General features: G+C 39.0%; 1 protein-coding gene across 1 annotated transcript; it reads right to left on the bottom strand.

Annotated features, from left to right (window-relative positions):
* Window positions 1–4,630: 4,630 nt before the first annotated feature.
* Window positions 4,631–14,793, bottom strand: inhbaa (inhibin subunit beta Aa). Its single transcript, XM_056450945.1, has 2 exons — window positions 13,942–14,793; window positions 4,631–5,656 (listed from the first exon to the last, which is right to left on the bottom strand). Exons 1-2 carry the CDS (start codon window positions 14,354–14,356, stop codon window positions 4,884–4,886), a joined length of 1,188 nt encoding a protein of 395 aa, XP_056306920.1. The 5' UTR covers window positions 14,357–14,793; the 3' UTR covers window positions 4,631–4,883.
* Between the last annotated feature and the right edge of the window lie 57,296 nt (window positions 14,794–72,089).

Raw genomic sequence — 72,089 nt, forward strand, 5'->3', positions numbered from 1 at the left:
CTGTCGAAAAAAATAGGTTGTCAATTGAACCCAGGTTCCCTGTCATGCTAATCAGTACACTCACTTCTAAAGTACAAAAGCACGTCCAACTTTTTTCTTAGAAAAAATATCTTGCCTGGAGCTCAAACTGTACCAGAACCGTCACTGGTGTTCCTCAGAAAAGGTGCAAAAAACCCAGAAACAAACGTTCATTGGAAATGAATGGCCGTCCTCTGGTCTGCTCCTGCTCCCTTTAATCGCTCGCTGCTGAATTATTATCACCGGGCGCTGTTTCTAGCTCTCTGTCATTATCCTGAGACGGCTCTGTTTCAACTTAGCAACTCGGACGCACTACTTTATGTCATCTAAACGAGTACATTCTTCATTTAAGGAGCGAGGAGGTGTGTGAAATGCATCTGAAGTGTGTGTTGGTGTTTTCTTGCACGCGCACATGCATCCGTCTTGAGGGGACTCTGTGGTTATGTGTCATACAGCAGCGGTGGTTCATGATGGCTGGTCCACCTCCTCCAAAACCACCATCATTTAACTCAAACCTCTGCATGCAACGGACTTTATTTAGACACCATCTGGTTCTCTGTTCCAATAATCGTTATTTAACATGCAAACTGTCATCATTTTTTTCTTGTAAGTCTTCTTTAGGGATATTTAGGGATTATTTTTGAAGTGGGCTAATAATGTAAGGGTGCTTTTTTTCTAGATGATGTTATTCTTACACTACTTGACAAAAGTCTTGTCGCCTACAAGAACAACAAATAATAATTTGACTTCTAGTTTATCATTTGGTATCACAAATGGCTCATATGAAAGGCAAAGGCCTCTAGATTACATTTATTTTAATAAAATCTGATTATGTCTTGATTTTTAATGATTTAATTAAGATAGTATGGTCTCATTTTGCTGAGTCAAAGTCTTGTGACTTAACAGAAGTAATGTCCAGTATAGAATATGTGGTCATGCTGCAGTGGAAACAGAATGAATATTGTGTCTGACTCCATCATGAGCTTGGAGGACTGCATCCATACATCTCTGCAATGACTCAAATCACTGATTAATAAAGTCATCTGAATGGCAAAGAAAGCCTTCTTGCAGGACTCCCAGAGTTCATCAAGATTCTTTGGATTCATCTTCAATGCCTCCTCCTTCATCTTACCCCAGACATGCTCAATAATGTTCATGTCTGGTGACTGGGCTGGCCAATCCTGAAGCACATTGACCTTCTTTGCTTTCAGGAACTTTGATGGGGAGGCTTAAGTATGAGAAGGAGCGCTATCCTCCTAAATAACCTCCCCTCTCTTGTTGTTTGTAATGTAATGGGCAGCACAAATGTCTTGATACCTCAAGCTGTTGATGTTGCCATCCCCTCTGCAGATCTCTCGCACGCTCCCATACTGAATGGAACCCCAAACCATGATTTGTCCTTCACCAAACCTGACTAAATTCTGTGAATCTTGGGTCCATGTGGGTTCCAATAGGTCTTCTGCAATATTTGTGATGATTGGGATGCAGTTCAACAGATGATTCAGCAGAAATATCCACCTTCTGCTACTTTTCCAAATGATCAACTAGAAGTCAAGTTATTATTTGTTGCTCTTACAACTGGAATCAACAACAAGACTTTGGTCAGGTAGTGTATATTAATTACAATGCTGTAATAAACCTTTTTAGCAGTGGATGTTGTTATAGTTGGGTAAACTAGTGCAGTTGATGTGCTGTTGTTAGAAGGCATACAGCTGTGGCTGGAAGTTAACACTAATTAAATATATATTATTTATTAAATTAACCATTAATTGTATTTTATTAAAGTCTATCCCCAGTGCATCCCTAAACCCAACCCTCACAGTGTTGTTAAAACAGTAATTATATTAAGTAATTTTTATAATATTTATTAAATTACCCATTAAATTGCACTTTATTAATGCCTAACCCTAAACCCAACCCTCACAGTGTTGTAAAATAGTAATTATATCAAGTATCATTTGTATTATTCATTAAATTACCCATTAAAATGCATTTTATTAATGCCTAACCCTAAACCCAACCCTCACAGTGTTGTAAAATAGTAATTATATCAAGTATCATTTGTATTATTCATTAAATTACCCATTAAAATGCATTTTATTAATGCCTAACCCTAAACCCAACCCTCACAGTGTTGTAAAATAGTAATTATATCAAGTATCATTTGTATTATTCATTAAATTACCCATTAAAATGCATTTTATTAATGCCTAACCCTAAACCCAACCCTCACAGTATTGTAAAATAGTAATTATATCAAGTATTATTTGTATTATTCATTAAATTACCCATTAAATTGCATTTTATTAATGCCTAATCCTAAACCCAACCCTCACAGTAACATAAAAACAGTAAAAACTGTAAGTGTCACTAAAACTTATGCTGTATTGATGTGCGAATCCACAGCTGTATCTCTTATAGACTTTAACCAGGTAATGGGAAAATACAACACCTTCATAATTGCTCAAATAGTAAAAGAAAATGAATGATTGTGTTATCAAGATTAAAAAAAAAAAATGGGAGAATTGAGACCGATTAGAGCAGCCACAAGAGAAAAAAATGTCAAATTTACTGTTTCAGCCCCAGTAGACACTACATTAGAAACACCTCGCATTAGCGGTAATTCGGTTTTTTGTAATTAGATGTAAAGATTATATACTTAATGCAAAATATAGCTTTATAAATGCACATACATTTAAAAAATCTTTAATACTTTCCAGGGTTTAAGATGTCAATGACCATTAAATGTGTTATAATTGTGAAAGGGTCCACACAGTCTGGCGTGTGCTTTGTGGATAGTTGTTTATCCTAAAACTAAATGCGTGTGTATGTGTCTAGTGCAAGAAATCACAACCAACACGTTTGCCATCTGTTTTAGTGTACAACCTTTTAACTTTAATGGTGAAGCAAAGGACAAAATACTGTAGAATAAATTAGATTAAAAAAAATAGCCACAAGCACATTTTTGATTTGTACAACAAAGCAATGCAACATATTGGTATCTTGATTTCCATATATACAGAATAAAAAATAGATTTTTTATTCTTAGTCCACTTTTTTCAGTGTCAATTATTTTTTTTTTAATAACAACAAACAAATAAACATACAAAAACATATACAACATGTCTTGTTTTTTTTTCTTCTGAATCTGTTTTTCTGTTTTAATAGTATTTTTTTCTCTTTAATGACATTTCGTATGCGTTCCCATTAGGAGCACGCTGAAAATAGTAAACTTTTCTTAGTTCAGAATGTAACACAAACGTTCTCTCAGTCTTTTCTGTTCTTTTTTTCTTTTCATTTCCCAAATTGCTTCATTTATTTTTTAAACATTGCACAGTGGTAAAATATTTCATGTCGGGAAGCGGAAATATTGCAAAACAAAAACAGTTCCTTTTTTTTAATATATATATATTTTTTTTTTTGTTTGGATCGCCGAAGATCCCTTTAATATTTGGTGGACAAAAATTGCAAATATCTAAATAGTAATTAATCTCCCAAGTCATTAAATATCAATGCTGCACATTCACTTTTGTAACAACTCATAATTAAAAGAAGAACAAACTTTAAAAGGTTGGTTTAAGTGCTGTTTTAACCATTTCGATGGCCAGTCGCAATTGGACTGTGCAGCAGTGCAAAAGCACACACAGGAGTGAGCCGCTGTGGGACATTGAGAAGCCGTTTTAAAGGTCTTTCGGTTTGCTAACCTGGACATCTTTGTAGGGAGAACAAAGCAACCTTCTGAAAGACATATTGGTATCTTCTGAACAACCGTTCGGAGACAGCCTAATATGGTAGGCAACGCTAAACGAAATTCTTTGGTGTTGAGTAAAAAACCAAAACACTATTTTGTAAAATGCACGTGTATACATGGTCCTCTGATGTAGTGCTAGTCGACTCTTGCTTCTCCTCTAACCTCCCTGTTTATTTTGAACAATGTCATTTGTTAGACTCATGCTATGTAGGTACGTCTGTTCTGAAGTGCTTCTAGTCTTTCTCTATAAACATATTTGTATATGTGGCTACGCTGATCGAAATGTTGATATAGTGCAAAACTGTAAACGTTTTAACGTCTCATATTAAGATAACAAAACAAAAAGATGTACAGAAACCAAAACAAAATAATAACATTATTAACAATAGTCAGAATAATTAGAATAATAATAATAATAATATAGAGAAATGTTTGGTTCCAGCAGCCCGTCAAACTTCTTTCAAGTATCTTTCAACAACACACACAAACAGACATGCACACACACACGTACACAAATACTCCCATAGGCAGACCGCACATACGCACACACACTTTTGTACACACGACAAACATATATACGCAAAACACACAAACAAGGTATAAAAAGTCAACCGGCGTTAACTTTTCTTTTAGTTTGTAAAAGTAAATAGTTAAGAAACAAAACAACACCTTGATGAAAATATATCGTAATACTTGACAAGTTGCATAGTTTTGAGATTTTCTTTTTCAGGCACCTCATCTGTGTGATCTCTCTTCCCGCAGTGCACGTCTGCGCTGCAAAGTAGGCCGCATAAATACTCTCTGACCTTGCTCCCTTTGCTTTGTAACAAAAATATATTATATTTCTTTTTTTTCTCTCTCTTTTGAAAGTGCCACAGAGATTACTCTGAGTTACAGATACCCATTGGATTCTAAGATGACCACGCACAAGTGGTCGAGAGAAAGAGAGGCCTGTCTACGTGAGAGTTTGTCTTGAGGCAGTGAGATAGAGATAAAGGAGCTCTCCTCTCCTCTCCCTCTACATCTCGTCTTTTTCATTCGTTTCGGGACTCAAGTCCTTGCCCCAACCGTCCAACCTTGCTCCCTTCCCACCCTTCCTCTTCTCGAAGTGCCCTTACGAGCAGCCGCATTCTTCTACAATCATGTTCTGGATGTCCTTTTTGACGATTTTCTGCTCCTCGTTGTAGTAGAGCATGGACATGGCTCGCAGACGCGTGGGGACGCAGCAGGACTTGATGTTGGTGAAAGGGCTGTACCCTCGGATACGGTAGTGGCTGATGACCGTGGAGTGGAAGGACAGCGAGTTGCCGGTGATGCTGGCCACGTTGCTGGCGCAGTCACCTTCGCAGTAGTTGGCGTGGTACCCCGACGGAGCGATGATCCAGTCGTTCCAGCCGATGTCCTTGAAGTTTACGTAAAATTGCCGCTTGCAGCAGACACGGGCCTTGCCGTCGCATTCCAGGCCTCTCTTGCGGCGTCTCCTCAGGGAGAGCTCGTCCATCTGTCGCACCACGGCCATGAGAAACGGCCGATGGGATTGCTCGCGCTCGCTGCCTCCCGGAGACACCAGCACCGGCGTGGCCCGGGCGTCAGCACACAGCGGGCAGGAGACGCGCAGACTCAGTGTGCTTCCCCCGTGCTGCAGCAACGACTGCACGCTCTGCGATGCTGGAAATGTATGCCAGCCGCTGCGCCGCGTGTCCACGGATTTCTCTGCCAGGAATTTCTCCCCGGCGCCCTGCTGCAGGAGCAGCCGGATGGTGACGTTAGCGCGTGTGCGGTTGCCTTTCGGCAGTCGAAGGAAGATCCAGACGTTGGCTTGGTCCACCACAGACATCTCACCGCCTTCCTTGGAGATGAGAAAGTTGACTATGCCTGGAGCTTCGCCTGAAGGACAGGAAGACAAAGAAACATGAGGGTTAGTCAAACGAGCTGCTCTTTTGTGCTTGCGGTTGTATTTCACTTCAGCCCGAGGCTTTGGTTGACCTTGCAGACTGCCACATCACAGCTTACACTGGGTGGGGTGGCATCAGTGGAACAGTTCTGCGCTGTGCCAACCGTGACCAGTTTTTCGAGGTTTCCGCAAAACAATCGCCTCCTGTTTTGTGCAACTATTAATAAATGGCAGAGAGGTATGCAGTCGTGCATCCTTTTCCTGCGCGTCAAATGCAAGATGTGAATCAGCTGTTCCTACACCCACGCTCACAAACAAACAATCCCTCCTCCCACTTGGTCCTTCCTGTACCACCTTGGAATTGAAATAATTGAGGGTTTCAGAAAGACTTTAAACCAACTTCATCACCTCTCCTGGTCGTTAACTGAGCAATTAAGAGTCTGCTGGCCTTGAACGAGGTTCAGCTGAATGCTGGGTAACACATAATGGCCATGACAACGTACAGCGTGCAGCTGGAAGCAGTGATGTGGCATGTGGCTTGCTGTCTCATTGGATTGTAAAAGACTTTTCCCTCTGGCTTTGATTCCCACTGTGTTATAGACAGAGGCGAGGCCTCTGGAAAATCTCAGTTCACGGATCATTTGGGTACTTCTAAACAAATCCTCTCCATTTACCGACTCGACCTGTTTTTAAGCCACTAAACCTTAGTTTGGACATTATTTCTGGCTGGCGTAGCTGACTGTTTTGCTTGCTTATACTGCAGCTGAGTTCTTGTAAAAACCTTGTCGAAGGTTTCACTTACAGTGATCCGTGTATATCGTGACTAATAATAAGAGGCTTTTTACGACAAGCATCAAGCAATATGCTCTGGTTAATTATTGCACAAGTACTACATCTATCATCTAAGAGGGTTGCAACGTAATAACAACGGCTCCGAGCTACAAGTGTATATGTGTGCTAGAGCGTATTTAAGGATCCCTGGCCCAAACACGGACCAGCTTCACGAATGCAGGCTGAAAATAATAGGCTTTTTTTTTCTCCAGTGGTGGCTAACGCATTGTTTCCCTTTTAATCTGCTTCCAGTGAAAGACTCGAGTATCGTTAGCATTTTGACTCAGCTGAGCAAACCCTTCAACCGGCCCTCCAAAGCAGAGGCCCAGGCCTCTAGAAGAAAGATCACCACTGGTGCTTCGCAACACTGCATGCTTCTGAATATATTTGCTGGAGAGCGAAAAGAAATTTTGAAAATTGAAGAGAAAGACTAAAGAGCCATGCGGTAATCCCTCAACAATAAACACCAATTTAACCGCAAGGGCAGAGTTTGCACAGCTGTCCTGCACACAAAGATGGAGAATAACATTTACACATTCCTCCCCACCCCCTTTCTATGTCTTCAAAAGGGGCGGGTGGCTGAAGTATAGAATCACCTGGGAACTTAAGTGTGTTTGTGGGGGGGACGGGGGGGATGTCCACTCCTCTTTAAACATGGCTTTAGTTAATGTGTTCTATAATCCCCTTCTCTATCTAGTTTACCTTAGGGGGAATCAGCTTCTTTCATCTCCCTGTTGGCCTCCTGTCATATTGTATGGCTTGCAATGCCCCAGTGCTTGAAGCTCAAAGAATGCTTTTGCAGTAAAGAAGTCCACAACCTGAAAGGCTGTTAAAACACGCCTCTTTGGACAGAGTTTGATTGTACTCTTCCTGGTTAACGCACTATTTATCTTTGGCTAATTTGTTGACAAAGCTGATTAAAGGCAACAGGTTTTTTTTTTTCGGCGCGGATCACACGGGCTAGTTCAAAGACGATAGCACTAACAGGTGCTTAATGGATCAAGTGGAACGAGCCATTCATTCACGTACCAAAACACAAGGGAGCTTGGTGCGTATTCTTTGGATCTTTCTGAGAACTCGAAAACAGCTATCGTTTCAAGGCCAGCACTGACGTTACATACCGAATGGGAAAGATGCTAAGCGCTAATCCCTTTAGGATTCTTGACCCATTTCTTTCTTTGACCCAACATGATATTAAATTAGAAATAATAAGTATGAGGGTGGAAATATGACTCTTTTAATGGCATGCTGGAGTGAACGATTTGACTTCCTCGCCTCTTACGCAACATATTTCAAACACAATCCCGTCAGCAGCGAGGATGGATTTCACAGACTAAACTCTAGCGCTGAAGCACACTGTGACTGAGCCTGTAATATCATATAGTCACATTCATGTATTCATTCATCGGTTTTCTTTTAGCCCCTTTATTAATCAGGGGTCGCCACCGCAGAATAAAGCTCTAACTTATATAGCATATGTTTTTACAAAGCGAATGCCCTTTCAGCTGCAACCCGTCACTGGGAAACACTCTCAATCACACACATACGCTATGGGCAATTTTGTTTACCCAATTCACCTATGGGGGAAACCGGAGCACCCGGAGGAAACCCACGGCAACACAGGCAGCAGACTCCACACAGAAACGCTAACTGACCCAGCCGAGGCTTGATCCAGCGATTTTCTTGCTGTGAGGCAACATCGCTACCCATCACGCCGCCACACATTTCAAACGTTAATCAATTATCATCTGGATGACTAACATTCATCAAAGGGTGGCTTACAGCAGGTCCCAACTCTCACAAGCATTGCATATTCGCATGATACCAAACTAAATAAAAATGGTCCGTGATCAGTGCAGCTGAGGTATTCCACAAGAAAATACTCAACAGAGACCAATACTGCAATCATAAACCATCCTTTGACATTAAAATGTCACTGAATAGACCGCAAAACCACTAGAATTCCTTTCAGTGTACAGCATGTTGCTGCAACGGCATTCATGGCCTTTTCTGCATCCCAGCTTGAGACGCAAACAAACAAAAAGTGCAATCAAAGCTTATTTCCCAACCATAACACTGAAGAGTTTTGTATACATTCTCAGCCGAGTGTCCCTAACACCGGCGAGCCGCTTCACGATACCACACCTTGCGCCGTAAAGGCCAAGCATGCCTGTTATGCTCTTCCCCAAATGGCCTTGTTGCCTCTTTATCTGGTCCTCATCACCCACAGGCATTTCAGGCTCCAACAGCGGGCCTGATTTACTGCCCCTATCTAAGTCAGCACCCCGTCCAGCAGCAAAGAATCAGCAGCCACAGCCAGCCCCTGCAGGCCAGCACAGCTCCCAGGGAACCAGGAGGGTAATGAGGAGAGTTACTGCTGCCTCCCCCCTACTAACCTTTGGTAGGAATCCACAGAACATGGCTCGAGGCCATACGGCATGCTGAATCACTGAAGGACATGCGCTTTTAATATGAATACAGAGACTGTGGCTTAACAAAACACGGGAGGAGGATCTATTGTCTATTATGGAAGTTGCAACCTGTTTGTCTGATTGATTTTTCAACATTCGAGGTTGGACGTTGATTTGAGATGCTCGCTACTCTTCCACCGAGCCTGCATCTGTAAGTAATAACCCACTCTCACGAACAGGTTTGGATGATGCATCAGCTGTCAAAGTAATAAATGAGCATAGCTGGCATGATGCTGCAGCATCCTTACTTCAGTGCAGTGCTCTATCTTGAAGCCAAGAAAGCTTTAAGTAGCGTATTACCAAATGTCATGAGCAGTAAAGTATCCTGCAACCTGAGAAAGTGTTTTCGTGACCGCATTAATCCTCAGCTAACAAGGAGGCTTTCTAATGTGGTACTCAAATCTGGATAGTGTTTAAAGGAGATGCTTTGTGGCTTTGCGATACGTAAGATTTGGCGAGCTGGACGCGTAGCCCTAGAATGACTCGAAAATACTTTGGGCTATTCCAATTGCCTTGAAATGGAAAATTCTTTTATTTTTATTTAAGGAAACTAACCTCACGCCAAAGCAAGTCAGCTTCTCTTGATGAACGAATCAGTATTTGATCTAGCAAAAAAAACAAAAACAAATGAAAAACCGGGACGTCTTCTTTCTTTTGCTGTGACTATTACTGGAGGGAGTGATTATAGGGTTTCCCTGTGATAAATCACTAGGAGGAGATCAAAACCAGGAGAAGAAGTAAATATTGAGTCATTGTTTCAGAACATGTCAAGCTTCGCATATGCAACCTGCACGCTTAAATGACATCAGAAAGGACAAACACTGAACGCCCACACACATCCACTGCCATAGCACACTTTCCGTTTTAATATTCGGCACATGGCGTTACTCATTAGACTACTGGACACATTTTTACACCATTTGTTTTTTTCATACGTTTTGTAAACATTTGATAGCGTCACCACCCACTCTTAAAGGGATAGTTCATTTTGTCATCATTTCATTATTGTTTAGTAGTTTCAAATCTGCGTGGGTTTGTTCAGTTGAACCCAAAAGAAGATAATTTGATGAGTATTTGTATTTCCAAAGTCAATAGTTAGAGGGTTTCAGATTGTTTTCAACATATCCCATTTAGTTTTCATCAGAAATAACTCAAAGTTTGAAACCAAACCATCTTGGTGTGAACTATCCCTTTAAGGAAAGAGCGAATACTCTTGATATAGTTGGTACTGGCTGAAAGTCTGCAGACTAACGCTTATTCATTATTTGCAGTCATGCTAACATACGCAAGCACTGATTGCACATGGCTTGAGGCTACACATTAAATTGAGAGTAATCAGTCTAACCATGTAGCTCTCATTCAGTCAGCGTGCTGTATATTAGAGATAATGGTTTGAACAAGTATACTCTGCAATAAATGCTGTGCGCCTGCAGTTCTCGTTTCAGATCAAGGTGATTTCTCCACGTAATCAGCACATCATGTAAAACGACAGTCGCCATGTACACAGAAAACTGTGTGACTAAGGAAATAACACGCAACCTTGTCTGAAAACAAATTCTGTGTGTACTGTAGTGACTGCTTTGTTGACAATATTCCAGCCTATGATAACTAACTAAAACATAGACGCGATACATCTACGTTGCAATTATGAGAACAGATTCTTGGACAGGATTCCCAGACAGATAGTGTACGCAGAAGTCTGAGACTTACATCATGCACGTAATTACAGTTGTCTAAACAGCCCACTTAACGCAACATTACAGTGATGCACTGCAGTAACATGTGTCTTAAATTCAAACCAGTATGAAATAAACATTATGCAGAACTATGCATTAGGGTATTTAGAAAATCAATATAATTATAGTTATGCGTCTCTGCCTGTGATGCCAAGTCAGAAAAGATCACCTCATTGCAGACTAAATGATGCTTGTACGCCAGCGGTGGACTTTAAATAAACTTTTCGTAAAAAGGCTGTTAATTACATTATTAAAATATGCTTTTCTATTATAATATAATAATGTAATTTGTTACATCGTATCTAAATTAATCTAACATGTTTTCCTTTGAAAAGAGTGTAGGATAACTGAGCATTGTGATGTGTGGAGTAGTAAATTCAGTATACTGTAGGAACTTATGGAGCTGATTATGAAAATATTGTTTTACTACAACAAAATATGCATGAAAGGGTTGTTTTTTTTTCTTAATGTGTGAGGATTAATCATAGTTCATTATTTCATGAGCTGAAAGTCCACGTTTCTTTTTAAAAAGTTAAATAAATAAGATATGTTTACATTAAAAAAGACTGCCATCTATTTTAATGACAAACAGACTAAATGTTTGTTAGTCCAGATCATTTTGAAACATCCCTATAAAGTTCTGTGATTTGTTAGGGTCAGCAATAACATTTATTGTAATCCCCCTTGTGGTGAATGTGGAGAACGCTTTTATTTTGGAGGTTTGGTAAACCGTTCAAGGTGGAAACCGACGCGGCATTTTGCGCCAGACGTTCAAGCGGGAATCTTTCAATTCCGGGTTTAGCGATTATCACGACGTTTCTGCTCATAACACAGCGATTGTTTGGCGGAAGGAGACGATGAGGTACATTTTACAGTCTTGGGATTCACATTCGTAGTCAAAGCCCGTGAGTGAAAATAACACGATGACATATCTTTATGCATTGTAGTTTGTGCATGTTTTATTAGAAGTCACGTGTAGATGTTTAAAATCAGAATTAGCGATTGTGTTTCTCTATCGCAGTCTATCGTCAATAAGTCTCCACCCACTAATTATTATGATATTCAACAAGTGGCTTTGTATTGTTTCATATTCAAAATCAAGAGTGTCATATTTCATGTTATCGCTTTATCTCATCTGTACCTCACGTGAAGTGTTTGTCAAATTTAAGTGATGGGGTTAAAACAAGACACATCATTAACCCCTTAACTACCCCCACCAAGAAAAAACATTTAGATTATATTTCTTAACACCTAATGTCACTAGTTAACACACTCGATGCATTATTTTTCAACACATCCCATAATTTCTAAACTATTAGCCTCTACCAAATGGTTGATATGTTGGTTCATGGTAAAAGTACCGGAATTAATATACATGTACTATGAAAAATCTGAAAATATGAAGTGTAAGACCAATTTATTAAAGTAATATTCAAAATAAAACATTTTTGACCAATAAATCATCTTTATTTTTTGAAGTATGCCATAAAAACATTACAAATTCTAATTTAACATGCTTTCCTGTTGTTGTTTTACTATAAAACCAAAATCAAGTGTAGTAACAGGTAACCAAGTGACAGGATTATATTTGTTTTTTGTTTTTTTTGTAAACCAACAATGCTGTGCGTGTAAACAATGATTTACATTCTTTAAATGACTTTAATAGTCATCATTTAAAACAGTCAAAACATGGTCAACCATTTGGTAGAGCGGGCAGTCAAAGGGTTAAGAAGTCTGACCTCAGAAAGTGAGCTATGATGCACCATGTGTTTGGTTTGTGCCAGTGCTGGTCAGTAATCTGACATTTTGCAACGTGAGCAGTTGAATGAACGCGTGCAATTCCTGTTAAGTCCTGATTTATTCATTCATCCTGAGAGACAGTCCATCTCCTCTCAGTCAATAAATCAAGAAAACAAATAGATGAGTCTTATGTTGAAGGAACAAATACTTGCTGTAACGTTCCACGTGATCAAAGTTTGATATAGTTTTGATTGCTAGCAGATTTAGCTCTGTGCCTCATGACGAAGTTTTTGTCATCGCTTATGCATGATCTGAATTTGTTTTATAATGTGACGAGCTGTAGTCTGGCTCCGGAAGATTATCAGGGAATGGCTCTCATAAACAGAGTTCTCACGGTCATGAAAAAGTTGGAAATAGCAGGGAATTTAAAATCTCGGATTTCCAGATGTGGAAGTCATGGAAATGAGGAAGATCGTATAACGTAATGGAAATTTCAGTAGTTAATGCTGATTTTCACATTTTAAGTGCACTCTTCGATTTTGAAAAGTGCAATGGGGGGAATGCAAATTCAATGAGACTAAGCACAAGGGACAATCCTGCATGAAGCATCTCCTTGTTGATATGGGAAATCCATAGTTTCAAAACTGCAGCAGAGTTTGTGCAAATGGCTGACTTTATGTGTCATCATGCCTTATTGTCCTAGCTCACCTGACATCATACACTTATTTAGCATTTTTAAAAAACCTATGAAACTGAATTCATTTTCATATCCATAAACTCCAAACGCTTCCTCCAGCAGGCCACAGTGTTAGTCCCAGCTCCCTAAAATCATGAAACATTCATCTTTCAGACAAGCAATCCAATCGCTCGGCTTGCTGCTTTTTAGGTCTGACACATCTGTTGAGAGCTCCAGCAGCACGCCGCGGCTCCGTGTCACTCATGACCCGCTTGAGCTGTATGACTCAGAGAAGAACCCAATCTCTCCTCACATCATGGGCTTGACAGCACCTTTGAACAGCTCTCACTGCAGCCGACAATGCTCTTTCAACTGCCTTTGAAACCCGACACAAAGGCAGTAACCGAACAGCCTTTTTTCCCTCCCATAATATGGGGAGAAGTCCTTTTCTATTCTTCTGTGTTATGATTTTTTTTTTATCTCTCTTTCTCTCAACCCTCTTCAGTCACATAGGGAAGCTACATAGAGAGTCCCCAGAGAGGTGCTCCTGTGCGGAGCTTACGGCTGGAAGCCTGGGGGGGGCCCTCACAGATAATTACTGATTCTTTAAAAGCAGCAGGAGGTTTGGAGGAGCCTCGAGAGGGGGGAGTGAATTGCCGCAGCGTAGCTGACTTTGTTCAGCGGCAACAGGTTTCCCTGAACACTGATATTAAGTTAAACAGCTTTATAAAGCAAGCTCTCCCGTTTCATCCCCCGAGGGACGACTGAATAGATTAAGGTATTTAATGACTAAGGTCACCCTCTAGTCAAAAATTCGGACTCACCGGTTTCAGCGAACGTGATGATCTCCGTCTGTTCTGCCTGTTCGGTCTCGGCGCGGTTGCTGGCCTCGTCCTCAATCAGGACACTGCCGTCCTTGCCCACCCGTCCCACGTGCACCTTACGGATGGCATTGAGGAGCGCAGCACGAGGCACCGGGTGTGTGATGTTGGGTCGCTCTTGCAGGTGCAGCATGTTAAGTATGTGCCTCTTCACTGCCTCAACCACGTCTTGCTGAGCACCCTCGTCCTCGCTCTCCGAAACACCTTTTCGAAATCTCGCCAGCGCGCAGGATGGACAGACCGTGGCGCCTGCCTGCTGTTCGGACATCGGCAGGCTCCCTTTGGTGACCATGGCACTCAGGGAGCAGGACTGGATTAGCAGCAGGAGGATCCCGCTCAGTAGAGGCAGAGGGGACATCCTTAAATAAAAGGTGTCTGAAGAAAGCTGTACCGCTTGCAATGAAACAAAAAAAAAAACTTACTTTCAAAAGTTCCTTTCAAAGTAAGACAGGAATCCGGTCAGTCGCCAATAGCTGGCAGTAAAGTCCGTCTGCCTGCGCTTGAGTGCAATCTTAGAGGAGTCAAAAAAGTAAGAACTACTAAGGGGGGGAAGAAAAGTCAGGAAAAAGAGTAATCCTTGCTGGCAAGTTGTGAGAAGAGATGCTGTAGGAATAGTTCTGTCAGTGGATTTCTCCCTCTCCAGGTCCTTGGGAAGTTTGTATGGGATGGGCAGTCGGCTTCTGGATGTGCCCCAGGGAAGCAGTGCGCTCGTAAGAGGTCTGGGACTGCTCACTGTGCAGGAGTTGAATGGTTTTGTTGAAGAGGGCTGGACTCTCTCGCTGGCTCTTGCTCCCCTGTCTCTCTGTTTCTACTTCTCCTCTCTCTTACACAGTAATTATACTTCCCTCCCCTCCCCTCCCTCCCCTCTTTCTTGCTCCCTCCCTCTCTTTACGTTTCCTTTTTATTTATTTTCTAATTGTTCTATTTGTAGGGCAGAGTAACTTTCCCCCTGGAGGGTTTTTTTTATGGACCACGTAGTTGAATTTGCTTCAGTCATGACAAGTGATTTGCCAAAACTCTGTCATCGATTACTCATCCTTCACTTGATTCAAATCTTTGACTCTCTTTCTCTTGTTGAACACAGAAGAAGATATTTAGAAGAATGTTTACCTGAGTGATATTTTGACTTGTCCACTGTTTTCAGCTTTCTTTCGAGGAAGTAAAATGTCTTCTTTTAAAAGTTTCTAGCAATACAAAGGGGTTTCCATCTATACATTTTACAGTGATTGAAGACACAAGATCTCTCCAGATATATTTGTTTACCAGTAGCTGATTGAAAATCAAGTTTGGCAAGTGATCAAACCTGAAGGATTTTGAAGTTCTTAAGAAATCTGAGGTAACTTAAGAGTTCCCCTTCTGGTCAACTGGAGATCGTCACTCAGTGTTTCCTTTTCTTGAAGAGTGATCGTCTTGACGTCACACTAAAGAAGTGCATGTTAACTCTTCCATGCTTCCCCTTGCCGCTGCAACACATGTTGTGCTCAGATTCACCAGGAAGTGCCCGGGAGGCTAACTTTCTGTTTAATTGGTCGAATGCAGATGTGTCTGGAGTTCTTAGCCAGACAGGCAGCTGGGTTGTGACATCATCAGGCTGAGCTGAGGGCATGCGTGGGTCGTTCGTCTGCATATCAGACAACACATGAATGAGGGATCCCGCAGTCATACGAGTCACCGTGTGCTGTGGGTTCTGTCGATATTTTTACCATATAAGACATGATGATGATGTACCAGAGTGGGATTACTCAAAGTTCTGATTCAGGAGACTCACCTTCCTCCGTGATGCTGGCTGAGGTCAGTGTCTGCAGTCTGCTTTGGGACAGTCAGCTTCTGGTTTTGTCATGTTTCAGCCTGAGGGATCTATTAGGCTTAAGTCTTTCTTTTTCTTTAAGGATTCATTCGTCTATTTATCTTACAGTATTAGTTTAGAAATGATTTAACTCTGAACATATCATTAGGTTTGAGGTGGGCTTACGGTAGTCTTTTCTCTGGCAAGAAATTTGTATCACTTTAGCATATTATTGTAAGGAGTCCCTCTTGTGGTGAGACTTGCTCATTGCAGAGAGAAAATAATGGTGTGGGGTTTTTTCTCTCCTCGTGGTAAACATTTTATTGTATTTTTATTTTTATTTATTTTATTTATTTATACAGGGACAATATACAACATGACATGTTGTGCCAGAGTTAGCTATAAAGCTTATTTACATCTGTACTCCCTGGGCATGAAGTTGTAACAAGTTTAACAACGTTCATTCATTTTCTTCTCGGCTTAGTCCCTTTATTAATCTGGGGTCGCCACTGCGGAATGAACCGCCAACTTATCCAGCAAATGTTTTATGCAGCGGATGCCCTTGCACTGGGAAACACCCATGCACTCTTATTCACACACATACACTACGGACAATTTAGCTTACCAAATTCACCTGTACCGCATGTCTTTGGAGCACCCAGAGGAAACACACGCCAACACGGGGAAAACATGCAAACTCTACACAGAAGTGCCAACTGACCCAGCCGAGGCTCAAACCAGCGACCCTCTTGCTGTGAGGCGACAGCGCTACCCGCTGCGCCACCACGCTGCCCAAGTTGAACAATATTACAACAATAGAAAATAGTACAATATACGCTTCAGTACAGTACATACAATACATAATAGTCAATCAAATGAAATCCAATCAGTGGTTGCATATTTGATTTCCTTTAAGCCAAACTTTAAGGACAGTATTACTAATATGCACTGCTACTTTAATCCATCTTCCTGCTGCTCTGACTGAAAAAACTGATGCTCTAAAAGCAGTTCTCTTGAGTTTAACTGAACAATCACTAGGGCCAGACACGCAGATTCCGTGTGGGCCTATCGATGACCTAGTCCAGGCATGGGCATCCTCGATCCTCGAGGGCCGGTGTCCCTGCAGAGTTTTGCTCCAACACTAATCAAACACACCTAAACACCCTAATTAGTGTCTTCAAGATCACTAGAAAGCTACAAGCAGGTGTGTTTGATTAGGGTTGGTGCAAAACTATGCAGGGACACCGGCCCTCCAGGATCGAGTTTGCCCATCCCTGACCTAGTCTGTCTTATATTGTACTTGCAGACAATCACAGATTGTTTGAGAGGTGGTGGTGCAAGATCAATACATATTTTACACATTAAACACACATCAGCATAAAATAGGAAATTGTCAAATGCTAGTAAGTTATATTTTTCAATACAGCTACAGTTACTTGGGTTTTTAGCTACAATTTTTACAGTTTGTTTGTTAATGATATACAATGATTTTAACGTTAGGGGCGTCACGGTGGCGTAGTGGGTAGCATGATTGCCTCAGCAAAAAGGTCGCTGGTTTGAGACTCGGCTGGGTTAGTTGGCATTTCTGTGTGGAGTTTGCATGTTCTCCCCGTGTTGGCGTGGGTTTCCTCCGGTGCTCCGATTTCCCCCACAGTCCAAAAACATGCAGTACAGGTGAATTGAATAAGCTAAATTGGCCATAGTGCATACTGTATGTGTGAATGCAGGAGTGTATGGGGGTTTCCCAGTGTTGGGTTGTGGCTGGAAGGGCATCCACCACATAAAACTTAGGCTGGATAAGTTGGCGGTTCATTTCGCTGTGGTGACCCCTGATTAATAATGGGACTAAGCCGAAAAGAAAATCTATGAATGAATGAATTTTAATGTTGTAGTGTTCGTGTGGGCCTTACTTGTAGCACAATAAGATAAATGAGGGAAAATCTAAAAGTTTAGCAGCAGCCATAGGTAACTGATGCCTGATGTTTCTAAAAATCTTCATGCTGGCTAGCATAAGTTAATACAGCAATTTTTTTTTGTATTATTAATGTCTCATGTTTCTCTTTCTCCTGTTTTGGTGACTTTTGAATGAAAGCATTGTTGGTTTTTGGCCCCAAGTATTTTTAATTATTCAGTATCCGTACCATATCTGGGCACTGATATGGCAATACATTTTAAACTCACTTTATTTTATTTTATTTTATTTTATTTTCCTTTGGCATAGTCTGTATCTCAGGTCACCACAGTGGAATGAACCACCTTTATTTTATTATTTTATTTTATTTCATTTTTATTTTGTTTTATTTTATTCATTTATTTTCCTTTGGCTTAACCAACTTTATTTTATTTTTAAAAATTTTTAAATTTTATTTTATTATTTTATTTTTATTTAATTTGTTTTATTTTGTTTAATTTTTTTTCATTTATTTTCCTTTGGCTTAACCACCTTTATTTTATTTTTTTATTTTATTTTTTATTTTTTATTTTATTATTATTATTTTTTATTTGTTTTATTTAGTTTTATTTTATTCATTTATTTTCCTTTGGCTTAACCACCTTTATTTTATCTTTTATTTTATTTTATTATTTTGTTTTATTAAAATTTGTTTTATTTTGTTTTATTTTAGTCATTTATTTTCCTTTGGCTTAACCACCTTATTTTATTTTATTTTATTTTATTTTATTTTATTTTATTTTATTTTATTGACCAAACTAAAGATTTATTGATTTATTGTTATCCTTAGTTTGAAATTGAGGATATATTATTTTTCTCATTTCTAGAAATTCGTCAACATCAACTGCCGTAAAACTGAATGATTAGATTTTAATTATTAGAAACTATTGTTCTCCTCTATCAACTTCAGATTTAAACACTGAACAAAAACTAGAAAAAGAGAACTAAAGATAACTCAGAATGCTCATGGCGTGTGGTCTGACATCAGGGAAGAGGAAATCTGGAAGTCACTGCTGCGTAAAACCATCAAATCTTGACCACACTGGATTCTGACATGGTGCTTGCAAAATCCACCATTATTAGTTCTTGTAATGATTGCAGTGGCTCCATCTTTGGTGTTTCCGAAAATGATTTCCAGTTTGAGTTCAGCAAGTAATTCTTATTGAGAACTGAGAGCAGAATAAGCAAGAAAACTTTCCTCTTTTTTTTTTTCTTCAGGCATTGAATGTTTGTGTGGAGACTAGCTTTTTTTATTAGGGTTGTTAAAATGAGCCATGGCAGTCTCGGCTTCATACCTAAGACAGGAGAGCTGTTACTACTTTAGTACAGGGCTTCAGCCAGAAACAGACTTGTATTACATGACAATAAACACCCAGCACTTGCTGACTTGTTGCATACACAAAGTAGGGGATAAAGATGTCACTGACATTTCTCCAAACATTACCAAAGTAAAGCAATCACAAGCAAGAGCACAGTCCTAAGGAACAATATTAGAGCAGTTCAAGTTTGTTAGTAGGAATAAATGAAATGAACTTAAAAAACACAAGTTTTATTATCTATAATGGTAATATACTGAGAGCCAAAAAAATCCAGTTTTTTTAGACAAGTATTAATTTTGAAATGATTAATTCATGAAATTTTACAAAAAATATATTGACCTTATTCCTGACGCACAAGTTGGCGCAACCATTGGAATCTATTTAGCTCGAGATTTCCAGTCCCATTCACTTCCATTGATTTTTAGACGTTAAAACAGCTTGTTCTGCTGTTTGATATAGCAAACTGATGTTTTCTTATTATATTATTGTACTTTTTCTGTATAGTCATGGACACAGTTGTTTGTAGAGCGAGCAGTTTGACCGTTTTTTCTGCCATTTATTATTCCTAGTCATTTCTCCCATAGGTAACTGAAGTTGTCACCAGTCGCAAAAAGCAGCACACTTCCGCATTGTAGAGTTAATAGAGGATAGGTTATTAACCCTGCTCCTGGATTCCTACTATCCTGCAGAGCTCAACCATATTCAAACACACTGAAGCAACTAATCAAGTTCTTTCAGAATCATATAAAATACATAAGCAGATGAAGCAGGTTAGAAATGGACTTTGCAGGTTTCCAGAAGCAGAGTTGAAGACCTCTGAAATATTGTTGTGTAGGGCATATTATAATGTTATTTGTTTCATTCATACTGGACCCTAGATGGCGCCCCTGCACATAAACTCCACATATAGATTACTGAAGAAATGACGTCAGCTGTTGCGGTTGTTGCTAGATCGGATATGGATGCGGCCGGAAGTTAATGAGAATAATTTATGTTAGTGATGGTGAAATGAAGCTTTCTGAATCAGTGAAGCGCTCGACTCAATTGTATCGGAAAAAGATTCATTACTCGAAGCTTTTTAACTCACTGCTCGATGAGGACCTCTTCTGGTTAGAGTTTGGGAAAGCACTGTGTTGCAATAATGTCAAATGTTTACAACTGACCAACTCATTCATGTAGTAATACAACAACAGTAATATAAACAAATTACTCTAGTTTTTACACTTAAGGTTTGTTACATTACATGACCGATGACTGTAGTTTAATCCAAGGTATTCAAAAGTATTTACAGTTATCATATTACAACTAGTCCCGTTTCAAGCGGGGATCGAACCAGCAGTTCCTGCATGGGAGGTGAATGCTCTAAGGAGGAGGCTGTGTGAGTAATGCTTTCGGGTTGCACTCGCCAGCTGGCCTCCATTAAACACTATACTATGATATGCAGTGGTTTTCTTCAAAGATAGTTGTAAAAAAAATACGCTAATACACTTTAGTATGCTTCAAAACCTTTTTACTATAAATTTACTATAAATTACTTGAATTTTAGTTTAATTACTGGTGTGTGGGACCGGTGCAGTGCTTTTAAACAGTAGAAATGTATGTTATCGACGCCTAATCTCTCACTATACACTTTACTAACCCATGGAGGTGTTTAAACCTTTGAATCAAAATTCGAAGCAGTCACGTGGGTATAGGCGAAAATGAAACTTCGGACGTCACTGATCACGTGATGATGATAAAACGAATCAAGCTCCGGTACACTGCTTCACTGCGGGATGTATCGTTTTTTTGATACATGCTTCGAAGCCTCGGCGCACAACGTCACATCACTAATTTATGTTATTTATTAAATTTCCCATTTATTGTATTTTATTAACGTCTACCCCCACCCCAACCCTAAACCCAACCATCACAGTACTGTAAAAACAGTAGTTGTACCGAGTATTATTTATGTTATCTATTAAATTACCCAATAAGTTGTATTTTTGTTAACGTCTACCCCCACCCCCACCCCAACCCTAAACTTATAAACCTTTCCCCCCACACTCCTCTAACTTATACTCCTCACAATCACTGCACTATTTAACATTTGCACATTTAAAGTTTGCACATATTCATTGCACTGATTCACTTATCTGAACTGTACACACCTACTGCACATGGACATTTGTAATTGTTCATCTATCTGCACACTCCTGATTATTAATAGCATCCTGTACATATATTCATTTATTGTAAATCTGTTCATAGCTAATACAACAGTATATAATGTTCATAGTACATCCATCTGTAAATATTACCATAGTTTTTCTATAACTGCACGTTATAACTTACACCTGTATCCTGCACTTGCTGCTATTGCACTGCTGGTTAGACCCAAACTGCATTTCGTTGCCTTGTACTTGTACATGTGTAATGACAATAAAGTTGAATCTAATCTAATCTAATCTAATCTAAACCCAACCGTCACGGTACTGTCAAAATATTAATTATTGTTATACAGTGTCATTAAAAAATGCTGCTATATTAACGTGCATATCGCACTTCCGGCCTTCCGCGTATCCAATCTAGACTTTACCAGCTGTTGCTGCAGAGCAAAGGGGATAAAAAATGATAGAAATTGATGAATGGATTAAACATGAAGGTGATAAACAGACGCAAGTAGTAATATATGGATTATTTGTGTTTTTCAAGCCGTGCAGGGTATTTTAGAAGCATAAAGTATATTTATAATGCTATGCTAATCGACTTAGCCTTTATTACTGTACTGAACACTATAAATAGCAGGGTAGCAAGGTGCACCAGAAGCGCATTGCATTTAACACTGCAGTAAAAAAAAATACTTTCCATATAGGCAATATTGACTTGTAAATGATTACCCAACAGTCTGGTCAACATAAATCTCTTTATTTGAAGCACAATTCTACAAGAAAGGTAACTTAATAAAAAATAAAATAAAGCTAGATTTTTCATTTGCATTTTCAGCTTATGTAAAAAGCACTAGTTTAACTTACATTTTTAAATTGATGCAACCAATCTCTGAAATATCAGATATATCTCTGAAATATCAGCAAAATATCTCTGACAAAGTTTGGTAAAATGATTTGCAGCATTTGGATCAAGAATATAAAGAGAGGTGCATTTCTTGCATTTATTCTTATGTCATTTTCAGCATCTACCGAGAGCTAGGCTACTTTAAATAAAGGTCAACATATGTGCGCCCTAACATACGTGCTACTGTACTACTGTAGATTGTATTGATGTCATTACAATAAGCCTAGCTTTTTTATGATGGACGAAGTTTGTACCAGTACATTGCAAATATAATTATATCACTATTTGTAAGTTTTGAAATGTTTCTCAACTTTAGCTGGACCTTGGCTTGATGTCTTGCGGTGGGACGGTCTAGATGGATGGGCCGCCAGTAGGTGACGGATGTCCTTCCTCCACCTCTGAGTTCTCATCAAGGGACACATAACCGGGAGAGGGATAAGAGTCCGGTGACACAGGGGTTACATGATTCCTCACCACTAAAAGTAAGGAGACAACATTCCACTCAAACCAGAATAGGGAGAAGAAGAATTATTTTTTTTCAACCCTGGAGAAAGAGAGTGACTAAATGAGTAAATCTTTCTCCAGATGCGAGCGTCTCCTGCATTCAAAACGTCCTGTTTCTCTAGCTGTCCACGAGCAATTCCAGCGTTATGGATGTGACATTTGCAGTTAAAACTTAAAACAAGTAGCATTATATTGAAGCATCTGTTTATATTTTTCAAAAGGACTAACCGCAGAGTTATGGGATCACAAAAATATCACTCTGTAAACATTTTTACGTTTATACAACATGTTGTAGAAATGCTGTAAATGAAACTGCACAACCCAAAGGAAACAATGTCAATCAAAAGGATAAAAGCTGGCTCTCTATAGCAGGGGTTCCCAAACCTTTGAGCCCACGACCCCTAAAATAGCATTGCCAGTGACTCACGAGCCTCAATATGCTCTGAGGTGGTTATACATATACAAACCTTGCATGCAACACACACGAAACCATGGGGAAAAAAATTCCCAGAATACACCAGCCACAACGGCAGGATAGTGGCACCCGGAAGTCAGGAGAACCAAAATTTTTTATTTTTATGTCATTACTATGAATTTTTACACCAAACAGCATGTGTTTTAATATATTCATGACCGCGTTTGTGTTTTACCGTCACGCTTTAATAAAATGGGGGGCCATCGGGAAGGAGTACAAAAATAGGATTGGGATTGGGCCTTATAGGCGATGTGTATGACTGGTAATGAACTCAACTGATAAAAGACAAAGTCTGCCATTCTCCAATTCTTGTACAGCTCTCCCAGCAAAAATGCTTGCTGCAAACCAGCAGCTTTGCTGTATCGGCCCTGTCAGCATTGTGGGGAAAAACATACAACAAACCCCTTGGGTCATGGAAAAAACACATACGACCCTTCATGAATGGCTAAATACTGTGTGCCGTGCGCGGACGCGGTCTCACCCAGTCATTGGGTCTCACAGCTTGGCAGGTCTGCTTTGCCTTAGTAAAGCACCTGCTCTCATGAATAATTAAGAAGCAGGTTCTTCTCATATGATAAGAAAACTCTGCTATGAATAATAATGAGAAACCGGCGTGTCATCACTTTACCAGCAGATTCGCGATATGTCACTGATTTTGATCTCGCCCCAAAAATTATTTTACACCCGGAAGATGAAATTAGCTGACAGAAGCTCAAAATGATCCAGTTTTCCTCACAATGGATGGAGAGAGATGTGAAAGATGTGAAACTGGTGCTTGTGTGACTTTGGTAAATCAAATATAATTGTGTTAAAACGTCGACAGAGACATTTTTGAGTCAGTACTGAAGAATACAAGCCTACACAAAAAAACCTTGAAAGGGATTCGCTATTTTAATGAAACCTTTTTTATGGCAAGGCTGAGATTTGCATAGAACTGCTCCCATCCCCACCAGTGTTTGGGGTTAGAGAGCAGCTGTAGGTCAGGCTGTCTGAGCCGTTCTGAAACCGGAATCGACTGTGCCTCCCTGAGTGAGTTTCATTGGAGACCGTGGGGAAAATCTCCAAAACGTGAGGTTAGATTAGAGGCTAGTGCCTCTGCTTTTGGAGAAGTGTGAAGAAGTGAAATGAGAGCCAAAACGCTCTCATGTATCATTGCATTTGTCATGCTTATTATCCTGTGTTCTCCCATGTGGACTACACTTAGCTTGACAGGCTATACTGACCTTAGCTAATACTTTTGATAATCAAAACACAATCTTTTGAATTCATTGAATAATCTGCATGATCTGAATCATTTGTAAGGGATGATTTAGGAGGTTTTTCTTGCAGAATAAAACCAACTGAGAAGTAGAACACTGTCGTAAAAGACTAAAGGGTTTTATTCTGTGGATGCATACAGCTGGATGTACTTTATCTCGCTTATTACTCGTCGTCTTGTAGCGCTGCACAATATATCATTTCAGCATCAATATCGCAATGTGATCATTCGCAATAGTCACATCGCAGCGTATGCAATGTTGAGTCTAGATTACAATTTATCATTTGCATCTGTTTTTGAGGCGTGAGGATTTAGAGCGTTCAGGCATAAGAAATGATATAGTTTATAACTTCAATAATGATCATTTTATTGAATTATTTAATCAATGAAGACTACGCGGTATTATTTAACATGTGATTGTTCAATTACTGCACCTAAATACTGTTCTACACAGTGAATTTTGTTTGTAACTCTTTCTCTATTGTATTTATCTATGCTCTTTGTTCATATTTTATGCATGATTCACTGCCCAACAGAATCATCCCAATCAATCTAAAGTTATTAGTTCTTTCCAAATAGAGCTAATCAAGTCATCTGGTGAAATGATATTCATGTTGCAATACATATCGCAGATAAACAGTATTGCAATGTTCGATTTTATTCTAATATTGCGCAGCCCTACTGTCTTGCTATTAACAGGGTGTCTGCGGGGTCTTAAAAAGTTTTAAAATGTCTTAAATCTCAAAAACAAAGTGTTAGGCCCTAAGTCTTAAACTTACTGAAATATCGTGTCGTAGGTCTTAAATATTTTGTAAACAGGTCTTAATTTTCCTTTGTTCATGTATTTCCTTTGTCCTTTAATGTCTTGTTTTACATAGAAACAAGTTGCATTGCTGAGGTAAAATAGCTTGAGGATGTAGTTTTGTGTTTAATTTAGCTCTCTCTGATTTTATTTGTAGAGAATAAACCATTCTGCACCCCAGCCACCCTCAATTGTGGATGAAGGCCACAACATTGCCAGGATCCACAGCTCTGCCGGTTAAGCGTAACATCTGCCGTAGACGTCAGCTGAACCCTGGAAGTGAATATGGAAAACAATAAGCATTCTGGTATGTAATATTTCATTTCACTGTGGAAAGGGGTGCTTCATGTGTCCATAATCAATGGATTAGTCCTTTATCAATAATATCGCAGAACCAGCGTTTTAAAATGTTTGTGTACTTTATTCACTAGATGTTAGAAGGATCTGAACCGTCACTTGCAATAAGTTCCTCCAGAATTTAGCATTTTTTTGAGTCTGTGTTATTAGTTTCAGCGGTTGTTATCTGGGAATTTGTTCTTCTGAGATTTTGTAAATTGAGTGTTTGCTAATTTTGTTGCAATTGTTTAGCTGTAATAATTAGGGCTACAACTAACTATAATTTTATATGTAATTTGATAAATCAGGCTATCATTTATGTATAAAAGTATAATGCAAAGACATACGGAATTTAATTATCTTTCATTTCGACATGCTAAACCTCAAATGAAAAGCAAAGTTTGTTTTTGAACAGTTAAACACTTAAATATCCAAAATATAACTAAACAAAAAGCAAAACAAGTGTTGTATTTCTATCGTAATCACATTAAGAAATTAGGACATCGTTTGTTGAGATTTCACAATTATAAATGATAAATAAACACCCAGTGTAGGGCACGTCCCTTTAAAAAAGTAATTAGTTACTAGTTACTTCTCACAAATAGTAACTGCGTTGCATAATTATAAAAGTAACTAATAGCCAGGGAGAGTGTCTATTGCGTTACTTTAAAACAATCTTAATTTGTCAAATGACTATAAAGTAAATATAAAACATTGTACACTAATCTGCACTATTTTAATGTTGCTGTGGGACAACAGCAGCATGTCCTCAACTATACATTTATTCTATACCTTTCATTCTGTCTTAGTAATAAGTGTGTGCGGTGGAGAAAAATCTAGTTTTGTTTGCGTTGATGTCAAGGCTTCTTCTCCGTCTTTGGTAGCACTACTTGTCACCGACGCAGAGAGACTCTTTTTTTTCCTGGGCATAAGTTGCACGGCATTCTTGTCTTTCACATCAACGAGGGAAAAGCAGTGCTAATATTTCCAGTTTGCAAGTATTTCAGTTTATTTATAACGCTGTTATTCCCATCTCTGTAAACAACAAACATTTCTTCTTAAAACAGAGGTGAAATCAGAAGAGCAGGTAAATGTTTAGATGTTTGGCAAGTGATATAACTCATGTGGCCTGGTTCGAACAGGCTTTGAATGTGTGACTGAGATCACACACCGGTTGAGAAGTGTGTATTGACAAGTCGAAGCTTTGCACACCGGACACTCTCATTGTATTCGCTAGTCATACGGTTTTAAATGTAAAACTATGCAGATGCCGCACAATTTTAAAAATGCATGAGCTCCACAAAGTTTAGCTACATTTGCTTGATAAGTGGAGTTTTACAAACATATTTCGAGAGGAGCATGTGATATGATTGATCACGACTGGTCTCTCATCCATAATCAGCAATAAACCAGATTCAGATCAGATTGATCCAAGCCTACAATAAATAGACCGATTTCACCCTACTGACGTACCTTAGTTTTGGAAGAATCCCCCTTCCACCCCATTTCCTCCTTTTCCAGGGGGAGTTTTCGGAACCTACCTGATTTCGGACCCCCTTATATGCTTATTGACTAGGCGGGGGATCTGGGCTCAATTATCTCCGAGCTCAGGGTTCTCTTCTTGGACAGCATGCCAAACATGTTAATAGCGTCAAGCAAGATCTAAGCCCCAGTTTACACTACTACGTTTTCGTTTTAAAACGCCTATGTTTTGCTAAGGTTATGCTATCCGTCCACACTACGCTGGAGTTTTCGAGCGCCGAAAACGGAGCGTTTTGGAAACTCTGAAGAGGCTGTTTTCATCTTAAAACGCTGCTATGATGGGGGATTGGGGAAAATGGAGGCGGGGCTGCAGACGTTCGCCTCTCTGATTTCGGCTTTTTCCTCATTATTAAGTAGCCTACACAAAGTTCAGTCCTGCATCCTCTCATTGTAAGTTCAGACTTTGCAAGTTTGATAAGGAAAACAGACTCCCGAAGACACGTCGGATAAATCTTCAAAGGGAACAGTGTACGTCATACCCTCATTCACATCACGCTGGCTACGCTGTTTCCCTTTCTTAACAAATAAAATGAAAACATGATATAAGGAACTGCCTTTATTCATTCTGATATTAACAACTTAACAGACAGCAAAAATGTTGAGGCGTCGTGTAGCTACACATTTATATGACCGTCATCTTCACTGTACGCATATTTATAACAAAACGGAGCCTATAACATCACTGCCTCCTTTCATTCTCATTGAAAATACTAAACACATACGAAATACGAAACTCTTTTGCTCAATATCAGTTTCAATAATCAATAATAGCCATTATTAAAGAATAACGTACAATAAGTTTATGCATTATAGGTAATAAATGCAAGCAATCAAATGTGTAGAGTCAGTGTACGCGGTTACAGTAATTAATAGACGTAATCTTTGCGCTCAGCCGTACGTTACCTGAGAACAAGTAATAGATTCCAAAGAGACCTAAGTCGGGGAATATGTCATAGGTGAGGTTTATTAATAAACTAATTTCGGGAGGATCACGTGCTTATGATTTATCACAGCCGCTCTCGTATTAAGCTAGTCGGTATCATCCAATCATATGAGCCATAAGCTACTATAAATAACCACAGTTTTCAGTCCACTTTATCTTCGTTTGGAAGAAACCCCCCTTCCTCCCCATTCTCCTCCTTCACCTTAGATCGGGCGGCACGGAGGCCCAGTGGTTAGCACTGTTAGCCCCACAGCAAGAACACTGCCAACCCTGGTCCTGCCAGGTCGGTAGGTGTTTCTGTGGGGAGTTTGTATGTTCTCCTCGTGTCCGCGTGGGTTTTCCCCGGGTTCTCCGGTTTCCTCCCACCATCCAAATACATCATGCATAACAATGAAACATTTGTCTATGCCCCTTTCTTTTCCTCACGGGTTCCCTTAGCTACTGCAGACGGGGAGTTCTGAGATCCACCGAGCTCAGGCTCCCCTCTCGCTCTGCAAACGGGAGGAAGCCCCGGGCTCGAGGATCCCTTGAGCTCGGGGCTCTCTCCCGGGACAGCATGCCAAACAAGCTATTGATGAATCATCAGCTAAGTGTGAACTCTTGAAATATAGACAACAAGATGAATTAAATATCATGTTTAACAAATATAGTGAGATTAGATCCAGCGGTAGATCCTTGACGAACAGTCTGACGTGCACAGCTCTCTGGATAGATGACTGCACGGAGCTCAGACGTCCATACGCTGCATCACATGCCAGAGTGTGTGTGTGTGTGTGTGTGGTCACATGATGTGCGTTTTCAGCAGTGTAGTATGGACGGGGAGTTTTTCAGAAACGCTTGGTGAAACGCCAGTCTGAATGCGGATCGTTTTCCTTCGCTGCTTTAAAGCTAAAACGTATTAGTGTAAACAGGGCCTAAGTGTGAACTCTTGAAATGAAGCGATCATGGAATCGCAAACTGAAGGGTCTGTATAATGTAGTATAAAATCAGCTTTGGAAAGCATTGCATAACAGCTAGGCTTTATCTACCGTAAGTGTATTATGCACATCCATCCAGCTCCTCATATTCAGCCAAAGACCAAATCCCCCCAACAATAGTTTATTGCTTCTCAGAGGCGGCGGTATATTCCAACCTCCTGGGCGATCTGCTTGTTTTATATGCAAACAAGACTTTATTAATGCGTGTTCTCCATCCCGTCGTTCATCAAGCACTCCACAACACACCTGACCCGAGCAGACGTTTGTATTCTCAACAGCCCGGAGTGTTTGGAAATGTAGAGCTGTGTCTTATGAGGAATCTGGCTTTCTTCACCGGCAGCTTTTCAAATTGGACCAAACCCATCTAACCAGAAACATGTTTATTAATAATGCGCATGTACTGCTGCATGAATTATCTTCGCTAGTTATGCAATTGAAACTGTGTAAGGTTTTAGTTGATGCGCTGGATGACATACTGGGCTGAACAGCCTTCTGTTGAAATAATCATGCCTTTATTTATTAGCAGAGGAAATGTTTGTCGATTAAATTAAGCATATTCAATTTTAGATTGAGTGTCTTGTGGTATCTGTGTTGGCTTTCGCATTGAAAGAGCGGTGAAGTGGAGTTAATTTGGCCAAATATATAACGTCATTCTGAGCTAAAATCTGATTTAGTGCTTGTTGAAGCTATTATTTTGTTTGTATTAATTACAGAGAATTATATGAATTTTCTAGTGACACACACACACACACACACACACACACACACACACACACACACACACACACACACACACACATAGGGCATGTATATGCTGTCCAGCATTATTAGCATTTCAGTGACATTTTTTATATTTTTCTAATATTTTAATGTGTTGTTTTAAAGAGCCAGGTATTTCTTCCTTATTACATTTATTTTCTGGAAAAGTCTAATAAAAAAAAAGTCTTCTAAAATTATGTTAAAATGGTTAAAGTCAATATTATTAACGCTCTTAAGAAATTATGTTTATATACTTTTTATGGAAAGACATACAGTAAATACTTTTTTAGAAATTATTTATTAAACGTGTAGTTTAAAATGTTTTTTTTTACACAGGAATGCTAATGATTATATATATATATATATATATATATACACAGTTGAAGTCAGAATTATTGGCCCCCCTGTTTATTTATTTTTCCTCCATTTGTGTTTAACGGAGATTTTTTTCAGCACATTTCTAAACGTCATCGTTTCATTTCTAATAACTGATTTATTTTCTCTTTGCCATGATGACAGCACATAATATTTGACAAGATATTTTTTAAGACTTCTATACAGCTTAAAGGGACATTTAAAGGCTTAACTAGGTTAATTAGGTTAACTAGGCAGGTTAGGGTGATTAGGCGTGTATTGTGTAACGATGTTTTGTAGACTATTGAAAACAAAAATAGCTTAAAGGGGCTAATAATTTTGACCTTAAAATGGATTTTAAAAAATTAAAAGCTGCTTTTATTCTAGCTGAAATAAAACAAATAAGATCAGAATAAAAAATATGATCAGACATACTGTGAACATTTATTTGATCTGTTAAAACATCATTTAGGAAATATTTAAAAAAGAAACCAAAATTTAAAGGGAGACTAATAATTCTGACTTTAACTGTCACTGGTGGGACACTAAGGCACAACACACGCCTCCACCAGTGCTGATATACAGCCATACCACACTGCTATAATATAATACATTTCCAAATTATAATTATAAATTTCCAAATTCCTATATATATATATAGGCAGCACGGTAGCGCAGTGGGTAGCACAAACACCTCACAGCAAGAAGGTCGCTGGTTCGAGCCTTGGTTGGGTCAGTTGACTCTTCTGTGTGGGGTTTGCATGTTCTCCCCATGTTCACGTGGGTTTCTTCCAGGGGCTCTGGTTTCGCCCACAAGTCCAAAAAACGTGTGGTATAAGTGAATTGTGTAGGCTAAATTGTCCGTAGTGTATGTGTGTGAGTGAGAGTGTATGGGTGTTTCTCAGTGATGGGTTGTGGCTGGAAGAGTCTCTGCTGGGTAAAAAAAGCTGGATTAGTTGGCGGTTCATTCCACTGTGGTGACCCAAGATTAATAAAGGGACTAAGCCGAAAAGAAAATGAATGAATATTTATATATATATATATATATATATATATATATATATATATATATATATATATATATATATATATACATTTATTAAATCAATTTGTTTATTTTTTCTCACATTTCAGAAAAATTAAAAAAATCTGAATTATAATATATAAACTCAATATTAAAAATGTTCTCAGAATTTTACTTGGGCATTTTTTCCTCTTTGTTATGCAATTACCTATTCCTGTTTCTTTATAAACTTTGACTCTGGGGCTTCTTCCATACATCCCACATCCACCGTAAATACTTTGTTCAATATAATTTTAGGCTTTTAATTTATTTTAATGTAGTTTGTATTCCCATTTAAACTTAATAGTACAAAAGCCAAATGTCCAAGAAATTCTACGTATATTGGTGCCTCCCTAAATAATGCAAATATTGAAAGCAAGAGCCAAGCCGTAATGGAACATATTGTGGATATTGACATCATCAAGTGCAATGATATCAGTTCGGTTGAGTAGTGTGGATATTCAGGGATCAGAAACAGATGCTTCGCAGCCGCTGTGTGTAATCCACTTCCACACACACACACACACAATAATATATGATGAAGTTAGTCTAGATGGGAAATGTGCCTGGCTGTTCTGGCACCTTCAAAGTGTTTATTAAGACATAGATTGGAGGAGTAAAATGATGTAAAATGATGCTGATTGGATCTGCTAGACAGCGCGGGTGTGTCGCTCATGTGTATAATTGTGAATATTTATCACAAAGGATATCTGTGATGCAACTTGCGGAATTTTTCTTAGGACCCAGAAGACTGGGCTTTCATAACCTCTCATGTCTAGTTTTGAAAACATAAACAAATGCTGGATCACTAAACCAGTTACAAGTGACAATCTGTGGAAAATTACATTTATATATGAACTGGAGTAAATGTGCGGAGTAAATGTGATCTTTCTGTTTATGTATGGTTTGTTAGGAAAGGACAATATTTACTGAGAGACTATTTGAAAGTCTGGAAAGAAACCTAAATATTCATATAATCACCTTTAAAGTTGTCTAAATGAAATGCTTAGCAATGTATATTACCAACCCAAAATGTCATTCGAATATATTTGCAGTAGGAAATATAGAGAGTGTCTTCATAGATGGACATGGTTTATGTTATAATGGAAAAATCAATCATTCTAACAAATACTATCTATTTTTGACTATTGACGTTTGACTATTGAATTTATATCGGCCAAGACCATATATGTTATACAGTGGGGGAAATAAGCATTCAACACGTCACCATTTTTCTCAGAAAAAAATATTTCTAAAGGTGGTGTTAAAATTTGAAACCAAAGAAATCCATATGCAGTATGCGAAGAAAACAAATGTAATTGGTTTACAAAATAAGTTCTGTGTAAAAAAATGAAATGACTCAAGGGAAAAGTGTTAAACAAATGAAGAAAGGGAGGTGTAGAAAGGCAGTGAAAGCCCAGACAGCAGCTGAAATTTCTCAGTAGCTCTTCAGCAACCCTCTGCTCTTCCTCAGTGTAAATTAATATTAGCTGCTTCAATCCAGCATCTACATTAGTAGGAGGATAAAGATGACACCAGGGTGGACATTTCAGAAAGACAATGATCCAAAACACAGCCAAGGAGACTCTCCAATGCTTTCAGAAAAAGAAAATCAAGCTGTAGAATGGCCCAGCCAATCACCTGACTTGAATCCAATAGAAAATACAAAATAAAGCTCAAATTTGATTGACGAGACCCACAGAACCATCAAGATTTTTACACTCTGTTGAAGTTTGTGAAAAACCTGAGCAATGCATGTGACTTCATTCTCTATATGAGAGGCGTGTTTTTTATTTTTTTTTGTATTGTTTTTTTAATTTGTATTGTTTGGGTTTTTACCAAAATCTGGTTCAATTCCTTGTCAGCGGCTCCTTTGGAAATACTATTCCCAGCAAAAAACATGATGTGTTCGATACTTATTTCCCCCACTGTATAAATGATATGACCTTGATGAAACAGGGATTGTGTGCATATTGTCTTTTAGTCCATTTAGTAGATTTTTTAAAAGCATGAATAAATAAATTCTAAACATCATGAAATACAAACTAAATATGATAAATACATAAATGTGTGTGTAAAATAAGATATCTTTGTAAGACTATTGCAGCCCCACAGGTGGTTTGAAGTTTTAAGCATCTCTCTGTCAGATGTTTCTGTTCAGGTTTTGGTCAGGTTAAGATTTGCGTCACTCAGGATACGCCATGTCTGTATTTGCATCTGAAATTATTTATTTATTTGTGTATCGCATGAACGAACAAGCAATACAAAGATGTGTCTTCAACTTTGAGCACTTTTATGTCCAACAGGCTGTAAAATTTGCTTGAGCAACACAAAGGAGTGGGACATTTTGTTCTGTCAAACGCAATTTAAAATACTTTATAAAACAATTATCTTTAAAAATTTAATTTTGAATTATTTCAAGTGCATCAAAGCAATACAAGTGTACTAAAGCTTGATATTTTGTATACTGAAAAGTGGAATAACATTTTAACATAGTTTATGGACGACATCGGCTAAAATGTTTATCTATTAACAATAGTTAATAGATAAAAAAAACCTTGATTATAGTAAATATGATACACGTGATTCCACATTCAGTCACGCCGTCATCAAAATATGCGTTTGTTTGTTGTGAATAAGCACCCTCTAGTGGAGAAAATAACTATCTGTGTCTTTAATATTTCTTCTAAGTATGTAAGTCACGTTTGTAAAATGTGGACACCAAAATGCATCTTTTACCAATGTACACACACCACTGCACGTTACCCAGCAGGCAGAGGACGTCAACATGACGTCAGATTAATGTTGTACCCCAACGTTGCGGGAACGTTGCATTTTATTCGGTAATAAAAATCAGGTTGACATCAGAACCCAAAGTCAGGTCGACGTCAATGTCCTAAAATCAACTAAATTTCAACGTCTAATGATGTTACAGCTTGGGGTTGTGTGGACGTTAGCACTACTGTGACATCTATCAGATGTTGGATTTTGGTTGCCATACCTGACGAATAAATGTCAGTATTTGACGTCAATATGACGTTGGTTTAAGATGTTGGCTCGATGTTGGATTTTGGTCTCTTTCCAACACAACCTAAAATCAACCAAATATCAACGTCATTTGACATCATTATTAGACGCTGGCTAGACATAGAATTTTGGTCACCTGACATGGCACAAAAGCTTTGTTTATTAGATCTTCAACCTATAATCACACGTAATGTGATGTCAGCTGTCCATAAAGCATGCGCTAGTATTGGTGCTGACATTAAAATATGACCTTGTTTGTTAATAAGCGCCCTCTAGTGGACATAATGACAATAAATCAAGTATATACAAGTAAATAAAGTCACATTTGTAAATGTGGATACCAAAACGCATCTTTAGCACACTGCTTTGCACACAATGTTTTTAAAGAGTTTATGTTCTAGAGGTCAACAGAACTTAAATGAAAGCCTCATGATGTTGTTCTCACTATGGAAACCGACTGGTTAATGACTTAATAAACATTTGATTTCAGTACTTTCAGAAATGACAGACCAGTCAAAAAGGCAGAATTTAAAAATCAAAATACAGTGTGTGGATAAAAGCCTCGGTCGACTTCAGGCCAATTAGATCGTTAGCCTTCAACCTATAATCACACGTAATGTGACGTCACCTGTCCATAAAGCATGCGCTAGTAATGGTGCTGACATCAAAGTATGACCTTGTTTGTTGTTAATAAGCGCCCTCTAGTGAAAAAAATGACAAGTTGTGTCTTTAATATTTCTTCTAAGTATATGGAGTCACATTTGTAAAATGTGGACACCAAAACGCATCTTTAGCACACTGCTTTGCAGAAAAGGTTTTTGTTTTTAAAGAGTTTATGTTCTAGAGGTCAACAGAACTTGAATGAAAGCCTCATGACGTTGTTCTCACTATGGAAACCGACTGGTTAATGACTTAATAAACATTTGATTTCAGTACTTTCAGAAATGACAGACCAGTCAAAAAGGCCGAATTTAAAAATCAAAATACAGTGTGTGGATAAAAGCCTCGGTCGACTTCAGGCCAATTAGATCGTTAGCCTTCAACCTATAATCACACGTAATGTGACGTCAGCTGTCCATAAAGCATGCACTAGTAATGGTGCTGACATCAAAGTACTGTATGACCTTGTTTGTAGTTAATACATGCCCTCTAGTGGACATAATGACAATATATCAAGTATATACAAGTAAATGAAGTCACGTTTGTGAATGTGGACACCAAGATGCATCTTTAGCACACTGCTTTTGCACAAAATGTTTTTAAAGAGTTTATGTTGTAGAGGTCAACAGAACTTGAATGAAAGCCTCATGACGTTGTTCTCACTATGGAAACCGGCTAGTTAATGACTTAATAAATATTTGATTTCAGTACTTTCAGAAATGACAGACCAGTCAAAAAGGCAGAATTTAAAAATCAAAAAACAGTGTGTGGATAAAAGCCTCGGTCGACTTCAGGCCAATTAGATCGTTAGCCTTCAACCTATAATCACACGTAATGTGACATCAGCTGTCCATAAGGCGCACAGTAGTAACGGTGCTGACTTTATTCACCTTCTGCGAGAAGCCACAGCTGGACTGACGACTTGTTCTGGTTTCCGGTGGTCCAGACGAATGACTGCACCAGCGGCTGAACTGATTCAGTGATGGGCTGAATCACTGACCCACCGCTGGGAAATTATCAAAGGGTGATGGGGTTTTGTTGGCCGCTGACTCATGACGGGGGTAAACAGAGAACTATAGCTTCTGTGTGAGTCTGGAGGTGCTCAAATAAGCAGTAAAGTCAAGAATGTGTTTCTTGTTGTTCTTTCGTTTTTAATTGGAGCAGTGTGTGGGTGCGAGGACTGATATGATGAGTGCTCGCAGAAATTCCCCTCGCCTCATTTTGGCAGGCTGATACGTGTGATGTGAAATAATATTTGGCCAGAGGGTTTGGTGGAGAACATGCTCTTCGTTTCTTTTTTTTTCATGGTGCCGAAAGGGAAAATGAGAATAAAATCCGTCAACTGCATTTCATTAAGCACTAATTCATCATTCTCGCATTACTCGGCTGTTTTGTTTTTGTTAAAGTGGCCGTTCCTGTGGTGTTTCTTTTGTCCGTTGATGGAAAATGAAAAACATCCTCACGGTCTGAGTATGGGAAGCCACGCTTGTTGTCTGATTTCACACAGATGAAGACGGATTGTTCTTTTAAGCTGCCGTTCTTGGCTCGTCTTTGGTTTTCTGACTAAGAGAGTTTGTAGGAAAGGAACACAAATGAGTTCTGTTCATTGTCTCCAACATTTCTCAGAGAAAACTGTTAGAATAATTCGACTAAGTGGTCAGTTATGCTTGTAAAAATTACATTTGTCATCATTTGCTCACCAGGTGTTGCTCCAAACTTGTACGAATTAAGCACAGGCACGCACGCACACACACACACTCACAGGTGTGGAGCATCATCGGGGTGAGTAAGCGATGAACGATATTTTACTCTTTTTAAAACTGTCCCTTTAAATAGATTGTAAACCCGGAAATTAAAATGCGCTCTACATTTCCTTATATCCTCAGGCCATGTAAGTTATTTTTTCTATTATGACATTAAAGGAGATTTTTAGCTGAAATAGTGGTCCTAAAATGGTTCCCATCTCTGTGAAAGTTAAATATGCAACAACAACATAACAATGACTGCAAAATCAATACCCGCTGTTTCTGTTGAAAGGCAACACAGTGCCTCAGTGGTTAGCACTGTCACCTCACAGCAAGAAGGTCACCGGTTTGAGACACGGCCTGGTCAGTTAGCATTTCTGTGTGGAGTTTGCACGTTCTCCCAGAGTTGGCGTGGGTTTCCTTCAGGTGCTCCGGTTTCCAAACACTTACGCTATAGGGGAATTCGATGAACTAAATTGGTCGTAGTGTATGTGTGTGAATGAGTGTTTCCCAGTACTGAGTTCGGCTGACAGTTGACTGACATCGGCTGTGTAAAACATATGCTGGATAAGTTGGCAGTTCATTCCGCTGTGGCGACCCCTGATGAGTAAAGGGACTAAATTAATGAATGTTCCTGATGATGTATTAAGGTCTTAAGCGAAGTGAATGACTTAAATCCCGAATTGCTCCGATTTGAAACCCAAGTTTAGCATTACTCACAGTGAGCTACCGAGCAAACCAGTCACATCAGAAAAGACGTCCATTTGGAGATAAGCATTCAGTGGTACCACCCACCCCTTAACGTCCTTTCGACACACAAAATGCAGCCATGTGTATTCGCGAGATTATATCTGTCGGTTTTCTAAAATATTCACCAGGGCACATTTTCTCAATGAACCTGTGTTGAATATTTATCATGCCAGATGTTGGATCTTCAGTTGCGAGGTGTCAGTGAGCCTCGTTGATGCGTTATTTAGTAGTTCACACATAAAGTACACAGAGCAACGAGCATCCGCAGGTTTGCCCCGATCTGTCGGCAAGCTCGTTAACTTTCAAAACCGGGTTCAATTCATACTTAGAATCTTGTAGCGTGACCTAAGCATTAGTTGTAATGCACATGGGCTCATACCTGACAACACTCCTGTTTTTCTGGGGAGTCTCCTGTATTTCAGACCCATCTTCCGCCACCCTCCTGTTTTGTTATTTCTCCCAGAAAACTCCCTTAATTTAACCACACGCCAAATGTTGGCTGGTGTGCATGGACTGCCTCCGAATTTGCATATTTCCATACTTTATAGTACACTAAAAACATTACGCGCGCTTCTGAAGTGCGCATTCTACGATATCCCATAATGCCCCGTGACAGAATACATGAATGGGAGTGAAGTGACGGATATTTTAGCATGCCAATCTTACAGGCGTCGGTGACTAATCGACGATTCTCCCAGATTGCGTCTTTGCAGTGTTGGGCAAGCTACTTGAAAAATGTATTGAGCTAAGCTATTAGCTACTCTACTTAAAATGTAGCTTAACTACACTGAAAGCTACCCCCTGGGAAATGTAGTAAGCTAAGCTAAAAGCTACATGGCAAAAATAGCTTAGCTACATCTAAGCTATTTTTGCAATTTTTATTTTTAAATTGAAGCAACTTAAATCCAAGTCAGTCATATCTTAGAGGTGTTAGAGGTCAATAAAACTGTCAATGAAACAAACGAGGCAGAATTCAGTTCAATAATTTTTCATGTAAATAATATGCTGTACCAAACAGAAACACATTATAGTATATAACAGCTAAAACAAAAAATCCAATAAAAGCAGGTGTTACACATTTAAAATACTATAGTAATTTTTAGTAAAGGGCATTAGCATTATGCATATTGTATGTATATTTACAACCTTTCATTGATAAATTGCATCTTAACATGTACTTCTCGAGGTATGCTCACGAAAAATCCTGCTTCAGAAATAAGTTCTCTCCCTCCGTCATCTTTCCATCAAGCAAGTTTCTTGTGTTAGCCTAATTTGGTTGGTGACGTCAACGACCAGAGGTGGCAGTAATGCACCAAAAAGTTTGTTGTCAACCACCGTAACAGGAAGAGGAAGAAATCATCATGCTTGCAATGCCATTATATGGATTTACTTTCATCGGCTAGACATCGTCTTCACAGCCCTGTGAATGTCAGTGCCGTCACTTATTGGTCCGGAATTGGTAAATGTAGCTTTGTGGACGCTACTGCGCTACTTGACTAATAAAATAGCTTCGCTACTGAAAAGCTATTTGATATAGAAAATAGCGACACTACTGAGAAATGTAGTTAAGCTAGTAACGTCACTACTTGTAGCGACGCTACTGCCCAACACTGCTTCTTTGATTATTCACACTGCGTGATTGTTACTCATGTGAATGAGCACTATTTGCCTGGGATTTCAGGTGTTTGTGTGCGATTTCTCAAAACCTGTCGGCGAGTCAAAATCGGGGATAAAATCATGCAGTCTGAACTCCGCACAAGTCACTATCTGTGCTATGATTGAACAATCACTTTGTAGTATTACACTTTTGTTTTTGTGAACAAAACAGAGGAAAGGAAACTGATGTGGGTAGATCATGTGATATTGAGTACTGGCCGATGTAGTACATCCAAATACCATTCGTACTCGCATTCGTACTGCATAGAACACACTCCTCTAATGGTCGTGCAGTAAAGTCAATTAAAGTGTCTACTTGAGCAGTAGGCGATTTCAGATGCAGCTATGGTTTAGGCTATCCATAGCATAACAAAATGTATTTTCTAGTTGCTATAACAAAGCTTAACAATAACGTTAACGTTTATTGTTTTCAAATGTATCCACTTTGTAGAGAGCTTTAAAAAAAAAAAGATGTTTTCGAGGCCGACTGTAAATCAAAAGCCAAAACAGAGAGAAGGATATGCTTATTCAACCGAAAATGTATAAGTGTGGACGTTGCCTAAAGCATCTTTAGATAAAGACTCAATTCAAGCTCCGGTCAGATCACACGATTTGTATTGTCGGTTACGAAAGTCACTATGTTTGATTATGATCACTTATCGTGGGTAACAAATGTGCAAGACTGTATGTTCCTTCACGATCAGTCATCTCGTGACGTGTGCGACGAGTCTTATTTCCCCATTTCTTATCTTATTAATTTCAATGTGTTTTTTATTACATTTTTTAATCTCATGTCATTCTTAATAAACACCGATGCTTGCTGTTACAAACTACTGATGTCGGTCTAGCGGAAAATGGGGTTTGACATTTATGTGCAATTAAATTAAATTGATACAAACAGTGAATGAAGTGCAAAAGACAACCAAAGTAGATACCAAAATCGTGACTTTATTTACAATACTCAAAGTGAACAAAAACAACGAATTAATCAAAAAGAAAGTAAGGCATAAATATATATATTTACAAACATTAGACGGGCCTTAAGACGCTATCTGTGCTATGATAGAACAATCGCTTTGTCATATTTTTATTTGTATTTTTTTATTTATTTGACATGGACGTCACAATTACACTGGACAACCAAATGCATTTGTTTACGTGTTTTAGCAAACTTGCTAATTGTCAACACCTGTCCACAGGAGGCTTGACCAAATTGACAAAATGGAACTATAATAAAAAACATAAACACAGCATTATAATTCTTTACATAAAATTACTGGAGCAAAAGCAAAGGCGACATGATCCAACAAACTAACAGTAGACTATTTGTGCAAACACTGCTGTTTTGCTTTTAACCTCTTTTTAAGAACACTACTAAAATTATTTAGGTTACTTTCTAATTTTAAGCTAACAGGTAAATCATTCCACAGTTTGGCTCCCTTTACAGAGAAGACAGCTTGACCAAATGAGGTCTTACACTTTGGCACTAGTCAGTCACCATTAGCAGTTGCCCGTGTGACTCTGCTAGAGGTTTGATGCCTACTGATTAGATCAGAAAACAGGATTGGAACATGATTATTTAAACATTTAAAAAACAATTTAAGATCATTAAATTTAATAAAAGTATCAAAACTAAAAAGGTTATGTTTACATAAAACTTCACAATGATGCCATGGCATAGGCTTTAAGTCCATCATTTTAACTGCTTGTTTATATATTGAGTCAATAGGCTTCAATGTAGTTAAAGAGTCTTGTGACCACGATGTAATGCAATACGTCAAGTGAGAGAATATCATTGTGTGCATGTATAATTTGGCAGTATGATATGTTAAAAACCTTCTAATAATACGAAAAGAGTTTAGACTTGGCTTATCTTTCTTACTCATATTTAACATGACTATCAAATTTTAAATTAATGTCTAGAGTTATGCCAAGATACTTAAATTCATTCACTTCTTTAATAACTTTATTTTTAATCAGCACCTCATATGTATCCTGTACAGGCCTGTACAGCAAGGTGTATTACACTTTTATTTTTGTCATGCTTTATTGGTAGATACAGTAGACCAGAGGCAAGGAAACTGATGCTGAACTAAATACAGTAACAGATGTATTTTCCAATGGGAAATGAATGACTAAAGTCAGTTCTCTTGCATATTCTGGTTTATTCCTGAATTTAGGCAAAGCAATGAGTCGACCTCCTGTTGCAGATGACTTGTGTAAGGAAACAAAAGCTGCAGCCTTTGTTTCCTCATCTGTGGTCGGTTTGTATAAACAGAAATCATAAACAGTGACGTTGTGATTCGTTTCCTGTGGAAATATGTCATCGCGGATGGTAAATCCTCAGTCTGTGTGTTTAATGACGACACAGGATTTGAGGTATACTGTAACACCAAATGCATCATATTCCTCTGTAATGACTCTCAAGAACACCAGAAGCTAGACTGAGAGTATTTCTCATTGTGAAACACGGGTTTTTCACTGTCATTTAGAACTGGCCTCATGACTTTTCTGTTGGATTTGTTTTCGTAAAATACTCATATTACTGAGAACTCATAATTTAGGTGACTGTATATAAGTCTCGGACTGCGTCATTCCATAAAAAGGGCCCTGTTTGAATAACACGAGAGCTTAAAAATGTTACGTGTTATCTAAAGTTCTGTGTTTATATGAAAATTCCCTGAAGAAAACCACATGCAGCGTTTGTCAAATCCCACCCTTCGACAATTGGACCTTGCGTATCCAAATATAAGTATCCATAGACACCGGGAATATAGTAGTGTAATGTTTCCTAGCTCCTTTGAAAGCCGTCCATGTGTGTGGTTAACATAAATGCATAGCAGCATCATCTTTCATATTTTCAAATGTGCTGTCTTTCTCTTGCTCCCTGGAGCGTTCCATATGGACAGAATGAAAGTATAACAAGAACAGATTTGCACCTTTAAACTTTTAAGCTTTTTATTTTGCATATCCGTGTCCTTTGAGAAGAAAAGAATGGATGTTTTATAGCAAATTTATCACCTTTCGGTCAGTAGTTTCTTTTTTATAAAAGTTTAACTAAAGAGAATGTCTATATATATATATATATATATATATATATATATATATATATATATATATATGTGTGTGTGTGTGTGTGTGTGTGTGTGTGTGTGTGTGTGTGTTGCAAAATATCAGCAGTTTGATTTGTTTTTCTATGTTTTGGGAAAGATTAAATTAAAATTAAAGATTTAGATACTGTAAAGCGTAACATTTTAAAAATCGTAAAAAATGAAAAAGAAAAGTTTAATTATTGGCAGTAAAATTCATGGGCAAGATTTTGGAGAAAGTAGTGTTCAATCAAGTCCTGGACTTGCTTACTCAAAACAACCTCATGGACAACAAGCAATCTGGCTTTAAGAAAGGCCACTCAACTGAGACTGCCCTGCTCTCGGTCGTGGAGGATCTCAGACTGGAGAAGCAGAGTTGACCACGAAGATGGGGTTTGAGTCCGGCTTGGTTACAGAAAGCAGATAAGACAAAAACAAAAGCCAAAAAATAAAATAAACAAGGTGAGAATGTGGTAAAAATCAGGCTGCCATGAGGGCTTTTCTTTTTCTGGATTGAAGTGGGAAGTGCAAGTGGGTTGGCGCTGTTCAATCAGTGCTTTTTAAAACACTATCAGTTGGGTTTAGGGAAGGAGGAGGCTGGGTTAGTCGATTGGTCAGTCAGTCAGTCAGTCAACCGACAGCAGCCTCTGGTGGATTTACGTGGGAAGATCATACGCGAATGGCACTTGCAAGAGAAAGTTTAGATCTTAAAAAGCTTGCACAGCGTCCTCTAGTGGATTCGCGAAAACAAAACTGAAAAAAAAAAGTAGCTCCTGGGATGTATTTAGCGCTCTCTAGAAATGTATACCCACTGCTGGGTATACAATGTAACCCCACTGCTAAAGAAACCCAACCTGGATCAAACGCTACTTGAAAACTACCGACCGATATCCCTGCTTCCATTCATGGCCAAGATTTTGGAGAAAGTAGTGTTCAACCAGGTCCTGGACTTTATTACTCAAAACAACCTCATGGACAACAAGCAATCTGGCTTTAAGAAAGGCCACTCAACTGAGACTGCCCTGCTCTCGGTCGTGGAGGATCTCAGACTGGCTAAAGCAGACTCTAAATCATCTGTCCTCATCTTGCTGGATTTATCAGCTGCTTTTGACACTGTAAACCACCAGATCCTGCTATCTACGCTTGAGTCACTGGGCGTCGCAGGCACTGTTATTCAATGGTTCAGATCTTACCTCTCGGACAGGTCATTCAGGGTGTCGTGGAGGGGAGAGGTGTCCAACCTACAGCATCTAAACACTGGGGTACCTCAGGGCTCTGTTCTTGGGCCACTTCTCTTCTCCATCTACACGACATCTTTAGGACCAGTCATCCAGAAACATGGATTTTCCTACCACTGCTATGCTGATGAGACCCAGCTATACCTCTCTTTTCACCCTGATGATCCCTCGGTTCCAGCTCGCATCTCAGCCTGCCTGTCAGACATTTCACACTGGATGAAAGATCATCATCTTCAGCTTAACCTCACGAAAACGGAAATGCTTGAAGTTTCTGCCAACCCGACTCTACACCATAACTTCTCAATCCAGATGGATGGGGCAACCATTACTGCATCCAAAATGGTAAAAAGCCTTGGAGTAACGATTGATGACCAACTGAACTTCTCTGAGCACATTTCTAGAACTGCTCGATCTTGCAGATTCGCACTCTATAACATCAGAAAGGTCTGACCCTTCCTATCTGAACATACAGCTCAACTCATTGCTTAGCACATGTCACTCCGCTACTCACCCATTTGCACTGGCTGCCAGTTACTGCTCGCATCAAATTCAAAGCTCTGATGTTTGCTTACAAAGCGACCTCTGGCTTTGCTCCTTCTTATCTGCTCTCACTTCTGCAGACTTATGTGCCCTCCAGAAACTTGCGTTATGTGAATGAACGTTGCTTTGCTTTGCTTCTTAGACTTTACACACCTGAAACTTGTCTATAGCACTTGTTCACTGCTGCTCTTATAGTTGTGTAAATTGCTTCCTTGTCCTCATTTGTAAGTCGCTTTGGATAAAAGCGTCTGCTAAATGACTAAATGTAAAATGTATTAAAAGTAATTATAGTGTTTTATATTATGTATTGAATAATAAAATATGTGCTTTCATAAAAAGTTTATCTATTCCACCATGTATTGCATTAACTCTTCAGTTAGAATATTGCAAGTACATTGGACGGATGTAAACGTAGTACTTTTTTAATTAAAAGAAAAATCCTAAATGACAACATTTTAGTATTGTTATTATTTTAAATACTATTAAAACAATTACTGTAAATATCTGTAATATAAAATTCACACTTAGCTGACGATTGATCATAAAGCATGTTTGGCATGCTGTCCCGGGGAGAGCCCTGAGCTCATAAGATCCTCGAGTCCGGAGCTCACTCCCGTTTGCAGGGCGAGAGGGGAGTTCGAGCTCGGGTAGATCTCGATGAACTCCCCTGCTTGTTTAATGATGAATTAGGGATTGCTATGGAGAGATATACAGCTGACTAAGAGCTCGTCTATTGTGCAAATTTAGTTTAGTCAATTCACTTATGTTGCATGTCTTTGGACTGTGGGAGGGAACTGGGACCCCATGCGAGCACTGGGAGAACGTGTAAACACCATACAAAAACGTCGACTGACCTGGGTAGGACTTGAACCAGTGACATTCTTGCTGTGAGGCAACAGTGCTAACCACTGGGCTGCCGTGCCGCCCTATCTAGGAAAAGAGAGGTGGAAGGGGGGATTCTTCAAGCTAAAGATGACTGAGGTATGAAAACTCTGGGTGTTTATGGTGACTGGTCTGATTGGTGAATCATGTGTTAGCTAATGCTGGGCCAGCCGTGGTCAATCATAAGCACATGATCCTCTCGAAAATAGTTTATAAATAAACTGCACGTATAGTTTTCTGTTTATTGTGTTGACGTTATTGTGGAATAATTGACAATAGGTCATTGAATTTTTAGGTAATAAAACACATTTGATTACTACTCTTCTGCCCTCAGCCAAATGTACTTATTTAGCCTATGCAGCGAGCTAAACATAACTTACTTCAGTAGCACTCGTGAGACAGCGTAGCATTCTTCGAAGCTTTAGGGATGTACCACTTGTAATATGTCTTCCTTATTTTCTTTGTAAAACTGTAACAGAAACAATAATGACATGAATAAGCATTCAGTGTCCTTGTACATACATGAATATGACTACATTCGTCCTTTCCTTGTCAAATATCAAATTAAAGTGCAAACATCAACTAATAGTAAACATAATATGCTTCTAAACTGCATACTAGCATGCTATAGGCTAACGTATGGGAAGACAGGTAACTAATTACCAGCAAATCTACCGCACAGTAACACAAAAGGTTATAATATTGCTAAACAAACTCTAATATATACATAAGCAAATTATTTCACATTGAACTTACAGATTATGCCTTATCAAGGGCAGAATACCAAACAGTAAGCAAAGACACAGCACATAGGTCAGGCATGGGCAAACTCGATCCTCGAGGGCCGGTGTCCCTGCAGAGTTTTGCTCCAACACTAATCAAACACACCTAAACACCCTAATTAGTGTCTTCAAGATCACTTGAAAGCTACAAGCAGGTGTGTTTGATTAGGGTTGGTGCAAAACTATGCAGGGACACCGGCCCTCTAGGATCGAGTTTGCCCATCCCTGACATAGGTCTTTCCATTGCAAGAGCTTGTACAAAATGGCTACTCTGTTTTTCCTATTCACTGTCACTAGCTACTTTTCTGAATGTGACCACAAGATGGCAGTGTTCGTCAAAAGAACAATCACGGAGCCACAGCCTTCTAGTTTAATAACACGCTTTACAGAGCAAATTACTAAGAACTTTTTAATTATAATTCTCTTAATGCAGAGGAAAACATTAAGGGGCAGAATACCTACTTTAGCTTTGTGTTTATCTAAAACCTGCTGGAAGTACTTCAGCTGCTCATTCATCTCAAATCTGAAATACTTTACTTTATAATAAAAACACACAGCGGCATGTTAAGAATACTTTTGTTATCTTGGTTGTATTTTATATGTGGTATAGGTTGCACTTTGAGTTAAATGAATGTGCAATCATTGAGTAGGTTTAAATGGACACCAATACTCTGATTTTAATACGATTAAGACGATACTCTGATTAAGAGTCGACCATGTAAACTGAGATTTTTGATGACCTTAATCCGACTGAAGTCATAATTGAACTAAACAGAAATGGAAGACATGTGGAGTATGCTGATTTTACTGGCATCATTGAAGTGCAGTACAGACATGTAAACACCGTAATCAAACTATTACCATTTTGTAGTACTTTACGCTACATTTTGCGACAGGATGCACACATGGCAGTTGTCAGGCATTTCATGACAAATAAAGGAGAATGGAGAACGATGACTATGCTCTCATCCAGTGCAGCAGATTATTTTGCGGGGCCATGAATGAAAAGTTAGGGCCTACTCACACTATGCTGCCCAGGCCCGTTTCCCAGATCGTTTGAGAAGTGTGAGTGCTCTGAATGGGGCCCGGTTCACTTGGGCTTTGAGTGCAAAACGTGCCATAGCCCGAATCTGAAAGCGAGACGTGACTTTTAAGGGACTGTTTCATATGCATTTATTAATCGTTCTTACTGTTCAATGAATGCAAACTGTCGTAGTTTATTAAAGACGCAAACCCCTCACTGCACGACAGCTACACCTTCAGCAAACCTCTTAATACCTGCAGCACGATTACTTTATGATTGTTTATGAGCGTCAAAAGTGGCTGATCTGTTCGGTGAAATATTTGACTGCGTGTCGCTGCATATCAAATGACTTAAACGACGATATAACTGAAGAAATCTCCACTGTGCTGAGCAAGAGCCCTTCAGACCAGCGCATCATCGATGACGTTAGCGTGCCCAGGCCCGAATGTAATGTGAGTGCGGGCCATCGGGGGAGACGGGAGGGGGGGACAAGCGTGCTTTGGCCCGGTTCAAGGCCACTGTACATAGTGTGAGTACGCACTTAGTGAATGAAACCCAATAGTCTCTGACTACAGGAATGGCCTGTTGCTTGAGAATTTGTATCCGTCGTGGTCTGTTTAAATATTTGAAATTAATATTTTCTACATAAAAATAGAAAACACTGCCTCCATGCCTCGTCACGGGGGGCTTTTTCAGTTTATTCGTGACAATTTGCTTTTGTATAATGTTATTAATATTAGCAGAATTATTTATTATCTGCATATTTATATTTGTTTTACAAAAACAAGGGTTTTGGAGGTGTCTGCATCACCATATGGGGCATAAGAACAGGACGTGTGTTTGGATATAACTCAGTTTTTGACCACACTTCAGTATTATTGTTCATTTATTCCTTTGCTGGAAATTAGAACTGAATTTAGAAATAGTTTAGAACAAATCTTTGCACTCAATAAACCAAAATAAATCCGTAGGCTAATGGATGTCTTCAGTGGAGTGAGGACAACACCGTTTCCTTACTCCACCAAAGTAAAGGAGTAAAGAGTAAAAGTAAAGTAAAGAGAAAGTAAAGAGGCTGAATGGAGGAGGCAACTAATGACTAGTTTTCTCACTAGTGAAGCGTTCGGCTTATCCACTTACAAATTTCATCATGTAAATAGCAAATGCACCATGGTGGGATGCAACTGATTCTTAAAAGGAAAGGGAGATGAGACTCTGATTGGTTTAATGCACGTTATGCTGAAAACACACCCATAACTCATTAAGAGAATAAGCACAACACTGTTAGACCATGCGCCGGGCCGCAGATTGTAGGCTTTTTTTTCATCCTTAAAACAGCAAAAGTGGATTCGGACACGCCCTTAACACTTATGCGCCAGGAGCTTTAGACTTTGCTTAGATCGTTAAAATAGAGCCCTCAGTGTTAGAAATTACCTGCAGTTGAACTCGCCACAAAATTAAAAATGAAACTCCCAAAATCACATATCGTGCGATCACCAACACAAACCGTTGTTGCATGAAACGCCAGAGGAAACTAGCGTCGAATAGTGAAGTACATAAACATGAAAGGTTCATTCGAAAAGCAACTCATGTAAATCCCTCAATTATAGTATCGTCTTATTCAGATGAAGGTAAATAAATAGATTACTGATGTCCATGTGAATGTAGTCAGTGTCTCTCATTGAGCTCATCCTCATGTTGTGTGTTGGCACAGATGTAAGATCAGTGTGAATGAGAGTCTGTGATCTTGTGTGGAGAAAGAGAGTGACGCAGTGCTGGAATCCTCTGTGCCGTTTTGATCTGCACACCCACATGTTCCTGCTCTCCGACAGACAGACACTTTCCTTCACTCATTTTCAGTCCTCCAGGCTAACTGTGACTCACCTTTACGCGGGTGCTGCGCTGAAGCTTGTACTTTTGATGTAATGCAGATTAAAAACACTGAGACTTTACTAGTTTCAGACCAGCACCGACCGGTTTTACCACTGTGGACTTAGTTTAGTGTTATTTACACTTTGATAATTAGCATCAATATTTAAACTATTTTTACGATATTAATTCAGCTAAAATTTGTTCATTAAAAACGTGGTTCCAGTCTTAGTTAAAGGTTGTTATACTGTACATGTAAACCTTTACATAATTTTTGTACATATTTGTAATAGTTTTTACATTCTCCTCTCTTACGCCACATACACAGTGTACTAATGATACTAATCAAATTTCTGAACCAATATGATATTTTATGCTGGTAATCAATGACTGTACGTAATTTTTTAATATATATTTGAAATACTTCATGGCATATTCATGTACGGTTATTCATCACGATTTGAACGTTTGCTGTCACTTTTTAACACACTTTACCTGTTTTGTCTTATAGGTGTGTTGTATATAGCATTACTTTAAATGAAATTAAGCATCTTAGGCATATATATATATATATATATATATATATATATATATATATATATATATATATATATATATATATATATATATATATATATATGTATATATACACCATCTCCCAAAAAAATCCAAGTAAAATTCATTCTGTATGTATACGTTTTCCACCTCACCTGATTTATATTATCTTTTTGATAACCCAACAATGATAAGCCAAATATTGGCAGAACGCTTCAATTTAATTATTTGTAAACTAAATTAGCATATCGGAGTCATTAATTAGCAGACTCCTTTGCAATCTGTCAGACAGTGCGATGGATGCGTGGTGCGTCTTCTTGGCTCAGTACCATGTCTTCGACAATGGTGATATTGTCAACAGTATGGGCAGTGCGTGGACGACCACTCCCCACCACACGACATACTGATCCAGTGCGATCAATTTTCCCCAACAAGTTTTAGTCAGAAATTCGGGAAGAAAACGTGAAAAACTGTAGCCTTTTAGTTCTCGTAAACCTTTGATATATATATACATACATAAGTATGCTAGATCAATAATATGTACAAACACAAGCACAATCGGTTCTTTATGCAAAATAGATCACTGGTTACACTCTTAACCGAATCATATATGTGATACAATTGACAAAATAAAGAACAAATTAACATCTTGCATGTATAATGACATAAGTATAGTGTGAGCATAAATAAACTTCAGTCAAATAATGATAAAATAATGTCTACATACCGAATGTGCCTTCAATACAAGTTAAATCGAGGAGCAAATGATAGCTGCAGCCGTGTGCTCTTTCATGTGGCTTCTGAATACCTAGGCTCATATTTATGATGTCATGAAATAAGGACTCTAACATAAAATGCAATGCCTATGTATAACCATGAGAGGTCGCCAAATGACCACTTAATCACAACTAAATGTAAAATGTCTGGATAAGACAGCACAGTAGTGCTTATTTTAAATATTTATAATCAGAGATACAGCACATTGGCATCCATCAGCCTGTCATACTGAGCAGAGGAAAGGCGGTTGACATTCAGCCACAAAATGGCGACAGAGACCACATAATAAGCCCTTAGAGGAGGAAAAAGTCAGTGTAAATTTCCAACCACAGCTGATCAAATCATTACAGAACAGCTTAGTGACATTCTAAAAGTCGATCAGTCTGTTCTGTATGTTGTAGCGCTGTATTTATACAATAGGCTGGTAGTGTTTCTTGTAGTGTTTGCTTTGCTGTGGCTTTTTTGGGGTAAATGATTGTGATCTCCCGATTGCAAAAGAGAAATACTGGGAAATGTCTCTAGACTGACTGATGGTATTTCATTCTGTTCAGCCTTATAATCCTAAAATGTCAGCAGAATCACCTGTTTTGTCATCACTTTAGACATTTTGCTAGAGAATCATTCAAATACTTGCTGTAAAGTGACGTTGGTGAAGTACTAACAGTTTCTGCTGTTCTGAAATCAGCTGCAGATGTGAATGAATGGCGGAAGAAAATAGTTCCTCATACAAAAAGTTTTTGACACTGTCCATTTTTGATTTTCTTTTTTTATATACATAATTATGCCGTCGAATAAACGATTAATCCATCATATACCGCCCCTTTCCAGTTGTACACATTTGTTGCTCTGCAAAGCTCAGTTTCACGTGAAAATTACTAAAAGCATGTACTGTAATGTAACTTTTGCAGCCCGTGATGCGCATCATTCATTGATGTACGTTCGAACCATTCCAACACGGCAATTCGTAACTTTTTGATTTAGTGGCTAATTCGTATGAATTCGTACGATTTAGTACGATTTGCTCATCCCCCAATGATGGTTGGGTTTAGGGGTGGGGTTAGCTGCCACGCCTCCTTTTTAAAATCGTACAATTTCGTATGACTGAACGCGTACAAATTAGCCATTAAACTGACAAAACGTAAAATACTTACGTTTTCGGGTGAGATCAGGCTGAATCATTCATATTTTTTAAAGCACGAAAGAGCACATGCTGTTGTGTGTGTGCGCACCGCGCTTAGCCTCGGACAGGCTCGGAGACGAGCAGAGCACACACATCTAACGCCATCTTAATGTAAGCGCTTTAATGGTCAGATAATGCACATTTGTGTTTGGTGATTATTCATATTAACCCTCATTTATGCGATAAACAAGTTGAGAATCAAAAGACACGTGAAAGAGAAACCATATCAGAGCCGCACTATTCTTAAAGTGACAGCGCGCAATATTCCAGCTGCCGCCTGTTTTTATTAGTAATCAAACATCAAAAGGAGAAAGTCCCTCACTGCTCTTGCCTGAAGGACTTTGGTAGCTGAAGTTTTTTTCTTACAGTGAAGATGCTTAAAGCACAGTTTAAACACAATAGTTTTAATAAGTCATTTCTAATATCTGATTTCTATTATCTTTGCTATGATGACAGCACAATTAATTTGACTGGATATTTTTGAAGATACTAGTATATATTCAGCTTAAAGTGACATTCAAAGGCTTAATTAGTGTAATTAGGCAAGTCATTGTATAACAGTAGTTTCTTCTGCAGACAATCAAAAATATATATTGCTTAAAGGGTCTAATAATATTGAGCTATTACAATAGGTTTCAAAACATGTAAACCTGCTTTTATTCCAGCCGAAATAAAACAAATAAGCCTTTCTCCAGAAGAATAAATATTATAGGAAATACTGTGAGAAATTCCTCTGTTAAACATCATTTGGGAAATATTTATATATAAAAAAAGTTCACATGCAGGAGGGCGAATAATTTTCGACTGAAATCAACTGATAATCGTTTTGAATAATCGCGATTAGGATTTTTCCCATAATCGAGCAGCCCTAATATATATATATATATATATGCAAAAAGCTGATGATTTTAGATTTGACCAGCCACAGCTGCGTTTCTCAGGCACAAAACAATAAGTCGGTTTGGAGACTGCATCAAAAACTTAGAAACACATCACAATTAAGCTCTTCTGCCAAATAGTCTTTATTCATTTTGTTCCTCAAATTAGATTTCTCGTTCGCTAATGCAGAATTGAAGATGTGTGTGTGTTTTTGTGCTTGTTTGGTGTGTGAAATTTAATTTAAAAAAGGAAAGAGGGGAAAACCTTTTCTTCTCAAACTGTCCCGAAAACAGCATGTCTAGACAGAAACGTATAAACTTTATTCCCTTTAATACAAACCACTTCTGTTGGCGAATGCGTTAGATCTGTTGTGTGGTGTTAACTTGATTTGGAAGATTCCTGGAAACTGCACGAAACAAGTCTTCGGTGCTCGCATTTTCTGAATGTCTTTGGTTTCTGTTGAGGTTTTTGTTTTGTTTTGTTTTGTTAAATCCCACACTTGTTTTGTCCATCCTGGGATTTGTTTTTACGTTGTTTGCCTTTAGAAAGATCTGTCTTGTCAGTGCTTTGGCTCAGTGTGTGCACCGCATTTCTGAAGTAACTCCAAAGCTGTACATTTAGCATCAAACACACTTGCTTCAGGTCATCCGCTCATTAGTATAAAGACTAAAGCCTGAAATGAGTCAGTCAGACAAAAACATGCAACATGTGCAGTGTCGGGAAACAGTCAAGAACAGGGCTGAGAAGCATTGACTTGGGTGAATGTGTTTGGCACATGCTTTCAGCTTACATTAGTTACAAAGTATGTTACGTAAAGTGCACATTACTTAAAGAAAAATAATCACTTTTAACACAGTGTGTGAATATAGCCATCCTCTAATGGTAATAATGAATATCTTCCGTTTCTTATAATCAGACTTGATAAAAACAGTCTGCAGAAACACTTTGATTGACATTCTTCCTTTGTACGTGTCAGATGCGGAAAGCCACACCCACTAGTGACCATCTCTCCCTCTCATTAGCACAGGACATTAGTCTTGTTTTTGAATCTGACTCTATGCTGACACACAGGTATTTGTAGCTATAGAGCTGTAATCGGGCCATAAAAGTTAGGCTCGATAGGGCCCGACAAGTACATTTCGATTGACAGCTTTTTAAAAGGCCGAACCCGTTTACAGGCCGACATTATTCAAATGTGCACATGCACACAGCTCTTTTGCCTTTTTTTTCATGAATGAGTCGTTTATACGTGCTTTAACATCATTTATTCATAACAAACGGAGGCTATAGGCCACTTGGAAGTTGGAACACAGAAATAAAATAAGTCCTCTGTAACATCGTAACATCTCAGCTCAGGTACATACACTTAGCCTTTAAGATGGCCAACACAACAATAAAAAGAAGTCTTTCTTAACCAATTAAATTAAAGTCTAAATTATGACGTGTATTTGGCAATAACGAAATTAAGATGAAGGCTCTGTGGGGTTTGTTTTGCTACTTCTCTTCACAATCTGGCATTAAGGCGACGGTGAAGCTGAATATTAAAAGAATAATGTCAACATTAGCCTATATAGCCCTACTCTGCGCTCACTGAGCTGCACTGAACACCCTTTCACTGCTGCTGCTACAGGCCGGGATGCATAGTACTGATCTGGCTAATTTAGCATGCTTTGGTTAGGATTGTTTGTTCATCTTCCACCAACCAAGAACATCTATTAATTTTCCATGGCAGCGGTTTCAGTGTAGCGAGTGACCTCATCATCTTCCCTGTCAGCTTGCTGTACGTTGCTGTTTAGCGCTCTACTGTAATACGCAGAGTATGAGCGACTGCAGAAATACCTTGAAGGCTACAATGACCGTTCTTTTTAACTGGCGGTCGGCCTCACCGCAGTCAAAATTCGCTCTTCTTGACTTCTCCGTCATAAGTTGTTTCAGCTTTGCAGGGATGGATTTTAAAGTTGTAACCAAGCGGCAACCTCCCGCTCTCCCTCGGGAGGCCAATACGGAAGTAACTGAAACTGCAATTCATCAAAATTCCGCTAGTCCTGGCTCCATAATAGAGCAAAGTGCAATTGAGCCCACTGTTAGAATGGCCAACTTTACAGCAGAAAAAAAGGTGTTTACAGCCTGGTACAAAGAACGATTTTGGTTCATATAGCTATTATTACCCTCCATGACAACTGTGAGGGGGGTGAATTTTTTTATAACTCATCCATTTCCTTTATATTAGGTTATATTAAGTTTGCATAATTAAGGGCGTGGCCACTTGAGTGACAGCTAGGTGTCGCTGGTCGCCGTCACTTCACCTCAGCTGAATCCGGCAGATTAGCCACTGATCTCGGCATATTCATCGTATTTTTGTTTTGTTTTATGTGGCTTTACACAGTCAGCTGCCTTTTGGACTTATTTCTTACAATTATCAGATGATATGGGATGCTGTGTGCATTTAATTGTGCTCACAAACCGTTCACGTGGCCTCCGTTTCCCATGTGAGTAAAGTTATATACTTGTATACCATCTCTATAAATGTATTTGTTTTATTTAAGATCATTTATCATTAATATTTTTCTTTAGACCCGTAATGCACTCCAGAATCTGTCAGATTGATTAGTTGTAGGCTCTAGAACAGTCATCTGAAGCGTTGTTATACAGTGTTGTGCTGGATTTCATCAATAGTCTTGCATTTACTAACACAGACTATATCTGAAGTGTTTGGAAGTAATTCGCGTTTTCCTCCTGTAGAAAAACGTCATAAGAGCAATGTTTAGTGGCTCAATGTATTACTACAGTGTTTTTGAAAGTCTAATCACTTTACTGATATAGTGTACAGCCAAGCACATGTGGTCAGAACACAAACGAGTCGCAGGTAATAAACTATCAAGCGTTTCTCCCAAAGTAAAGTCTGTCTGCCAGGTCTAAGCAAAGTGCCAGCAGGTGTCTGTAGCTCCGCCCACTCTCCGCCTCTTTGCCCTTGTTTGGTATCCCGCCGTGGGTGCGATGACGCGCGAACAAAATGGCGACGGTTGGCCGCGCCTACTTGTGGCTTCTTTTGCGCTCTTCAGAAACCTATGGGTGACGTCACGGATACTCCGTCCATATATTTTACAGTCTATGGTTGTAACAAATGATTTGATTACTCTCTCACTCTAATCGAAATGCATCACATGACTGTTCATTTACTGCTGAAAATTAGGCTGACAAATGTATTACCAGTGAACCCGTGTTGGACTTACTGCTGACTTGTTTCAAGCAGTTTGAGAATTGATTCTTTATTTTGGGAGTCAGTAACTTAATTTCTCAGTCAATCTTTGTCTTTGATGCTGTGAAGACCTTTTACATTGACAAAGAGCTATATTACACCCTATAGAAAATGTGGTTTATGCACGCGGACTTTTAATTTCAGCCAGCCAGCCCAGGCGATTCCAGTGAACTGTCGCGCTGTTGTAAAATTGCAGCATTTAAGATCTGATTTCTTTAAAAATGATCTTCGCTGCCTGATTAATATACGAAAAGAAGTGGGTCTCTGTTACGACTTCATGATGTTAGACTAGGGACTGAAGTAAATAACATTTGTATTGTGACAGTTTTGTGTAATACGGGGGAAGAAGAACCATGCATTAACCAAAAACACTGCCAAAAAGAGAATAATTTATTATACACAAATCAAAGATAAACAGAAAATAGAAATAATGAAGAAGAAGAATATAGATAACAACAAACAACAGAAAAGGTCAATTATATACAATTCATAACAACAGAATAATAAAAAAAAAACGATACAATAAACCCCGCAGGGGAAGAGGACAAAAGTAGCGCTGAAAAAACGAACCCTAACCCTAAGCAAAAATCAAACTAACTCTGTATAATCCTTTTACCTAACTGAAAAGTAAATAATCGAAAGCCAGTCTTTGGCGTTTACACGCCCTGACTTACCTACAGTAAACTTAACCAAACAGAAAAATACAAAGCCAGCGCTCACTCCTAAACCTGGAGTGTCTTTACACAGGTTCGGTAGGTGATGTAATGATGTACGCCACGTGAAGTCTACCTCTCCACATCCCCCTGGGGAAAACAAAAGAAATCTGCAAATAACGTCAAATGAAGAATAAAGAGACAATTGATGAAAATAAAAGCAATATTAAGTACCAAAAAAATAAGGAATAACGGGAGGCAAATTAAAACGAAGAATACAGGAAAGCAAAAGCCTCTGTCTGGCGTCCCACTCGTCAGGTTTTTAAAATACTGGCGACCACTCAGATTGGCCGCCACGTCACCGAAGATAATGATGATTGACCGATCCTACAACCAATAACAATTCGAAGGGGGTTGAACCTGTAAAACCGAAAGAGAGAGAAGAGAGTGCGAAAGAGAGAGACGCACGCAAAATTCCAGGAGCGTAACAGTCTCAGACCAGACAAGAGGGCACTGCATTAAATTAAATTTTCCCTGCCGTGTCTTTAAAATACGAGAATGTATTTTACCCCAGTATTTTCAATAGAGTTTACACACTAGCCTGTTGCTGATGATGGCGCGTGCGTTTACGCTGTCTTTTAAATTTATTTAATTGGTTATATCTTAATGACATTACGACGTCGATGCTGTACAATTAACCTTATGAAATTAAAAATAGTCATATTATCCTTCTTTATCGTTGGGTGAAAAACACTAGCTGTGTGTGTAACCCCGCCGGTCCTACACCACCCAACCCGCTCCCAGCTGGGATCGAACCGGCGAACTTCAGCATGAGAGTCGGTTGCTCTAGCAAGGAGGCTAAAGACCACGGCCTCTAGCGTCTGTCGCTAGAGCACCTTTAGAGGTCAGAGGAGTGAGGTTTACCTGCACAGCACTTACTAGCTGGCCTCCGTTACATGTGCATATATATACCTCTGAATTATTTTGGAAAAGCATAATAGGGGCACCTGAAGTCATAGAAGTACATTCTCAATCAGGATATCATCTGCCCGACACAGCTGCCAAAACTGACTTTACAGTCTTGAGGTTTTTCAAGTCAAGGCTCTTATTTGTCCCCTCAAGGTGATTTCCTGGACTCCTCCTGGTGTTTCGCCTCTGGATCATCCTGATTCTTTCCCAAACGCACATAAACAGTTCCTCTTATTCTGCATCTGTGGATTGTCCGACCTGAGCTGTTTTACGACAGCATTTTTCTGACCTGTGATAATGTCATCCATGACTGAGTTTAAGTGGTCTATGAGCGTGTCTGTCTTGGACGGCGTCTTCCCGTAAACGGCTCTTCAGATAAATCTGTCAGAAAAGCACAGAGCGTCGACATCCTCCGTACTCGTCATCCAGACTCGCGTCTTCCAGCAAAGGAGCAGAGCAGTTAAAGTGACACTCACGGCTCTTCTCAATGCGTGTTTTATAGCCTGTTATAAAACGCTAATCTTTCTCTCACCAGCAGCCGTCACTTCTCTATCACTCTATCTGGCTCTTTATTTTCTTCACCTAAGCAGTGAGTCAGGATATACTGAATCAGTCTGCAATTTTTAATAATATCATTAGTTTTTAAAAAGGTAATGATGAATAAATTCTATATATTTGTGTACTTTTATTTAGGGGATAAAGTATGTAGAATAAGGACTGACGGGATTATCAGCAGCCCAATGGGAAGCAATACAATCGCCTGGACGTACTTTATACCATTTATTACACAGTTACTTGGCACAATAGTCAGGGATTTCCTTATTTTTGGAGGTTTTGGGGTGGTGTTTGGCGCGGTATCAGTGAGGTTCATTGTCATCACAGCAGACGGCCTGATGGTTTGCTCCTTCGTTGTTTACCATTGTGCACAAGGAGGAGCAGTAACAGCTTAATTCCGGACGTCATTCAGGGATGTTATTGTAGACCTGCAGTATCTAGGCTTTTGTGCAGTCCTATAATGTGCTGGTATGAGGAAGGTGCTGACAATATGCAAGATTATGAAATGGTTTTGAATGCGTGCGCAGCTGTGGTGCTTTTATATTTGCACATCACGACCACGTGCGCTCTATATACATTATAAATAAAGCCAGGGTGCTATGTGTTATTATCCTCTGCAAGTCATCTGTCCTTATGTCCTCATGTATGATTTTTTTTTCCTGCAGGGTGGAGTATATATAAGTAAGCTGGACTTACTATGTTAAAGCCTTTAAATTATTTATTGGCTTAAAACTGTTGGAATTGTTGACTGACTAGTAGTTTATTTATCGCGTGGAATAAAGAGTCGACTAAGTTACAGGCAAAAGGATATTCTGTGGATAAGTGAATTAACCGAGTTAGTGGTGCCATCAAGTGGCAGTGTGTGGACCTGTCCCAATATTAAGGTGCAAAGTATAAACCTATTAAATCTGACTTGTGTGACTATTAAAGTGCTAAACATTCAAACTGATAAAGCAAAAAATTTAATTGTGTGGCCAATATCAAATATTTATATGAAGAAAATTGTTCATTATTATTTATAAAATTATTATTTATATTGTTATTTAAAAACACTTAAAAATATGTAGAATTATTATTGTATTCCTACTTTTTTGCCCTCGACTAAGCACATGCTTGAATAGTTTATTCTTACTTTAATTAGATGCAAATCTAACAAAAACAAAAACGGGCGAATGGAGCACACGTGAACTTTTGCATATTTCAGCCACAAGATGATGCCAAGCAGTCGAAAACAGCAGCGTTACAGAATAAAATGCTGCTGTTTTGGGCTGTGTGGCATCATCTTGTGCCTGAAAAATGCATACGTTTTCGTATGCTCCATTTGGCCATTTTCATTTTATATATACAGTTGAAGTCAGAATTATTAGCTCCCCTTTGAATTGTTTTTTTTTTCTTTATATTTCCCAAATAATGTTTAACAGAGCAAGGAAATGTCCACAGTATGTCTGATAATATTTTTTCTTCCGGAGAAAATCTTATTTGTTTTATTTCAGCTAGAATTTAAGCAGTTTTTAATTTTTTGAAAGCCATTTTAAGGTCAATATTATTAGCCCCCTTAAGCTATATTTTTTTTCGATAGTCTCCACAACAAACCATCCTTATACAATAACTTGCCTAATTACCCTAACCTGCTTAGTTAACCTAATTAACCTAGTTAAGCCTTTAAATGTCACTTTAAGCTGTATAGAAGTGTCTTGAAGAATATCTAGTCAAATATTATTTACTGTCATCATGACAAAGAGAAAATATATCAGTTATTAGAAATGAGTTATTAAAACTATTATGGTCAGAAATGTGTTGAAAGAAATCTTCTTTCCGTTAAACAGAAATTGGGGAAAAATAATTTTAAGCTAATAATTCAGGGGTGCTAATAATTCTGACTTCAACTGTACATATTTATTTATTTATTTATTTATTTATTTATTTATTTATTTATGTGAATGTATTCACTGATAGTCAAGATGAATCAAAGTACCTGGATGATATGGTGCCTGTGTTATGGCTGTCAGTAGTTGTTATCTGGGAATAACATACCTTTGAATGTCACAACTGATCATTCAGAATTAAATATTCCAGGAAGATGGGCAATAAATAATGGCATCTAATATTTAAGATATTATATTAAATATATGCTTTACTTGTGAAAGATTTAAATAATTATTAGCAATTGTTTTGTTAGATAATCATTTCAATTGGGGGAAAAAGCATTATTACAACCTAAAATAATTGTTTCTATTTAAATATACGTATATTATAAAGGGAGTAAGCCGAAGAGAAAATGAATTAATTAATTAATAAATATATTTTAAAGCTCAAAGTTCTCCTGTAATGCAAAATAATGACTCCAGTCTTGAATGTCACACGATCCTTCAGAAATCATTTGAAAATGATTAGTCGATGCTTATGAAAGACTTCTCAGTGTTGTGACTGTTATGTTGATTCGTTTTTAAAGAAAGCTTTGATACCATTCAAATATTGAGGATAGGATTTTGTTCTTGTTAATCAAAGTATTGTTTTATTTATCAGTAATGCATAAAATCAGTCAAAGTAGCTGTGAAGACATTTTATTTATTTTTATTTTAATAAATAGTGCTTTTAAATGTTGTATTCATTGGCTGACCCTGAAAATATTTAAAATAATTGTTTCTTCAAAAATTCAACATGGCTAAAAATAGGCCTTTACTGCAAAATATCAGTTTAAAAACACTGGAGTACCTGGATAGTTTAACAGAAACCCGTGTTATTCATGAGTGCGTGTTATTTTACGAGCTTTAATGTGTGTAAGAACCTTTTAAAAACGTATGAGCAGTAGCGTATACTGGACAGAATAAATATTATATGCATGTTTGTAATTATTTTATCATATGCTCAGACTTTATTACGCTTACTATTGCTGGCAGCCACAAAATGAGGTGACAGGATTGGATGGCAGTTCAGCGTTTCCAAACGCGCTGTACATTGTTCCTCTGAGTGGATTTTAACTGTGGAAGTAGGCCGGTTTTATCTCTGGGTCAGCATTAACAGGACCTCCATGAGTTTGGGAAACAGCCACGATTGTGAGATCCAGCAGAAGCCATCCAGACCCGTGACAGATTGTACTGTACTATTCCAGCAGAACTGAACTCACTGCCAAAGCCTGTATTTACATCTGAAATATACAAGATGATGAGAGCGAACCCAGGGGGGAGATCTGATGTTACAGAGTCCCGTTCGCTGCACTTATAAAAGATGTTCGCAACGTTGGTGAATTTTAAAGAGCAAAGTGATTGTAAAGGGTGTAGAGTACGTAGTATAGGATGTGAAATTTAAGGATCAATTTGGTGTTGAAGTTTGTTTTTGGAGCTTCAAAACGACTGGAAAAGTTTGCTTTTGTTGATGAAGAACTTTGAACTCCCATTGGCCAATGGTGGCGGTGATGTATTAAGTAGGTGCGGTTCCGAGGCTCCGCCTTTTTGGCCACGGAAATTCTTTGTGGTTTATTTCTTCTGCGGTCAGACAAGAGTAATAACTCGAACGCACTGAAGAGCTGCTTTATCTTCCTTAACGCGTTCATTTCTGCAGAAGTAAAATCCACTGTTACGACCACGGTCACAACATTAAATGAGGGAAACACACAAACGGATCGGTCTAGGGGTTTTATTAACTGAATAATCAAATATAAACAAAGTGTGGGGAGAAAACACAATAAACGAAGGCTGAACACAAAAGGAGCGCAACTCCACGTCTGGACGGCCGCTCAAATCCCCGTCGCTGAAGTGCTGCTGCGCGAGCTCTTAAATCGCCGGCGGTCAATGGTCTGCAGGTGCGGAGGAATCAACTTAATCAAAACACAAACAGCAACAAAACACTAGAGGGCGACAAACTAACGCAAGTAAATGAAAATTAAATCTCTCTCTCTCTCTCGCAGGAATCCGAGTCTTGGAGCGAAGGCTGAATTCACCGTGTGACATACATGTGATGTATCTGGACATACAGGCCAAACAAGAGCTGATGGTGTTACTCAAGGGAAGCAGAAACACAGCAGTGTGAGTTGAGCAAGCAAACATTGACTTTATGTATTTGGTGCTATCCTGAGTATTATGACTTTTCAGATAAACACACAGCTAAAGTAGTTCTGTGTTTTGAGTGCGTTACAGCTTCATATCACTACGCTCATATGGTTGAGCAAATAAAGTGAGTGAATACGCCGAGTTGAGTAATTAAATTCATGAGTAAAAATGGGAAGGTGAAATATTTGTAGGCGGCACGGCGGCTCAGCGGTTAGCACTGTGACCTCACAGCAAGAAGGTCGCTGGTTCGAGTCCCGGCTGGGCCAGCTGGCGTTTCTGTGTGGAGTTTGCATGTTCTCCCCATGTCGCTGTGGGTTTCCTCCGGGTGCTCCGGTTTCCCTCACAGTCCAGAGACATGCGCTGTAGGGGAACTGGATACATTTAAAGGTATTAATCATTAGAGTAAATGATCAGTGCTGTGCCGCTGTCATGCGACGTTTTCGAGGATAAGTTGGCATTGGATAATTTGGCATATACATATTTATAAATGATTTATTTCTGCATGGGTGTTGCATGGCTTTCGGTTTTAAAACAACGATGCATAAGAGAGGGATTTGCAGAGAGAAAAATGAAACATCGTCGTAGTTAGGAGATGATTTGATCATTTTTTGTATGAGGAGGTTTAGGGAATGCGCTATATATATATATATATATATATATATATATATATATATATATATATATATAGTGTATATATAACTAAAAAGGCGCAGTGAGATATTCAGCACGTTCATAAATAGAAATGAAAATACACAAGACTTTTTGGTTGCTGTCCAGTTTTTACCAAGTCACTCACTGTACCTCAATAAACTCCCCACTGGAAGGGTTTCAGGGCAAGTACGATGGATACAACTCGAGCCACTGCTGAACATTTATTGCACTCACACACACAATGTTCGTCCACAAACTAGACAGCCTAAATACTGGTGTCACACTAGTCTGTCAAATTTCCTTCCTCGTTTAATCAACAGTTGCTAGTAGCTAGCTAGGTTATAAACCGGCAAGCGTACCGGCCCCAAACAATAACTAACTGAGGAAAACAAAAGTTGCGTCTTAATTTATATACAGACACAACCTATCGGCTAGAAACGGTAATACACATCTCCAGAATCAGAATCAGAATGATGACATGTATGAAATACAATATATATGTGCCTGCATTTAAACTAACTGTTAGTGAAGCAGACGGACAAACAGAGTGAGTTGATAAGTATAAATGTTTATTTAAACAGCGGAGCAACTGAAGGATTATAAGGGGCATGTGAATGGCGTCCGGGATGATAATAAGTCCTTATCCTCAGCAGGATGGATGAGCGGCAGGGAGGAAGACCGAATGCACACACCAGATGACTTTGCAGGGAAGACTGGCTGACGAGACACACACTTCTGACAGGACGCTGGGAACACTGGACAGACAGGAAAACAAACAGAGGTCAGGTAAGTGTCAAATGACAAGTAAATGATTGGGAATACGTTGTGAGTATCCGCAATGAGTCCGCTTCGTAGAAACTAGCCCGGACAAGGAGTGAAGTGAGGTGTGTGCTTTTATAGCGTGCCAAGGTGATAGGGATTAAAACTCAGGTGATGATGGGCGCTGTGGTGGATGATGATGGGTGTGATTGGTCGATGGAGGCCGGAGGCGTGAGTGAGAGGTAATGAGGTGTAGTTAAGGAATAGGGATAAGCTGTGTTTTCGGAAGCGGAGGTGGCGTGTGTCCAATTAGCGATCAGTGAAGAAGTATAAAAGAGGAGCTGAGTGTTCATCCATGCGAGAATTTGAGTAAATGTTGAGTAAAATCTATATATATATATATATATATATATATATATATATATATATATATATATATATATATATATATATATAAAAACATACATATATAATAAAAAACACAGTAAACACAGTTAATAGTAGTCAAAAATAAAAGGTATATATAATTAAATTAAAAAAGGTGATGCGGTGGCGCAGTAGGTAGTGCTGTCGCCTCACAGCAAGAAGGTCGCTGGTTCGAGCCTCGGCTGGGTCAGTTGGCATTTCTGTGTGGAGTTTGCATGTTCTCCTTCTGTTTGCGTGGGTTTCCTCCGGGTGCTCCGGTTTCCCCCACAGTCCAAAGACTTGCGGTACAGGTGAATTGGGAAGACTTAATTGTCCGTAGTGTATGAGTGTGTGTGGATGTGTCCCAGAGATGGGTTGCGGCTGGAAGGGCATCCGCTGCGTAAAACATGTGCTGGCGAAACCGGATTATTAAACGGACTAAGTGGAAAAGAAAATGAACGAATGAATTAAATAAAAACAAATAATATGTCATATTATTCAATATATCAATATAAAATAATAATTAACATTTTAGGAGAAAACAGTAATAAACACAACAATAATCAATGTATTTACAGTGATTGATTTATAATCATCTAGGTGTGTGTGTGTGCGTGTGCGTGTGCGTGTGTGTGTGTGTGTGTGTGTGTGTGTGTGTGTGTGTGTGTGTGTGTGTGTGTTTGTGTGTGCTTGCAAGCGCATCACTGATGTTTTATTGGTCTCCTTCCTCTTTGTGACAGGTGTTAATATATTGTGCTGCTAATTGTGGGTAAATGCTCTGTAGTTTGCTCTGTAGCGCGTGAGGAAGTGTTCCTCCCTGTCCACCTCTGCCTGGGCACAGTGTGGGCAGATGCGGCTCTCTCTGGGTCGCCAGTTCTGTCTGTATCGGGCCGTCTCTACAGTCAGACTGTGAGCACTCAGCCTGTATTTGGTCATCGTTGTTGTTAATTTGCTGTCCTTTACCGTGCTCAGATATGCTGCTGTGCTATAATCTGTATTTAGGTCTAAATAACATTGTTGACTTTGTTTTCCTGCTGCTCTCTCTGTCTGTAGTGCAGGAATCAGAGTCTTGGAGCGAAGGCTGAATTCACCGTGTGACATACATGTGATGTATCTGGACATACAGGCCAAACAAGAGCTGATGGCGTTACTCAAGGGAAGCAGAAACACAGCAGTGTGAGTCGAGCCAGCAAACATTGACTTTATGCATTTGGGGCTATCCTGAGTATTATGACTTTTCAGATAAACACACAGGTAAAGTAGTTCTGGCAGGTTTTGAGTGCGTTACAGCTTCATATCACTACTCATATGGTTGAGCAAATAAAATGAGTGAATACGCCGAGTTGAGTAATGAAATGCATGAGTAAAAATAGGAAGGTCAAATATTTGTAGGCGGCACGGCGGCTCAGCGGTTAGCACTGTGAACTCACAGCAAGAAGGTCGCTGGTTGAAGAATTGGCTGAACCAGTTGGTATTTCTGTATGGAGTTTGTATGTTCTACCCATGTTGGTTTGGGTTACCTCCGGGTGCTCGGGTTTCCCCCACAGTCCAGAGACATGTGCTGTAGGGGAATTGGAGAAACTAAAAAATGGGCCGTAGTGTATGAAAGTGTGTGGGTGTTTCCCAGCACTGGGTTGCAGCTTGAAGGGCATCTGCTGCATAAAACATGTTGGCATTGGCGGAGGGTGAGCAAACTCCAGGGTAAGGCTATATGCGCTGCCCTTAAATGCATTTAAAAAGATTTGGGAGCGACGAAGAAGAGGTTTGAACAAAAGCACCGCCTATTGACAAACATGTTATGTTCGACACGGACATGAAATTATTTTATTAGATTCATTCAATTATTATAGTCACTTTCGGTATGCAGCCAAGGGCCAGAAAATGAGCGGACCTAAATAGGGTGGACCTCAGTGCCTACACTTCAACCGAGTGTATAAGAGGTAGTTTGTAATATTTATGATCTGTGCTAATCTAGTCATTTATTGAACGAGTGGCATTTGAGTATGCAATCCTTTTGCAAAAAGAAATAAATGGCCAAAATGTGTGAAGAATCCGAAATCATTCAGTTTGACACGAGGCCAATGGAAAAGTGAACTTGTAATTGAGTAATAAATATATAACAGTAAGCATTTTGAAAGTGCGATGAGGATAGTGAATTGATTTGTCTTTATGAAGCTGGACGCAAGAAAAAAGACTATGAGAATATGACAAAATAAACTTGCTGTTTATTTGCGTCTTTACGGGCTGTGGTAAAGTTATTAAAATTAGAGGCGACCATTGCAGAGTAAAGGTGATCCAGTAGTCATTAGCTAGCGTGAGTAATTGTTTATTTAAATTAGATTCATATTATTCCGAATACAAATGAAAACACGATTGAAAATCTTGACTTCCCATCATCCCTGTAGAAAACACAGCAGAATTAAAATGCAAAACAACATTACTACACTAGGCTAGAATACTACATTTCGTACGTTTCAATGAAACAACCAAAATAAGGCATTTAGTTTAATACTGAAAACTAATTAAAGCAGAATAATATGTTATTATAGCTCTCCCGTAATAGTCATTTGTCATTTTATTTCTTATGTCCTTGACCAGCAAATCAGAAAAGTTCCCTGGCCAGCACTTTCTGTTTCGTTTTCAGAGCTGCTGCCAACTCAAACAACACAAACGCTCCAAAAACAGCGTTCATCAGTGCAAAGTGTGAAGTTGGACCGTTCCGTTTTTGTGCGGAGGGCGACTTTGAATTTGATTGGCACACTTACAATAAGTAAAGTGTTCTGTTGATCATTAACATTAAATACCTTTCATATTCCGCCTTACACCCGCTACATGTTTTCAATGCAGTTTTTTCTTTGCTGCTATCTCCGTGGTCTCTAAGCCTTCCCCAGCCTTACACGCGCTCCGCCTATGCATGTTGGATAAGTTGGCGGTTTATTCCGCTGTGGCGAACCCTGATTAATAAGGGATTAAGCCGAAAGAAAATGATTGAATGAATGATTGATTGAATATAAATAATTGTAAAAATAAATATGCACACACTCACACACACACATATATAGTATTGTCTGGTTTTTGAATCTGATTGGCTGATAGCTGTGAGATATTAGGGTAATATCAGCACTCTTATAGCCGCTTGATCCTTTAGTGTATTACTCTGCCCACACGTGTGGCAAGCAGAGGACTACAGTTATTACTAATATCGGACAACATTATGTACTTTTCAATGTTTTTAGGTGAGAATGTAGTTGTTTATATTGCAACTGCAGTTTATTTATAAGGATAGTGGCTATTTGAAATAATCATCATTTTAGAGATTCAGTGCGTTGGCAGCCATCAGCCTGTCATGCTGAGCAGAGCAAAGACGGTTGACGATTTGCCACAAGATTTCGACCGAAACCATATGATAAACCTTTAGAGGAAAAAAGGTGAAAATGTCAGTATAGGGTTCAGCGTGTGTTTGTAACTACAGCTGAACAAATCAGTATAGAAAAGCTAAGTGATATTCTAAGTCGATGTCTCTCTTTTGCATGTTGCCAGTAGTGCTGTATTTATACAGTAGTGTTCACTTTGCTTTGGCTTTTTCATGGTGAATTATTGTTATCTCCTGATTGCAACAGAGAAATATGGGGAAATGTCTCTAGACTGATGGCGTTTCATGCCGATCAGCTTGAGAATCTTAAAATGTGAGCAAAATCACCTGTTTTGTCATTACTTCTTACATTACAGTAGATAAAGCAAACACGAGCTCTAAAGTGACGTTGGCGAATTAGTAACGGCTTCTGCTGTTCTCACGGTCAGCTGCAGATGTGAATGAACGGCGGAAGAAAGTAGTTCCTCATACAAATACATACACTCAGTGTTTGATTTTTTTTGTTATTTATACACAATTATGCCGTCGAACTGTTAACACAATATTGTAACTGTTAACACAACACAATATCACACGAGCAGCAGTGCCATATGGCTGTATATCGTCACTAGTGGGACACTCTGTGTGTGGTTTTGAGCCAACGCATGCCTCCCACCAGTGCCGATATACAGCCTTACTGCACTGCTACTCATGTGATATTGCTCATATATATATATATATATATAGTAATGGCAAGATTGAATCATTGTAGAAATTACATCTATATGTCAATACAAAACCCCAAGACAACAACAAAAGAATTATGTAAAGTGGAAAGTAAAAAAAATCCCTTCAAAATCAATTTCACTAAACCATACCAAAATATACAAAGTGACACAAATAAATAAATAAAGCAAAAACATAGATCAAGCCATGATTACGCAGCCAGCATCCCCATCAAAGATCACAAAATGGTTAAAAATGCAGTGTAGAAATATTGTTTGTTGAAAGTCAGTAAGTGTCCACGTTATTTTCATGAAACAATGCAAAAGCAAGCATGTCGATTTGTTGTTGTTTTTATACAGTGTTGGATTTGTTTGCTTCCTAAGAAGCTGACTAGTTTTTTGACCCCTTGTTGGAGGAAGTAGATGACAAAACAGCCAGTAGATGAACTGATTTGTTTAATAAATTTGTACTTTTTTTCTACTGTCTAGTCTGACTGCTTGCTATGTATTTATATATATATATATATATATATATATATATATATGTGTGTGTGTGTGTGTGTGTGTGTGTGTGTGTATGTGTGTGTGTGTGTGTGTGTGTGTGTGTGTGTGTGTGTGTGTGTGTGTGTATAGAGAGAGAGAGAGAGAGAGAGAGAGAGGGAAAGTATATAATAATGCTTGTGTGTTGTGTGTGTACAGGCACAGCTGAGGGCCTCAAACGCCAAACCAATGGATCAGCTTTATGGAGGTAACAGAGACTTTCTTTAATTCATATGAGAAGTACTTGAATGACCATAGCAGTCAGTCAATATGAACGTTCGGCAGATCCTGTTGGCATTTAAAGCTTTTGTTGAGCTTTGAGGATGAAGCTGATGTTATATTTGCTGATCTTTCCTGCTGTGCTTAATTGTGTAAGAGATCCGTCGGACCCTGAAGGTGTGTGAGCACAAACAAAAGTGTCATGTGGTTATATATTTTGGCATTATTTTCATACATTACGGGTGAAAAATGATGGATTTTTTGTTTTATGGCAAATATTCTAAGATTATGATTTGATTTTATACACCTATAAAATGATATATTTGACACGTATACAAAGTTTTTATTTTGGATACGATTAATCAGGATTAATGTTTGCACAGCACTAGAAAACAGAAAAAACGTGACGCATAAAAACAACAAAGAATACAAATTTAAACAAACAAACAATCGACAAAACATGATATCTGGTTTTGGCTGTTAGCTTAAAGTGAAGTATACATGTTCCATAAAGAATGAATGAATAAATGCATCGCCTGGCGCCTTATGTAGACAACTTTAACGGTGATTGTTTTTGTTTCTGTCGAGGCTGGACAGAATATGCTGAACTGATAATGCTCAAACCGAACGTACGCAGACTGGACAAAAGGCAACAGGAGCTTCACCCTGGGACCCGTAGCGAGGGGGGTTGAAGGAGCCGGATGAGGAGAGAAGCCCAGTAGCGGAGCGAGTGGCGGAGCTGGCGAGGTAGAGGCTGGACTCAAAACCCAGATCACAGGTAAGGCATCAAACGACGAAGGAGATTTTTAGACAGGACTGGACTAGACTAACAAACTGAAAAGCAGCAACAGTGAGAAGAACAACACAGTGTGTAGACGCGTAATGACAATAATCCGGCAATCAGCCTCAACGAAGGGCAAGCGTGCAGTACGTAGTGCAGAGAATCAGATCAAAAGAGCAACAGGTGAGTAACGGCTGAAACAGAAAACGGATCATGACAGAGAAGACCCCCCCTTACGAAAAATAACTGCAGCGAACTGAAGTAAAACTGTAGTACGACAGCAGTATACAGAAGTATAACTGTAGTAAAATGAAGTACAGTTGCAACAGAATGAAGTATAAACAGGTACAGTTCAATAAAGTTGAACAGCAGTATGAGTTGCTGTAAATTGGAGTAAAGAGAAGTAAATGTAAAGTTGAATAAACACGACGTTTATTTAGTAAGCACACTTTATTTCGTTCATTCCCTGCTCTCCCACACACAACCTCTTCAATCAACATTCTCCCGAAAAACCCCGCGCCCGCGCGCTCTCCTCATTTGTAACCCGGATAACCTCCTTTCAGGTGAACAAAGTAGAGAGAGAGAATAACATGTTAACAGTAAACTCCATCTTTACTGCACGTGTGCTGCTGTAGTCTAATATGCCAATGGTGTGGTACTGTGCTGCACTTGTGTTCCGAGGTCTTTGCTCTTCCACATCCTCCAAGAATATTGAATAGTTTGTTCAGGGATGTTTTTTGGATTGAAATGATTTGATTTTATTTGAAAAAACGAATATAAAAAAAAATGAATAACTGCAGCGAAGTGAACACAGTACAACAGCAGAAGCCGATATACAAGGATAATGTGGCAAAATTCAATTCAACTGCAAAATTGCAGCAAATCTGCCGTACAACCGAAATAACATGAGATAAACTGAGGGGCGATATAGCGATGTGTCACATAATCGATCGCACTTGGGTACATAAGCATTGAAAGTGCACTTCAGCTTTATTATGCCTTGCGGTATTGTAGATGCATTTTAGATTAGATGTAACTTTGTTGTCATTATTTAGGTCTAACTTAGACCTAATCCAGTTGAGGTCTAACCAGCAGTGCAATAGCAGCAAGTGCAGGATACAGGTGCAAGTTATAAAGTGCAGTTACAGAAAAAGTACGGTGATATTTACAGATGGATGCACTATGAACATTATACACAGGTTGTATTAGCTATGAACGGAGATTTACAGTAGATGAATATACGCACAGGTTGCTATTAATAATCAGAAGTGTGCAGATAGATAAGCGTAATTCCGTAATTGTAAAAAAAAGGGAGACAGCTCTGGGGAAAAAGCTGTTCCTCAGTCTGCTGGTTTTTGTTCGGGGGAGCCTGAAGCGCCTGCCGAAAGGCAGGAGAGAAAACAGTCTGTGAGCAGGGTGAGAGGTGTCCTTAAGAGTACTGCGTGCTCGGCACAGACAGTGTTTCTTCTGGATGTCCTTAATGGCTGGCAGTGTGGTCCCAGTGATGCGTCGGGCCGTTTCAGCACCCGCCGCAGTGCCTTGCGCTCAGCAACAGAGCAGCTTCCATACCAGATGTGACGCAGTTGGTCAGGATGCTCTCTATCGCACAGCGGCAGAAGTTCAGAAAGCTGGTTCTTCTTAAGTTGCCTTAAGTAAAATAGGCGCTGGGGAGTCTTCTTGACCAGGCTGGAGGGGTTGGTGGTCCAGGAAAGCGGATGGGATCACGTGAGCCCGTTTGTCCCTTCCTGAAGTCCACAATGAGCTCCTTGGTCTTGGTGGTGTTGAGGAGCAGATTATTGGCGGTGCACCAAGCGGCCAGATGCTGTATCTCCTCCCTGCAGGCAGTCTGATCGTTGTTGCCCATTAGCCCAATTACTGTGGTGTCGTCTGCGAATTTGATGATTGTGTTGGATCTTTTCACATAGGCCTACAGTCGATGGTAAAAAGGGAGTAGAGGAAGGGGCTCGGCATGCAGCCCTGCGGTACAGCAGTGTTGAGCGTGACGGTGGTGGAGCAGATGTGGCCTGATCTAACATTCTGAGGTCTGTTAGTCAGAAAGTCCTTAACCCAGTTGCAGGTAGACGTGTCGATGTCTGTAGTTACTTACTTGTAGTTATCTCTGTAGCGACTTAGACTTGTGAAAAGTGCAATAGTACTTGAGCGATCCAACTGAAGTACTGAAATGTCATTTGGCGGTACGGCAGTTGTACTGTAGTGGTACTCGAGTTGTATTGCAGTAGCTAGTAGTAGTAGTACGACTTTAGTACTATTGCAGTAGTTGTACTTTAGTCGTATTTGAGTTGTGTTGCATTAATACTGCAATACGCTGTAAGGAATGGTGTTTTGACTACAGCGGTTGCATCTGTAGTTCTGCCGAATGACTAAAAAGTGATCAGTATTGGTGGTGAAAAACTGTACATTTTCAGTCAAGAAGTCTTATACCAAAACCGGAAACAAGGGCAGCATTAATAGCTAAACGTGCGGGAGAGCGCTGCTATTACGTGACTAAATTGTATTGCGATACGGAGCAATGAAGTGAATTGATGTTCAATGAAAAGTAATTGACAAATACTTGATAATGAGAGGATTTAATGGCAATAATAGTCAAAGATTACAACTGAATTATTTACAAATAAGTATAAAATGATAAAATATGAAACGATAAAAACATGATAGTAATTGTACCGGCTCAAGTGGTAGCGGTAGAAGGAAAGACGGGGTAGGGAGAGACAGAGTAAGGGCGTACTCGCACTATGTACAGTTGACTCGAACTGCTCCGAAGCACGCTTGTCCCCCCTCCCGTCTCGATGGCCTGCGCTGACGTTGCATTCGCGTCCGACCACGCTCACGTCATCGATGATGCGCTGTTCAGTAAGAAGCGCTCGCCCTCAGCACAGTGGAGATTGTTTAAGTTTTAGTGGTTTGGGACGCGGTGACACGCTGTCAAATATTTGGGCGAACAGATCAGCCAAGTTTCAGGGTTCTTACACCTTTTCCAACTTGAAATCCCAACACTTTTCAAGCACTTTCAAGGTGCGTTTTTCTGCTTTTCCAGCACCTAACAGCCACGTTTGTATATGCTGTATGTACCTTTTCACAATGAAATTGATTGTGCTATTTGAAAAAAACACAATATGACATTTCAACTTAAATTGGCGAATACGTTGGAGCGTGGATTTATTGGGATAGTTCACCTAAAAATGGTAAAAAAAAAGAAAAAAAAGTAGAGTTATGGGATGAAGTATCTTTAGAAGTTTGGTCTCTTTCTACCTAAAGTTGATATGTGAAAAATGATGAGCTTCCAGGCAGATTTTGCTCGGGTGTGGTAGCAAACTTTCAGGCATTGCTATTGAAAATTCATGTCACATGAGTCTTACGAGTCTGAGAATATTCTCGCTCCA

This window comes from Danio aesculapii, chromosome 24 (assembly GCF_903798145.1).
Source record: "Danio aesculapii chromosome 24, fDanAes4.1, whole genome shotgun sequence".
Lineage (NCBI taxonomy): Eukaryota > Metazoa > Chordata > Actinopteri > Cypriniformes > Danionidae > Danio > Danio aesculapii.

Coding starts and splice junctions, on each gene's coding strand:
- inhbaa (XM_056450945.1), bottom strand. CDS start 14,356: ATGTCCCCTCTGCCTCTACTGAGCGGGATCCTCCTGCTGCTAATCCAG. Junction 5,657..13,941: donor CATCACGTTCGCTGAAACCG/GTGAGTCCGAAT, acceptor CCTGTCCTTCAG/GCGAAGCTCCAGGCATAGTC.